Raw genomic sequence first — 72,089 nt, 5'->3', positions numbered from 1 at the left:
CTGAAGAAATTACAGTAATATACGAGCAGCAACCAGAATTGACATGTAATTTGGAGTTAGAAAAAGTAATTAAAGACAAAAATCTGATAATAAAACATGTATGCCCCTAATGTTGGTAATACTGCATAAACGACTGAAACATCCCTCCTCTCATTTCTGCTTTTCAACTGCTAAAAGCATTATTAATATGAAATGATTTTAACCATATAATTACTCCCTAAACTAATGTGTACATAACTTGTGAATATTCCAATGAGAGGATGACATCAACAGGGCCGCCATCAGGGGGTACGACCAGCACAGCTGCAACGAGCCAGGACAGACACCTCCATCTGTCCGGGCTTCCTGGACTGTCTGGGCTCCTAACTCTGGCCGACCCCCTTCTTGTCCCTCGCAATGCTGCAGCTCCCAGGCACTGATAGGCTGTCAGCACGCAACACAGTGACATCATCACTGTGCCGTGCTCTCGGTGGCTAGGAGCCGCAGCATTGCTTCCAGAACAAGGTAAGTTAATTGTACTTTTATTATGATGGAGGGACATTTATTATGATAGGGGAGGCATGTATTGTGATGAGGAAGGGGGTATTTACTGTGTAGAGGGGGGTGGGGTTCGCATTTACTGTGCAGAGTGGGGGGGGGGAGTCGCATGGATGGCGAAGAGGGACAGGGGAACATGCCAGATTAATTAGTACTGGGCACCGCAGATTCTGATGGCAGCCCTGGACATAAATATCAATGCTTATTTAATGGTAAACCATATGTAATGGTGAAATCTGCAGTGTAAGGAATTTTTAGCATCTTCGATTCCTTGAAAAAAACTCAAATAGATCATAGTCAATAATCACTGTACATTATTTGTGTATGAGAGAGAGAGAGACGATAGTTGCTTATCCATAGTTTATACATATTGTATTGTTTTGCTTCAGCCATCAAACAATTAAAATCCACTTTAAAAAACAAATGATGTTACCCTTTAAACTACACTGTATTTTTTTTCCATAGTGTGGACAATGGAATGTCCAGACAGATCTATGACCCACACTAAAATTCCAAGCTGTGTATGATCTACCTGTTTGACATATGCATCCATTCAATCCTTTTATGTAGATCTTTCAGGCAATATTGTAATGCTTGCCCTAGAGAATTTACTAGTAATAATTTCACATGTGGTGCTGATATTTGAGCACTCTCAATGACCTCTATAGTTGATGTGAGATTATAAAACATGCTATTTTCAATTTTACTGTTTGCACTACCATCTCCCAAGCAAATTCTAACAAATATTTATATATTAAAATGCTGCTACTTTTCGGCACTAAATAGCTAGCTTTATTAAAATAATGTCAACAACATGCTCTCCTAATTTAATACTCTATAAAAGAGTTTGATTTAGAAATCAGGAAGGATGATTCATAAGTATTTCATTAAGTAAAATATATGACTAAATTCCATTCATTTTTGTCATACCTCCACTCAAAATATATTTAATTTAGAATTGGAGGGGTAGGTATGCAAATAAAAAAAGTACTTACTTCCTGACTACTATTGTGAGCGTGGGAGGTAAATACACATTTTCATTAACATATCGGTCCCACACACTACATAGTCAAAGAGAATTCTGGGTGGAGATAACCTTTAAGTGGATTTTTTTCAGAATTGTTGATTGCATGGTTGGTTGTTTGATTGTTTGATTGGTTCTTACAGAGGTTTTCAATTTCCATAATCTCCTGTTTCCAAGTTTAGTACTTTGCTATGTCCTTTGTAAGTACTTAGTCCACTTGTCCACTTTTGAGTTTTTCCCCTGTAATTGTGGAGTCCGAGAAGAGCCTGAAGTAATCAGCAGAGGTCCTGGCTATATATAAGTTTAGGGTCCTGCTAAATACCAATATTGGTAGGTGTCCCAAAGCAAGAGAACCCCACCAAATACTTTTATTGAGAAGGGAGGGGTTTAAGTAACTTATATTTTAAGTGGAAATCCATGTACAGGAAACTCTTTCCTTTAGCTTCACTATAATTAAACATTTAAAGTATATGCATGAAAAGTAAATGCTCTCCACTAGGGTTGGGTACTCTTAAACGGTGCCGAAAATTCCAACACAGAGGAGACCTACAACTAAAATCTGAATTTAAGAAAAAACGATTCAATATAAATAGACTTACCTCAAAAGCGATGCTGCAGATCTCCGATCGCACCAGCATGCTGACCGCAAGTTATTCCAAATGGACAGCTCTCCAGCACTACACTTTCACGTCATCACGACCTCTATGAATGTTAATTTAAAGCGGCAATGTCGGGACCCTGCAGGTTAAGTGTTTAAACGCTTAACCCGACATTACCACTTTAAATTAACATTCATAGATGTCATGATGACTTGAAAGTGTAGTGCTGGAGAGCTGTCCAGTCCGATCGAAGATCTGCAGCGTCGTTTTTGAGTTAAGTCTGTTTATATTGAAATCGTTTTTCATATTGTCGGAATCGTGAAAACGATTACCACCGCTCCACTAAAGAAATTGGTTATGATTTTACCACTTTCAGAATTTGTTTTAGTTTTGACTGGTTTGAAGGATGCAAAATAATTTGTGGAACAAGACAGCCAAATCTACCTTTACTTTTCTGACCTCTCACCCTCTTTCTTATCCTGTTTGTCCAAATGCCTCTCTGCCATATGCACCTGAATGACATAATACTTCCTCAAACTTAGCATGTCCAAATCTGAGCTCATCTTCTTTCCCCTTTCTAATGTCACTACCCCTCCCCACATTTCCCTCACAGTCAACAGCATCACCCTCTCCCCTTTTCCCGATGCACACTGCCTTGGTGTCATCTTAAATTCTGCCCTGAGTTTCATAGCTTCCTATCCAGTCCCTTTTACAGTCTTTTCACTTTCTTTTATGTGACATTGTCAAAAAATGATCCTTCCTCACCTAGAAAGTAACTAAACCCTTGTCCACTCACTTATTATTTCCAGCCTTGATTACTGTAACCTCCTCCCCTTCTCATCTCCCACTAACATGACCTTTCCCCTTAAACTACGAGTGCTGCATCTAGACTAATCTTCCTCTTATGCCGCTGCGCATCCACTGCCCCACTCTGCAAATCCCTTAACTTGCTTCATATTGCTTCCAGAATTAAGTTCTAGTTGCTCACCTTCAACACCCTCACCAATGTTTCCCATCTGTAAATCTCTGACCTTGTCACACTCCAGCACATCCACTACGTTCTGGCGCTGACCTTTAAGTCTCTGCCCTCCAATAACCTCCTGGCACTCCCATCTCCAAAACTTCTTCCACGCTGCTTCCCACATATAGGAGCTTTTTGCTCCATCCCACAGACTCTCCAACCTTTAATCCTTCAGACAATCCCACAAAACTCACCTCTTCATGCTTGACCACCCTACCCCCTTCTAGGCCCTATGTCCACTCACTGTACTTCATCTGTCCACCATATATACTCACATCCCATTTGAACCTACTGTCTCTCCATATCCCTACCTCTAGAAAGTAAGCTCTCATGGGCAGGGTCCTCTTCACCCTATGTCTCATGTCAGTCTGCCTTTAACGACACTGTTTTCATGTCAATGTTAATCTTTTATAGGTACGCTAACAGAAGAATCTAATTCTAAGGAATTCTGAACAGTATAAAAAAGATATAAACTAATTTGTGCAATAGAACTGTTTGGTAAATGGCTCTAATTATTTAGCATTTTAAATGCATTTTAAAATATACTGGGGCCGCTTCCATTACATCCACCCTTCAAGTTTACATTTAAAATAAAAATGCATATACCAAGAAAATATGCATTCCTTAGAACACTGGTCTTATCCAGTACATCTCAGTGTTCAGATTCATGCACAAGGTTATATGAGCCTTATGCAGGGTTAATTATTAGGTGACAACCAGAAACCCCGCAGAAAAAGCATGCTATTAGATGTGGTCCATCATGTACCAATAATGTTATTAACACATATACATTATAAAGTTGCTTAATTGCAATTAAAAATCAACGAGAATAGTTTGCTGAATTATACAGAAATTATCCAATTTTTTTTTAGGCATTATTTACCACACTGCTCTGCCGTTATGTCGCAGTAGTTATTAGGGAATATTCAGTTTCTGAAATTGAAAGTTAAAATAACTTTATTAATTTCTCTACATTTACTAATTTTTTCACCAAATTAGATCAGCCCTTTATATAAGAGCTACTTATACCTTATACTAGAAAAATCTAATATACACTTGAGTAAGGATCATTTATATACCTGGAATTTAGGACCAACACACTTGGAACATTATATAATAAACTTTCAGATTCCACCCCAGCTTAGCAGATCTGTATTGACATCCTTTTTTTCTCGGGATACTCCAATTTCTTCACACACTCCAAAGACATACATGTGTGTGTGTTTAAATATTCTCTGTAAATAATTTCTATAAAAGTAACTGTTGCATAAATTTTGTTGTAAATCCCAACTGTAGTTGTCTCAGAATCCTTCATTTCACAAACTCTAAGGTAAACATTAATGAATTCACCGGGTCTCCCCCAGATGTTGCTGACTTCAACTTCCACAATCTTCATACTTTCTGAAGGTACTTCAGAGTTATTTCTTTATTGAGTATTGCAGTAGGGTAAAACTAAAGGATAATATTTACCTAACTACTGCTTACTTGTTTTAAGTAACTACAAGATTGATTTAACCCTTTCTAACCTATTAGTCAAGGTTTTAAATAAAGTACAAAAATATATTACAAGAGACTCTGGGCCTGATTTAAGGGAAGTTAATTAAAAAAAAATGAGTAAGTAGTCTCCTGGACAAAACCATGTTACAATACAAGGGGTGCAAATTAGTTAAATACTGTTTGTTTTTTCATGTAGCACACAAATACTTGATAGCTTATTTGTACACTGAAATTTAAAGTTGATATGTGTGTGCTGCATGAAAAACAGACAGTATTTAACTTATGTGCAAAATAGAAAACTAATTTGCACCCCTTGCATTGTAACATGGTTTTGTCCAGGAGACTACTTACTCAATATTTTTACTTAACTTCCCTTAATAAATCAGGCCCTCTGAGCTTACTGCCCTTCTTTTCAAGACTTGTTTTGCATGGCTATTGACACTGACAAATAAATAACCCCTGCACGGTTCCAATGCATCCCCAATGCAAATGAGAGGAAGTATGAACAGTAAATTATATATATATATATATATATATATATATATATATATATATATATACATATATATATATATATATATATATATATATATATATATATATGATATATAAGCCTAGTGGCGTGAGTTAGTCTGTGTGTGGAAAAAAAAACCAAACTGCAGCGCCACCTGCTGGGCGGACTTATACACTGACCTACTAAATTCTTAGTATGTGTGTAAAAAAAAAATCAGAAAGGGCTGAAATTTGGTATACTAAGATGTTTTTAATTTGTTAATTTAATTTGTTAATTGTTAAAAGTGTTTATAAAGATTTAAAAAAATATATATATATTTCTTGAAGGAGAAGTGACAGTTGGGAGTGGTGGTGGTTGCCGGGGGTGACAGTTGGGAGTGGTTGGTGGTTGCCGGGGGTGACAGTGGGGAGTGGTTGGTGGTTGCCGGGGGTGACAGAGCGAGAGGAGTGTGATACTCAGGACCGCTGAGAGAGATCCCTGTGTCTGGATAGACATCTGGATAGATGTGACGATGAAAATGAAGGATAAGGTGATGGAGAAGAATGATGAGGTGGTGACATGTGGAGAAAACCACGTTAAAAAAGGGCGCTTACGTCGGGAAGTAACGCTCTTCCCCTGAGGAGGCCTGGCCTAGGCCCAAATGCATGACAAGAACCTTTTTAACACCCTAAGTAGCTTGATTTGACTAGAATGCATGAGTATCATGCACGGGTTAACTTGTATATATATAGTTTCCTTGTCTGAAACAAGTTCCTATTGCCAAATGACATAGATGTGTGTTCAGTTGGGCAGGGCAATGTCACAAATCCACATAGAATGTAAATGATAAATAGCAAAAAAATAAAGCAAGTGTTTATAGCTTCCTACAGAAGCATTGTGTTGAAACATTAAAGTATAATATCAAAACAATTTAAAAATAAATAATTCCTGCATTGTGGGACACAGAGAATCTAAAATAAAATATCAAAATTGTTTATAGTTAATAACATTTGAATTATTACACAGACACGTGCGCACACTCTGTCTCTCACACACACATAAAGCATTTCTTTTGTTAAAAATCAACCAGACCAAAGTGACCGCATTTCAACTCCGTTTACAGAAGAAAAAATATCCCACTGAGCATTGGGCCAACTGAGAAACTTAACAAGCCTTCAAAATTACTGTTAACAAGCAAATTAGCTCCAAAATTGAATGGCAGTGGGTCAATAGCAGCAATAACACTACAGAGTTTTTGCTGAACACATATTGTCCTTGAATGCAAACTGTAAAAAAGCTCCCAAAAGACTTCCAACAATAGCCTACAAAAGAATAAGACACAAAGGGTATTGAGCAAAAGATGGTTCAATTTCCCCAGGCAGCCAGCTCATGTCACATCAAACCACCTATTAGTCACAAACTGGTACGACTAAGAATTGTCAGGCCCCTTGAGGAAAGCTGTCAACTTGAAAGTGATAATTCTCATGAAAGGCACTGGTGTCTTCAGTAACCTCTTCAGTTTATTGTTTTTCAAAGATTCTTGCAATTTTTTTGTTCGGCTATTTGATAGAGAAAACAATGCATATTTTATAGACAAATGTCAGAAGCCATTGAACATAAAACCATGTTTCATTTTTGTCAATATCTTGGTTGAGGGTGGAATCTAAATTGAATGGAGCTGTGATGATATTTGTAGTATTTTATACTTGACATGCACAAGGACATCTTTAAATATTTTCCCAAGAGACCAAAACTATCCAAGTATGAATAGTATAGAGATGGTGCACATATTAATTGCACATTTGGCACAAGCCTCCCATCCTCCCATGGCGCAATGAATGCGGCAGATAGCATCACACTAACCGCACCTATTCTACTGTTTGACAGTGGATATGCAGTGTAGATAGATAATGAATGGTGGGATCAATCTGCCATGGGACAGGTGCTAAAATGGTCCATTTGTCTAAATAAAACATGCACCACGTGTATTATTAGGGTGACTAATTCAGTTGTTCGCCATGATTTATACACAGGGACTTAATACATTAAGGAATGCAAGGTGAACACAATTTGCGTTTTTTAAAAACGGATGGAAAATGCAAGCAGGTTCGCCTGTATGCTACAAGAAGAGGATCTCAAGAAATGGTTCTAGTTGAATACAGATGTAAGTACACTCTGCCTATACGGCACTTGCTGTATGCAGACAAACACATCACACTGCAGGATACGTACAATGCATATGTGCAACATTAAGTCCCATCACAACGCACAGAAAAAAATGAAATTATTAAATACATTAACACCTGTTAATAATATAATTATTTAAAAAAACATTAAATTTTTTTTTTACTTTCCCCCCATTTGTTTTAAAATTAAATACATTAATCAGGATGTTATTAATGTCTACTGTACACAAAATGCATTTTCACAGTTGCTCTTGATTGCAAACACATGTTCTACCATGCATACGAGTCTGTCATCACTATCCATCGGCACTTACACCTGCCCTGTAGCTGGTACAAGTGATATGGCTGAAAATCACATACCTGAGAGATGCCCAAAGCTTGAATCAGATGGATGAGAGTGTACTCTACATTGGCACGCCCTTACTGTACATTGACTACGTACATACATCCCTTCCATCCCCCGTTCTGACCTTCACAACGTAGGCTGTTAGAAGTGTATATTGTGTTCGAAGATGAATGTCATACACTTGCGTTCAATGGCATATAGTCCATGTCTGAGCATGTGCAGGGCAATTATACGCAAAATGTTGCACGTATCAGCATTTGCATTCCTTAATGAATCAGGCACAGGATGTTTACACATCTGTAATGTGGCTCTCAAGTGTGGTTTATGATGTGTGTCTTTCAAAAAAATCTTTGCCGGTTGGTAAATCCTGAATACTAAACTTGTTTCCATCTAAATGTATGTGTGAGGCACACACAGGTTCTGCACTTTTTCACCTTGGAACCAGCGTGGAGATGTAGTCAAGTATACCTCCCTCCAGCCCCTACCAACATGCTCTACCTTTGATTTTGACAGAACTGCTTTTGAGCAACAGAAAAGTGGATACCATAAGATTTTATAGAGTTCTTATATAATGCTTTTCTCAATTCTTTTATGACAGTGAATTGGTGAAAGAAATTGTTTTTTAAGTCACTTTAGAACATTATCACACACAATTGACTCCGACCGAGTAGTATTTTTTTTATATATAATCCACAAAGACTAGTTAGCTCTACAGCAGCTTCTTAAATTGACATACTTACCATATTAACCGGTTCAAAAGAAGCTATTTTCTGAGGCTTACTTTACTATTTAAGTATTGAAACTTCCACCAAACATTCCAAAACAGGAGCCTTAAAAGACAACAAAACACAAATATGTGAGTTACATGTTAAAAGAATATATAGAATGTCAGTTGTTCACTTTTGCTATGATATGTATTTCAACTGCAGTTTTACACTGATTGCAGCCACTGACTGCTTGCACTGGTCAAAAAGTAAAAAAAAATAATGTAGTTCCTCTTAACATTTACGTGTTAGTTAGCAAACTTATCTGTCACCACTTTAATAATATATTACATACAAGGCAGAAACATGGATGGCCCTGTTAACACTTTCAAGTCAATAATACTATAATATTGAAAGAACACACAATTCTGGAAAAAAAAACCTTTGTTGGCAATGATTATCCAAATAGCAGCAATACTATAGAGCCTTCATTGCCTGCTATCTGTCTGTCACACCCAAAGGTTTTGGGCAACATGCCTCAGCCAGTTTTAAAAAAACCAAAAGAAAACTCCAAAAATAAACGCCTCCAGCTCTATCTAAATACTGGTCACCCATGACTACAAACTAAGATAAAACGAAAAGAATATCAGCACAGATAGGCTGAGCATACTCTTGCATCAGTGTGTACACTCTAGAGATGAACTATTTTCGCACCAAAGCACATTGTATCGTTTCATTTGGTTTTAAACCAAACTAAAAATCTTGTTCAACGATGGAACAATGTCGTTCCAATTCTGCAGCGTGTATGCACTCACGTCCAGCAGTGTAAGCAGATCTCCATATTGTTTACAGAGTGACAATCTTTTCAGTGGATGTTTATAAAGAGCACAGATCTGAAGGTAAATCTTGTAAAATGTGTTTAATGTGTACACATGAATCAACATGCTGATCGGGACTTTTTGTTTTTCAGTCGTTGGTAAAATCATTTACAATATCGCATCAGAGGAGTTTTCTGTAGTTGGTACCCAGCCTTAGGAAGAGGATCAGGTATAGATGATAGACGTGAACTATATTTCTTACATATTTTGACCTTTGGTATTGCGTAATCCTACTGAACACAGATCAGTGCAACATTATTGTTCCAACAGTGAGGCACAGAACATTTTTGGAAACACTTTGCAATCTGACAAAATAGTTTTTTTTGTCTGTTTGCTTTTTATTCGCTATTTAGCCCATCAAATTTAGCATTCAACTAAATTCTACAGTAAGAAGTAGGATGAATCATAGTTATGAAAAAAAGGTAAATAAATTAAAATTGAAAATAAATGTAAGTCCCTTTAATCCAGTTATTGCAGCTTGGAGCTATAATATCTATTGGTTGATTGATAAATACAAATATTTTTTGTGATATTAATTCCTTATGCAAAATCACTCTTTTTTTTTTTGCTAATGGCCAGCAATAAATGTGAGTGGCAGTGACCTATAATGTGTAATTAAAGTATATGGTAAAAAAAACAGTGGAATTGTATTAATAAATATTTATTTGAAGTGAGGACCAAGTGCCCCTCAAAGCAGGGCATATGCTGACTGGGTTGACAGTTATGTCATTTAAAACTACACACATGAATTATATGGCTTCTACTTACTATTGTTATATTGTTATGTTGTATACAGTAGGTTAAAGCATACACAAGCATGTTATGTTGCAGACTTTGGTTACTGTTACATTGACTAAAAGATACAGAATTTGTAGAAGCAGAAAGCTTTATCATGTAATTAGTTGCATACTTTAAGCATTAAAGACATAAGAGGTTCTTGCTTGTGCACAAATTAATCAAATTGTGAATGCCCATCTAGCACATAAAGGTGACATCATTCAGATACATAATTAAATTGACATCGTAGGTAGTGTTGGACTGAGGCATGAAGGACCCACCGTGGGAAAGCAATGCTAGGGGCAGGAGCGGGCTGGCCCGGGGGGCAAGGGGGCAACGGCCCCTCGGGCCGCTGGGTCAGACGGCTATTAGGGCCGGGGGGTAGGCCGGCCGGCCACCCCCCCGATGCAAAATACATAATTTCCCCCCAGGGCCGCATCTGATGATATCAGAAGGACCGCGTCGGTGCACAGGCGGCCGCATCACATGACAGGGGATGCGGCTGCTTCCCTCTCCCAGCCCGCGCCTGGCTAGGGGCACACCAGACGTGGTGTGGTCAACCACCAGAGAGTTGGGACCAGCCTCTAGAGGGGGCTTGGTCAGCCCATGGAGGTTCTGGCTAGTACCATAGAATAGTATATATAAAAGGCAGTATGTATAAAGAGTGCACAGTCTAGGCCCCACCAGAATCAGAACAGTTGGTAGACAGTCCTGCTCTTTCCTACCTGTCCTTACAGCTTTCTCTACCTATGCTGCATTCTTAAGCTCTGCAGCTGCTTGTCTGGGTCCTAGAATGTTGGGGCCCTGTTGGGAAAAACGATAGTTAAATATAGAAAACCTAGCAATCAGTGAACACTTTCAGTTAATAGCACCCATGTTTATTAATTAGGCCGCCCTCAATACAACCAGTCCCGACATTTAATTAATTGTATTCACATTTAATAAATAAACCTATATCCCCCCTCCCAATCAGCCCCTTAAATAAAAAAAAACCACTTATTTCCCACGATGAGCCCAAACATTAGGTTAGTAGTATTTACATTAAATTAAAAAAATAGTATTCACATTAAATAAATAGCCTTTCTTCTCCCCATTCTTGGTCTCACAGTCAATTAGTAGATCCCATAGAACCCCAGCATTAAATAGTCCCATGAACCCCTTAAATAATAGCCACCATCATTTAATAGCCCCCACCATCACTCCACCAATAAATTAATATCTGCTACTCACTATTACAGCATTACACTGATCATTAAATTAATAGCTCATGCTCCCATCTACATTACATTAAATCACTCCTCTCTCCCCACACTTACCTTCTTCCATTGGCGCTTCAAATGCAGAATCTTCTGTCTCCTTTTCTTGCTGTAAAGTCATGTGCTGCAGTGTTACTGCAGAATACAGTAAATCAAACAATATTCTGCTTTAGCTGCAAAAGCAGCAGATAAACATTCAGTGAGATAAGTAAAGCAGTGACTACATAATTGATACCTCGCAAATCAGCCACTGCCGCACAATATTGTTTAATAGTTGTTATGCACGCAGATTATTTTGCAGAATATCATATTAAATTTATGTTAAATAGCATTTTGTGCTAGCTTGTTTTGTGTGTGCTTTGCTTCTCAATGTGAAGAGTTTTTTTCGGCCCTCTGATTATTACTTTTTTCAGAGTATCATGAATTTATTTTAGATAGATAGCGTTTGTTTGAATAATGATATGTTTTGTGAATGGTTGAGAAGACTAAAAAAGTCAAAGATACCAGTAACTAATGGTCACCACTAAAATAACGGTTTTCTGAAGTATCATTAATTTTATTAATGACAGGTACCTCTATGGTACCCTTATTCTTTGTACAGTAGCAGAAAGTACAGTCCTCTATTGCGCCTTGCAGAAAGAGGACATATTTCTGATCCTAAAGTATCCAGTCTATAGGGCTGTGATTCCCATTAAATGAATTGCTAATTCATTAATAATAATAATAATAATAATAATTAATATAATTACTGGCACTACAGACCCTCTCCTATTCGAATTGGTTAAACTCGGAACTGTCGGTTCAATAAAAACCTAAGAACCTCTTATTTATTACAGATATTAAATGATCTACAACCCATGTGCCCCTTTTATTTAAGATGCTATGTCTACTTTTAGTTCAGTCCGAATTTTGATTTAGCAAAATAATAGATCAGTTAAATTGCTAGCTTTGCTTGTTTTTTTTTAATAATAAAATTGGCAGCAAAAATATATTGTGGTTGGCATGCTGCAATTGACAGCTGTAAGGATTGCTGGATGCCCCCAGATAGCATGATGTATCCTCTCCACCTCATTGCCAGGAAGCAAGAGGAATCAGTGCTTTTGTGATCTTTCCATGGTGGTTTCGCCTGCTTTTTCATCCACTTTGACCTTTCACTAATGGCACATAAATGGCTCATAACTCTTTGGCATTTACTACATGTTCTTTAGTAGCATTACAAAACTGAACATATTGCCAGTGGGTACAGTACATGACCTAAAGGTGGATGACAATGTTGACTATGTAGGTTCACCGCAAGGAGGTAGTAGACAGTAAGATCAACCAAGAATAAGAACCGGTTCAGATGACAAGTTTATGTGGATGACCCCTAAGTAATCTCATGAAAACCCTGCTGAGTCATGACATGCTTTACTTACTCAGTAGAAGAGATAACTGCATATGGATACATTGCCGCTATTATTTTAGATGCATTTTTTAACACTAGTAAACATGGTTATAAAATGTGTTTGATTCACATTTGATGTGTGTTTTTACACGCACCTATACTAGTGTTTGTGTGATAAATGGAACAAATAGCGTTCTGCATAATGCTACTGCAGTGCAATGGTACACAGCAGAACGGAAAGCTAGAAAGAATGCACATGGGTATGGTAACACTAGAAACAATGATTTCTAGTGTCAGAGCCATTTACATGTACTTTACAAGACACATGTATGTCAAAGTCAGCAAATTGGATAAAGTCATTTCAATTAAAATCAAGCAAACTTGGTTGTCTTTGTCTGAAAAGATGCGTATGGCACGCTACGGCGTGGAAGGGCATACGCAGCCGCAACACGTGGCAACAACAGTATTTACGCTTTTACATACATTCGCACCAACACACACATTTGTAAAATAGTACACATTAATGGTAGTTGCAACACATAGTTATTTATGTTGAAATATAGTAGTGTTTATGTGTAATATTATAAGTTATATGCATATCAGTAAAACATATGGTACAGGTTGAAGGAATCATGTCATGTGTGGTATCATATTAATCCCCTTTACAGTTGCGACTGTCCGGTTCACTCTGCGAAGGGTTCGCAGAGTGCATACGCAAGTTATTAATGTTAGGGAATTATGGACTATTAAGACTATGAATCTTGGCGGGAAGATCGGAGCATATCCCCTGGAGAGATGACCCCCCACCTTTGGATTCTTTAGGTTGAACTAGCCAATGATCGACAACCCCCTGGGCCTTCCTGAAACCTGCACCAATAGAAGCAAGCTATACCATCTGCATTGTTTACTGTATCTCTGTGTGCATATAAGCAGCAGCTCCTCATCTAGTGTTCAGTCACCTTGACCACAGACTTCAGACCTGAATGACTGTACACTGGATCCAGAGCGCCTGCGATAAGTAACGGCTGTACTTATTATATATTATTTCGCCTGAATATATTCTGCTACTTTTTGAGAATAAATCTTTGTGCGTTGGAAAAACAAATCGAGATTCGACAATCGTTATTGGATAGCGACAAAGCGCTCATAACATGTAAAACACATTTAACAAATGACTGGTGCTGGTACTAGCTGCACATGTGCTTTGCCCTCATTCTTTGCAGCTGTATTTCTGAACACAACTCTATTTTTAATAAATCGCTTTTAGTGCTTTGGAACCACAACCTATTTGGACATCCACATATTTTATACTTTTATTACTGGCGATAAGTGTCCATCCCCTTTGGAGGCCCCTGTTCTGTTCTTTTGACATGCGCAGTGAAACCCGCAAGTATAAAAGGATGGCAAAGAGCCCATATAAGTCACAAACACTATACATTTGTGAGTCTATTATCTTATGTAAAAATGCTATTGCTCTGTGAGCCTACTCTGTCTGCTGATACAGTGCAGGTAAAAGTGATATAACACCACAGTATTGTCATGTAGGCAAGGCCATCTTAACAACATCATGGGCCCCCGGGCAAAGCAGTGCACCGGGGCCCATATATATATATATATATATATATATATATATATATATATATATAAAGATCACTTTTTCTTTACATATATATATATATATATATATATATATATAAGTAAACAAATACAATAGATAGTACAGTGCGTAACTCTGAGAAGATGAACAAGTTCAAATTCAAATAATGTCCTTTGGAAGGAGTAGATATCCTATGTTCAGGAGGCTGCCAAATTCCCACAAAGCCAGATGGTGGACTGGAATAAATCTAAAACAAAATAAGTGGGAGGGGGCGCCACATAGTATAATACTGTATTCAACAATACAGAGAGGTGTACCGCAAGCCAGAATTTAGATCACCAAGTGGATATAGGCACTCAGGTATTAGGAGTGAATCAGTAGGAAAAACGTAGGAGGAAATATTTCCAAGACCACCAGCACCATACCAATATGCGTACCAGATAAAAGAACTTTAAAGCTTATCTGTAGGTATAGTTGCTCTCTTCGTAGATTAGAATAACTTTGGTTCCCCTTCAAACTGGTGGAGTGTTGTTGCTCAACACTTACAGGATCACAGACAGGCACTTCATATATCCTCAGTGATAACCACGTTTATAGGAAGAAGAATGACACTATGAGAGCTTTCTTCTTCCTATAAACGTGGTTAATCTCACGTGACCACACTAAGCAGTGACATTGCGCCCGCTCTGGCAGGACAGCTAACATCCTCGGATTTACTGTTAGCTGCCTGCCTGCCTCCTAATTGGATTCGCTGACAGTCGGGACCGCCCCCTTTCAGACTAAGGGACGGCCCTGAGATTAAAGGAAGAAGGCGACTCAGTGTAAGAATAAAACCGCGCAGCTAGAACCGCTCCTCCTAGCTTCGACGCGGCCGCGAGTGACGTCATTGCGTCGGGGCGACGTCATCACGCTACCGCGGGATTATGAAAAAAAATACATGGCTTGATGGCCGGTGCTTGGTGGGCGATGCTTCAGTGCAGGACGACGCACGGACGAGCGGACCGGCCCATCTGTCATTCGGCCCTTCTGGCAAATGCCAGAATTGCCAGATGGCCTGTCCGGCCCTGGTATAGAGGAACATTTAAGGCTATGTTATTTTCTTGTCTTTCTCTTAGAATATAATAATCAGGTTAATCAGGTTAATTTTCCATTTGAGGCTGTGTTAGTTATTAAACAAATCACTTGATGAACACGTAGGATGCACTTCATTAGATGCTTTAGAAATGAACTTAATCCCTCTTATTTTTATTTGGACATAAATATAATAAAAAAATGGTGATTTTTTTTGTTTGTTTTTACTGTTTCTCCTATTGTTGATTCTTTCCATCACATCTGTTCTTGTCCTGTTGTAATTTTATTTTAGTTTTCTCCCTCTTTTTCTCTTTTCCTCACAAATATGAATTCACTTTCACTACTCATTTACTTTGCTATCGTTTATTGCATCAACCATTTTTCTTTTTTAGTCTCTTGTCTCTCCTCTCAAGTCAATGGTCTGGCTTATAGGGCACCGCTATACGGCCAAGTAGACCACCACTTCGTCCAGTGATAATGAGCAACCAAAAAGCATATTTTGGGACCCTACATGGGGTCTCAACCCTCAGGTTGTGCACATTTTGTACTAAGTAGTGTGATAACTCTGCTGTTATGTGATCTGTCCTTTTTGCATGGAGGAGAAAGAACTGGACACTGCCCCAAACCCTAAACATGTCTACTAAATGGAGTCAGACCTAGGGTACACAGTCAAGGCCAACGAGAACTACCTAGGCCTTGAGAGGCCACTTTCCAAACACGCAGTCCTGGTAAAAGCTGCATTGTGAGCACAGCGAGAGTGTGTCTACAAGGACCAATAGGAAACTATTAGATCAATCAACTTTCATTCACCTTTAATCTGGCTCAGAGATGTAGCCACTGCCATGGGCCATGGGCACTATCTGACACCACTAGGGGTACTGAGAAAAGGCCAGTCCATCCGCCACCAATCTCCTATCAAGTTATTAATCAGTAATGAATGAGAATAACCTATTAATAAAACTATCTCCTTAGCCAAGTAAAAGCAATTGAGACCCTGCAAATGGATGCAACAACTTATAACCTGACAGATATGATTACAATGCAGAACATTGATTACATCACAGCAGATATCTATGTAACCACGATGTAACTTTTTATCACTTGCTATATGTCACATTTCAATATATACTATATATACTGCAGGCCTGATTCATTAAGGAAAGTACAGCAAAAAAATTAGTAACTTTGCACCCTGGCAAAAGCAAGTTGCATTGGAGGGGGAGCTAAATTTAAAATATAATGGCAGATTTATAGTTGGCATAGAGCATGTCCTAGATCAACTTTAGATTTCAGTGTACAGATAAAGCTATCAAGTATTTGTGTGCTACATGAAAAAACAGCCAGTATTTAACTTAAGTGAAAAAAATAAACAATTTTTACCCCTTGCTTTGCAACAGGGCAGCACAGTGGCCTAGTGGTTAGCACTTCTGCCTCACAGCACTGGGGTCATGAGTTCAATTCCCGACCATGGCCTTATCTGCGAGGAGTTTGTATGTTCTCCCTGTGTTTGCGTGGGTTTCCTCCGGGTGCTCCGGTTTCCTCCCACACTCGCAAAAACATACTAGTAGGTTAATTGGCTGCTATCAAAATTGACCCTAGTCTCTCCCTCTCTGTCTGTGAATGTGTGCCTATATTAGGGAATTTAGACTGTAAGCTCCAATGGGGCAGGGACTGCTGTGAATGAGTTCTCTGTACAGCGCTGGGGAATTACTGGCGCTATATAAATAAAATGATGATGATGATGATGATGATGAACATGGTTTGTCCAGGTAAAAACTTACACATTTTTTTTTACTTACTTTCCTTACTGAGTCAGGCCCAGCATGCTTAAATACTCTAAATACACAGTTAAATATAATCTAACAAAATTTTTTAAAAAATACATATTTTGATTAAACAATTTTTTTTTTAATGGAAGATGATAATTTTTTTAAAATGCAGAAGATTTCTGGGTGTTTAGCAGCATTTCCTAGATCACTCTGGACATATAGTCACCTGCTGCAGTTTTGCCAGCAAACTCTATTTTCCTTTACTTCTGGTCTTTCTCTTCTTCTTCCTGGTGTTTTCCAAATCTCCAGTTATTGCTAGTGGCCAACTCCTCAGTTGGCTCCAATTTCTATTGTTTCTCCTATTTAATCATGGGCAGCAAGGTCTTAATCCATCTCTTATTATTAGAAACCTTTTCATCTTGATGACGTCCATTGTGAACCAAAGCAGTCTGAAGAACCCAGACATAACTTGATTTTCATCAAATTATTAATCAGTAATGAATTAGAGTAACCTGGTAATAAAACTATCAACTTAGCCAAGGTAATAGTAACTAAGGCCCTGCAAATGGAAACAGCAACTTATAACCTGGCAGATATGACATCATAATGCAGAACATTGATTACATCACAGTTGATGGCTATGTAACTATGATGCTGTACATTTAAATCACCTGCTATCTGTCACATTTCAATATATACTTTATACAGCACGTTTATATTCTCTAAATACACAGTTAAATACAATTTAACAAAACTTTAAGAAACAAAAATGTGTGGATATTCTTTTAAAAAATTTGATGGAAGAGAATTGTTTGTTTAAAATTCAGAGGATTTCTGGGTGTCTGGCAGCATTTCATAAATCACTATAGACATATAGTCCCTGTCTTTACTTCCAAATTTTCTTTCTTACTTCCGGGTGTTTTCCATCCAAATCTTGAGTTATTGCTAGTGCCCCCTCCTTAGGTGGTGCCCATTTATATTTTTTCTCCTTCTAAAACGTAGGCAACAATATCTTAATCCATATCTAATTACTTGAAACCATTCCAGGGGCAAACACAGGATTTCTAGAGGGTGGTTTCCAAATGCTGAGTTTCAGAAAAAAAACAAAAAAATATTTGCTGCAATAATAATAAAAATAAGCAAAATATGTATAATGTATTAATGTATGTTAAATTTAAAAAATGAGGCATAAAGTAAGCTGTACATTAAAAACTCACATTAATATTAATCCCCTTTAAATAAATTATTCCTGACCATTATTATGTAATGCCTTGTAAAATTAATGCAAAATAATGAATACTAATCTCCCACTCACATCCAATAAAAAAACAAAAACATTACAATTAGTGTTAAAGTTATTTACCTATTGATTCAATTTGCTGTCAGCAGCCAAGAAGCTGCAGAATGTCACATTTTGCTGCATTTTCTTTTTCTCTCAAGTCATAGAAACACTACAGCCAAAAGTGAGACTATGTATGGTGGCCATTTTGTTGAAGACAAAGTTCATTAAAACATAGGCAGATCCCCACAAAAATGGCTTTAAACTGCAGACTGTTATAGTTTTTTTTTTTTTTTAATGCAGACAGGAAGAGGAGGTTCATAGAAGCCATTTCCTCCTTCTACACCACATAACTGTTTGACTCAATTGTAGAGAGGTTTTGGGACTGCTGGAAACCCCACCTAGGGGCCCTTCTGCCTTCCATCATGATATCGTCCATTGCGTCCCAAAGCTGTCTGAAGCACCCAGACATAGCTCAATCTTCAGCAAATTATTAATCAGTAATGAATGAGATTAAGCTCATAATAAAACTATCAACTTAGCTAAGGTAAAAGTTATTGAGGCCCTGCAAATGGAGATAGCAACTTATACCCTGGTGGATATGACATCATAATGCAGCATATCGATTACATCACAGATAATGGTTATGTAACCATGATGCTGTACAGTTATATCACCTGCTATGTCACATTTCAATATATACTATATACAGCAAGTTTAAATACTAAAAAATACACAGTTAAATATAATCTATAAAAACTTTAAGACAAAAATTATGTTTTGATAAAAAAAAATTTTTTAATGTAAGATGATAGGTTTCTTAAAATGCACAGAGTTTCTGGGTGTTTAGCAGCATTTTACAGATCACTCTGGACATATAGTCACCTGCTGCAGCATTTCCAGTAACACTATTCTCCTTTTCTTACGATCTTTCTTTCCCTCTTCCTGATGTTTTCCATCCAATTCTCCAGTTATTGCTAGTGACCCCTTCTATGTTGGTGCCCATTGCTATTATTTCTTCTTTTAAAATGTGGGCAGCAAATCTAAATCCATCTCTTATTATCACAAATTCCTCCACCGTGATTTTGTCCATTGCGTTCCAAAGCAGTCTGTAGCAGCCAGACATAGCTCGAATTTCAGCAAATTATTAATCAGTAATCAATTAGAGTAACCTCCTAAAAAAACTGTCACCTTAGCCAAGGTGAAAGTAACTGAGGTCCTGCAGCAACTTATAATTTGGCAGATATGACATCATAATTCAGAACATCAATTACATCACAGCTGATATCTATGTAACCATTATTTCACCTGCTATATGTGGCATATCAATATATACTATGTGCAGCACCTTTGTTTTTTATGTCCTTGTTTTATATATGCCCTGTTTTCCCTACTCTGTGGAGCACTATGGTGCCTTACAAATCTATGACAATAATAATAATAATATGCTATAAATAAACAGTTAAATACAATCTTACAAAACTTTAAGAAAAAAATAGATTTTGATTAAAAAAAATTGCATCTACTTTTTTTTTATTTTTCCAAAATTAACAATAACAAACAAAGCAATAAGAAACCTATACATTAACACTACCACCACCACCACCACCACTATAACACCAAGGTACAATATTAATATATTAAATGCAAAAAACAGTGATATACTATATATTAATACACATATAAAATTATATAATAAATAGTACAATTATATATAACCTAAATAATAGCTAAAAATAATAAAACATACAATATATACAACATCTTAACTAGGTAAATATGACATGAAAAAATAAACACGGTTGATAAAGCATGTATGGAAATTATACATGAAGGAATAGTCAGACCTGGTACATAATGGAGATCTTCAGTCAGATCTTTAGTTAAAGACGTGAAAGTATATTGTGACGATCATTTTTAGAATGCAAAGGATTTCTGGGTGTTTAGCAGCATTTCAAAGATAACTTTGGACATACAGTCACCTGCTGCAGCATTTCCAGCAAACTCTATTCTACTTTACTTCTGATATTTCTTTCCTTCTTGCTGGTGTTTTCCATCCAAATCTCCAGTTATTGCTAGTGCCCCCTCCTTAGTTGGTGCCCATTTCTATTGTTTCTCCTTCTAAAATGTGGGCAGCAAGATCTTAATCCATCTCTTGTTATCACAAACCCTTCCATCATGATGTCGACCATTGCGTCCCAAAGCAGTCTATAGCACCCAGACATAGCTCGATTTTCAGCATTATTGATCAGTAATGAATAAGAGTATCCTGGTAATACTACTATCCCCTTAGCCAAGGTAAAAGTAACTGAGGCCCTGGACAATGAGACAGCAATATATAACCTGGCAGATATGACATCATAATGCAGAACATTGATTACATCACAGCTTATATCTGTTATACCTTTATATAACCTGCTATATGTCACATTCCAATATATACAGTATTCAGCATATTTATATACTCTAAATACACAGTTAAATACAGTTCAACATAACGTTAAAAAAATGTTCTGATGTTTTTTTTATTTTGATGGAAGATGATCATTTTCTTTAAATGAAGAAGACTTCTGGGTGTTTAGCAGCATTTCATAGATCACTCTGGACATATAGTCACCTGCTGCAGCATTTCCCGCAAACTCTAATCTCTTTTCCTTCCAATCTTCCTGGTGTTTTCCATCCAATTTTCCAGATATTGCTAGTGACCCCTCCTCAGTTGGTGCCTATTGCTATTCTTTCTCCTTTTAAAATGTGGGCAGCCAGATCTTTATCCATCTCTTACTATTACAAACCATTACATCATGATGTTGTCCATCGCATCCCACAGCAGTCTATAGCACCCAGACATAGCCCAAGTGTCAGTAAATTATTAATAAGTAATGAATAAGAGTATCCTGGTAATACTACTGTCCCCTTAGCCAAGATAATATTAACTGAGGCCCTGGACAAGGAGACAGCAACTTACAACCTGCCAGATATGACATCATAATGCCGAACATCGATTACATCACAGCTGATATCTATGTAACCATTATGTCACCTGCTATCTGTCACCTTTCAATATATAAAGCACAGTTTTAAACTCTAAATACACAGTTAAATATAATTTAACAAAGCTAAGAAAAAAACATATTTTACTATTTTTTTTGTTTTGAGGGAAGACAATAATTTTTTAAAATGCAGAGGATTTCTGGGTATTTAGAGGCATTTCATAGGTCACTCTGGACATATAGTCACCTGCTGCAGCATTCCCAGCAAACGTTATTCTCCTTTCCTTACTATGTTTCTTTCCTCCTCTCTGGTGATTTCCATCCAATTCTCAAGTTATTTCTAGCGCTCCCTCCTCAGTTAGGGCCCATTTCTATTGCTTCTTCTTCTAAAATGTGGACAGCGAATATTATTCCATCACTTATTATTAAAAACCGTTCTACCATTATGGACACCATTGCTACCCACATGAGTCTGAAACACCTAGACATAGCTTGATCGTCAGCAAATTATTAATCAGTCATGAATGAAAGTAACCTGGTAATAAAACTATCACCTTAGCAATGTAATAGCATCTGAGGCCCTGCAAATGGAGACGGCAATTTATAACCTGGAAGATATTACATCATAATGCAGAACATTAATTACATCACAGCTGATATCTATGTAACTATTATATCACCTGCTATATGTCACATACCATTTAACAAAACTTTAAGGAAAACAAATATATTTTTTGATGGAAAATGATAATTTTTTGTATCAAATCTTTTTTATTGATTTTCCAAAATTTAACAATAACAAGCAAAACAAAAAGAACAATAAACTACCTTACCCCACCCCCACCCCATCGCCACCACAGTTTCAAGGTACAGTATTACAATCATAAATGCAAAAAGCAGTAATATACTGTGATCAAACAGGGTCCCACTGGACTGATGACTTTTTATTCATCACCCATTTCTCACAGTTTATTGTACTATTTAATCATTGGTCTAGCCTAAATATATACACCAGAGCATCGGTGTACCATGTGTATTGTTATTTCATGTTATTAGGTACTTTTTGCACTTACTATTACCTGAAATATTGTATGTACTGGAAATATAAAGACTGTTGCAATATTGTGTGATAATAGCAGGGCAGCAGGAGCCATATTGCATGACAGGGGGAAAGTTGTGTTAGCTTAGGTAGTTGAGTAAGATAAGGTAATTACCATTTGTCTCAATTGTCCATTGTTATGAGGTGTAGCATAGATCTGGTCTGTAAATAATCAGAACAATGTCTGAGTGACTGTTAACATAGCTAGCTTACAGCCCAAGTTAATTATCTAGGTCAGCAAGATAATTAGGTTAGAAGTTCCAGATTATGTGAAATGTGTCTCCACAGTACTGTACTGGCTATAATAGCGTTGGAAAATGTATTTATATGTATCAATATAAATGTTATTGTTTAAAAACATATCACATATCTTAGACTGTGCATCGCTGCAGATACAATGTGTTAAATGTCTTAATGTTTCACAGAAGCATGAAGTGACTTCCCTGATGCCGCCGGAGGAAACCCTATCAGGACAGGGTCTGTGTGAGCCAGTATCCCAGGCAGGGCAACATAGTAACTGTCTAGCTAAATGTTAGCAGTAATACTGCGCATTTACCCTGTACCTTATGGTGCTGTCATGATAAAGCCTTATTTTGGATATATTCTTGTCTGCCCGAGTGTGTTGAATCCCATGTAGTGTAACCACCGCCCCTGCTAAGGGTGGTTTCCTCACATATACTATAGAGTATTATGATATTTAATGCAAAAAACAGTGATATACTATATTAATGCAAAAAACAGTGATGTACTATATCATAATATACACATGTAATTATATAATAAATAGTACAATTAAATATAACCAATATAATAACTAATAACAATGAAACAAAATATTTTTACAAATATTATACTTAATCTACATATACAATATATTAACTAGGCAAATGTGATATGAAACAATAAACTTCGCTTATAAATCATGTATGGAAATTATACATGAAGAAATAGTCAGACCGGGAACATAATGGGAATCTTCAGTCAAATATTTAGCTAGAGACATTAAAGCATATTGTGACAATCATTTTTATAAAATGCAGAGGATTTCTGGGTGTTTAGCAGCGTTTCATCGATCACTCTGGGCACATAGTCACCTGCTCCAGCATTTCCAGCAAACTCTTTTCTACTTTACTTCTGATATTTATTTTCTTCTTGCTGGTGTTTTCCATCCAAATCTCCAGTTATTGCTAGTGCCCCCTCCTTAGTTCATGCCCATTTCTATTGTTTCTCCTTCTAAAATGTGGGCAGCAAGGTCTTAATCCATCTATTATTATTACAAACCATTCCATCATGATGTTGACCATTGCGTCCCAAAGCAGTCTATTGCACCCAGACATAGATCAATCTTCAGCATTAATTAATCCGTAATGAATAAGAATAACCTTGTAATACTACTACCCCCTTAGCCAAAGTAAAAGTAACTCAGGACTTCGACAATGAGACATCAACTTATAACCTGGCAGATATGACATCATAATGCAGAATATCAATTACATCACAGCTGATACCTAAGTAACCATGATGATGTATCTTTATATTACCTGCTATGTGTCACATTTCAATATATAATATATAGAACACATTTATATACTGTAAATACATAGGTAAATACAATGTAGGATTTCAGAGTGTTTAGCAGCATTTCATAGATCCTATGGACATATAGTCACTGCTGCAGTATTCCCAGCAACCTCTAGTTTCCTTTCTTTCTGATATTTTTTCCTTCTTCCTGGCATTTTCCATCCACATTTCCAGTTATTGTTAGTGGCCCCAGTTAGTGCCCCTTTCTATTATTTCTCCTTCTAAAATGTGGGCATCATGATCTTATTCTATCTCTTATTTTTACAAACAGGCCCACCGGGTACTTACTTCTGACCAATGTGCTGTATAACTAGTTTATTAATGCTGCCTTGCTTTTGTTTATCCTGTTATGCTAAATATGTTATTTTGTCTATTAGCTTGCACTCATGGCCAAAAGTTTTGAAAATTACACAAATATTATTTTTCACAAAGTCTGCTGCCTCAGTTTTTATGATGGCAACTTGCATATACTCCAGAATGTCATGAAGAGTGATCATATGAATTGCAATTAATTTCAAAGTCTCTTTTTGCCATGACAATGATCGTTACCCCAAAAACAACATTTCCACTGCATTTCAGCCCTGCCACAAAAGCACCAGCTGACATCAGGTCAGTGAGTCTCTCATTAACACAGGTGAGAGTGTTGATGAGAACAAGGCTGGAGATCACTCTGTCATACTGATTGAGTTAGAATAACAGACTGGAAGCTTTAAAAGGAGGGTGGTGCTTGAAATCATTGTTCTTCCTCTGTTAACCATGGTTAACTGCAAGTAAACACGTGCAGTCATCATTGCTTTGCACAAAAAGGGAAAGGATATTGCTGCCACCAGTGCAGAGCTTGCTCAGGAATGGCAGCAAGCAGGTATGAGTGCATCTGCACACACAGTGAGGTGAAGACTTTTGGAGGATGGCCTGGTGTCAAGAAGACCAGCAAAGAAGCCACTTCTCTTCAGGAAAAAGATCAGGGACAGACAGATATTCTGCAAAAGGTACAGGAATTAGACTGCTGAGGACTGGGGTAAAGTCATTTACTGTGATGAATCCCCTTTCAGATTGTTTCAGGCATCTGGAAAAACACTTGCCCGGAGAAGAAAAGGTGAGTGCTACCATCAGTCCTGTGTCATGCCAACAGTAAAGCATCCTGAGACCATTCATGTGTGGGGTTGATTCTCAGTCAAGGGAGTGGACTCACTCACAATTTTGTACACAGCCATGAATAAAGAATGGTACCAAAACATCCTCCCAACCATCCAAGAACAGTTTGGTGATGAACAATGCCTTTTCCAGCATGATGGAGCACCTTGCCATATTGGGGATCAAAACATAAAAATTTTGGGTTCGTGGCCAGGAATCTCCCTTAACATAAATCCCATTGAGAACTTGTAGTCAATCCTCAAGAGGCGGGTGGACAAAACCCCCCTCACAAATTCTAACAAACTCCAAGCATTGATTAGGCAAGAATGTACGGCCATCAGTCAGTATATGGCCCAGAAGTTGATTGACAGGATGCCAGGGCGAGTTGCAAAGGTCTTCAAAAAGAAGGGTCAACACTGCAAATATTGACTCTTTGCATAAACGTAACGTAATTGTCAATAAAATCCTTTGACACCTAAGAAATACCATAGCAACATCTGACAAATAGGTCTAAAAACACTGAAGCAGTAAACTTTGTCAAAACCAACACTTGTGTCATTCTCAAAACTTTTGGACTGTAGATCATATTAATTGTGCACACTTACAGGTTTATTATTTCACTGCTTCAATTACCCCCTCATGCTTATTACTGACTAATGTGATGTCTTCTAAAGGTGTCCATTCAGCTTTAGAGTTTCCACCTTATCTATTCTTTGGCTATTTATAACAATCCTTATGGTAGCATTGTCTCAGAAGCTCTGCAATTGTACCTTTCATCTCTTCACACTAATTGGTGATGTGCTTATAGTTGTCTTAGTTTCTTGATTATCTGACTGTAATATTGTGTACTGACATAACATATTTTTACTGTGTTTATTTGCTTGTGACCCTTACCTTTGGTTTGCTTATCTATGTTTGAATCCGTGCCAGAGATTCTAGCTTCAATCTCAGCCTTTTGTATGACCATTGTCAGCACCCACATCGTGAGACTAGCATTGTGAGAGTCCATCACTCTCTTTCAGCTTTCTCTGGGGAAATCCAGGATTACCATTAGATTCCACACTCCAGTTTAGCCAGAGCCAAATGCCATAGTGGATCCATATCAGGGATGTTACATGGCAATAGTTACATACTTTCTTTTGTAAATTCTTCCATATAATCTTTTTCCCTACTCCCTTTTACTTACTCTCTCTGCCTTACCCCTTCTATGGCTATCTTGTTAATATTAACAAATGTCTGCTATACAAGATTTACCATTTACTTTAACCCATTTAAGCCAATGTCATTCAACACTCTCTGAATGCCAACTATATTGTCTTGGTGCAAGAAAATTACTTTAAGACTTCACAGGCTTCTAAACAAAGTAATTACTAATAAGCCATTCCTGTAAAGGTGAGTCTGCACTCCTTTAAAAAACAAATGGAAATACTCTTACCTGCAGTAGCCCATATGTAAATGTCAATTAAGTAATGTGAATAGATGGCCCCAACTTCATATGATATAGCTGTCACGCTAATGTATTAAGTACATAATCAGCTGGAGGAGTCGATATGCAATCAACCAATCAAAAGCAGCTATATAGCGCTGTTAATAGTCATCATTGCATACAATTGCACAAGCTGTCCAGTACCTGCAAGAGATAGGCCTCCAGGCACAAGGGGACGCAAGGCATCCATATGCTAAGTCTACAATTTTAGTGCATACGCAGAGTATAGGAATATGTATCTCACATTAAAATTGGAAGTACGTTCAACTCTAAATGAGCTTCATGTGTGTGCTCTCATTTTAAAACACCCCCATCCCATGCTTCTTTCCTACCTTGAAGCCCTTTTTTTCTCTTTTGTCCTTATACCCTCTTCAAGTGGAGCATTCACCATCATATAATTAGAAACATGCTTTGCTACAGAGTTTCTCCATTTTATCTTTATTAACAAAATATAATCAATACTTTAAGGGAGTTGAAAGAAATGATTTTGCAGCTCATTTTATGTGCTGATGATTGCAGATGCTGTGTTGGTTCATTTGCATAATGCATAATGATGCACAATATTGATAGCATTAGCCATCCTCTACACTTTTTGCGTGGAAACTCCCAATGTCGATTCGCCCCCACCTCCAAGGACCCCGCTCCCCCCCTGAGTCTCCTTTTCTGGGCACATACAGCACTCTGCACACACTCTAAAAAGTCCCCCACTCTTCTCTTTTGAGAGCAGATAATGGGGCTCTGGAATTGGGAACAGCATTGCAGAACTTGTTAATATGGCCATCATATTGTGATGTAAGCTTGTACTATACTGACCATTTTATAATACATTGCCCTCACCCCTCCTCGCACCCCATGTACAGTCCCGTCAGTTTCGCTGTTGGCTCACCTCCTTCTTGAGATCTCCACCATTATCCTAAAGCATCCTAACCACAGTTGGAGAAGCAGTAAGTTGAACTGCGGGGGCAGAGAGTGTGGCACCTGGCAAACCCATTCAGATGATAGATTAACACACGGTCCCTCCGAGCATATTGATTTGCTGGAACAGGATTAGTCTGTCATGATCGAAGTACCCTGCTCCTCCACCTGGTAATAGAGGCTGCAATCATTAAAAAGTGTGAGCTTTTACATTGTGACCTCTCACTGCACTATACAAGTGCCCCCCCCAAAAAAAGAGAGGATTGTCAGCTTCCATCTGCTGTTCCCACTTGTCAGACTTCTGCAATATACCTGAGATTTGCAGGACGCTTGCAGCACATCAGTCCTTTCTAAGAATGAAGTTGCAGGCGAAAAAAAACATTTCCTCATTAACATACAGCGAGAAGGCACAATACTAAAATTGTTCTTTTAATAAAACTTTGCAACATAAACTTAAATGATTAAAACAGGCCATATGTACATCATGTGTTAGCACACATTAGATCCTTTGTAATGCTCCAAAAAAAAGAGAAAGCTAGAAATCTTTAATATCATTTAAATTATTTTTATTACAGTTTGTTACACAATATTGTTTAATTGTAACTTTCTACAAAAACAAAGAATACAATATGTAAATAAAGCACCATGATTATGCATTTTCACACATATTTATTTAGAGTATTGTTAGTAAGCACAAATAGGATAAGAATTTAACCTAACCATGACTGTGTGAAATAAGTAGGACTGATGTCTCCACGGTAAATGTGAAAAAGTGAGAGAATGGAATTTAGCCCAGTGCAACCTGCCCTTTCAAAGTAAACAATCTGCTATTTTAAGATCACTGGGGAAAATATTTGAGCATACTAAAAAGTTAATAATAACAATATTAGTTTTTGGTAAAGGTTAGGTGGATAAAACAGACTAATTCAGGAAACACAGATTAAAACATACACATACTAACTAATCGATTGCTTTTCTACACTGTTACTTTACTAAGAATAAAATAATAATAATAATAATAATAATAATAATAACATAAATTCTATTGAATGTACATTTCTACCTCTACATTTAATGAAATAACTATTTTTGTTACTACAATTCAATTATTATTTTATCTGCTTTCATTTATTTATTTCCTTCTTGTTAGTTGCTAAATAAGTTAAAATCATAAGGAGGGGAACTGTTGTACTACTTAAAACTGCTTTAAATAGATCTTTCACAAATCACTAAAGCTAAATATACAACACAACCATCTGCTATAAAAGTGGAAAATATAAAATAAGGGACAGCAAAGTTGTTAAACTTTCCCACAGATATTAGAAAACCATCAGGTATAGATGACATATAAGATATATTTCTTGCTCTTTCTCTATGGGTTTTTCTAGCAATAAAAAATGCATCTGATACCATTAGGAATAGCAATGCATAAAACATATTGGAATAGAATCTTTTTAATGTATCATCTGTAGGAACCGAGATGAAGGTGCCTATATCAGAGTTTCCTGCTTCCATTTCTAAATGTTAGTGCAGGATTATTACTTACTCGCCAAAAAATGACAGGACGTTGACCCCGCAGATTTATTGAATTCTCATTGCTTTGCCTTCAGGCCATGTTGGGGGTTATTCAATTTTGCCTGAGGAGGACATTCTATTATGAGAGTTGAGTGAAGGAGCCATCCTCACTGATTGCCCACCAAAACTATTATCACAGTGGAGAGAGGGGCATCAGCAGTGAGTGGATGGACAAGACAACACTGATCTCGATTACCCAGGGACATGATACAATTTACATTACTTGAAGCAATATGACAGAGGACAATCAGCCCAGGGAATAAGGCTGGAGGAACAGACTAACCAGATCTGAACAGCACTATAAAAGCTAATTGCTTATTCTAGACACAGCCTCTAGCCCTTTTCCAATAATAACTGATTGGTTTCATCTGTAATTGTGTGAATAACTTAACATTTTAAACACTTAAATCCACATGGACAGAAATCCCAAATATTTAGGTACCAAGGTGCTGGTTACATTTTCTTTATTGCCCTTTTTTGTCTTTTTTTAAACACCAAAGATGGATTTTGTTACAACATAAATGATTTGTATACAAAGTATAATAATACATTTAAATAAATCCTACTCTTTTGTGTATATTATGAAAATGAATTCAACATAATAACCATTTATTCAACTCTGCATGACAGGATTAAATTATTCTAGCAAATAGAATAAATATTTTCAGAGGTAAAGTTGTCACAATGATTATCTACATTTCATAGGTATTCTGTACTTAAGATATGCATAACATTTCTATAGTCAGACACAGGAAGATAACAGCATTAGAAACTGATAAGTCAATAGTTGTGCGGAGTTTTCATATTCATATTTAAAGCATGATGGATAAATAACATCTGATAAATATTTATAGGTGTGTGCACATTTTGACACCTCTAAAATTGTATGTTTCAGTCTATGTGAACAGAATCTCACAAATGCTAAATCAGTGATAGGTAACCTGATAAACTTAAGGGGCCCCGTGGGTAGCCAAGAAACCTTCAAAAGGGCTGTACATTCCCATTAATATCAGAAATAAGATAAACAATACATTTAATAAAAGAAATAGCCCCTCGGGGCATAATTATTTGTTGGCGTTACAGCCTAAAGTAACGCGCCCCACGCACTATTAGCATCATTATGGTAATAGTGCACGTAAATACCGTTATTACTGTACTTTTCACGCTGGATTTCAGCTCGCGGCTCAGGGAGCGACGAGCTGAAATCCGGCTTAGTATTACCGCAATAACGGTTATACTTTTTCCGCGGCGGAAAAAGTAAACAATTGAATATGCCCCTATATGTGAGGCATTTTAAGCTAGTGTTATAAACTATAAGAAACAATTCTGACAGTAAAGCAGGAAAGACCTGGAGGTTGCCTGTTGCACATCAATGCTCTAAAACAATGTTTTTCTGTAAATAAAGCATGGGTTAATCGCTGTTTTAAACAGATGGAAAATATTAAGAAAGTAAATTACATATATAAAGGTTGGATCACCCCTCAAGTTGTTTCACTACTACTTACAAAAGTCGTTAACAAGGTCAAAAGGTTGATTGACACGTTAGGGTTTCAATAAGTCAGATAATGACAATGCCAGGGTTGAAGAAATTATTTATACTTTCTAACCTCTAAGGATGAGATTGTTGTTCTGTCTCCTTTCAAAATCCATAAAAATAATTCAATGTAACAAATCATGGGATTTTTAAAAAGAAAAACATTTTCAACTAGCAAATGTATCTGTCAAAAATATTATTAAGAAATTGAAGTTTCATAGAACTGCTGACAAGATGTGGAAACATCTGTGAGAGTACAGCCAAGTATAATGATAAGATCTGCACAATAGAACCCACAGACTACTGCAAATAACCTGCTGAAATATTTAGCTGCAACTAGGAAAGCTGTCTGTTGCTTAAACAGCAATAATCTGCATAGGAGAGTTGTCAAAAATGTATCTAGCATGGTATTATCATTAAAGTTATCATTGTAAGTATGCTAAAAACAAATATTGATTAGCTGGAAATTTTCCGGTACGGAGGGCTTTGAACGGAAGAAATTAAAACTCTTCTACCACAAACACACAAGATGCATTTAGTGAAAGTGTGAAACATTTAAAGAAACAACACTTTCCCATTTATTAAGTACAGGTGTGAATGTATTATGCTTTAGGGTTGTGTAGGAGCCAATGGCACAGGAAGTTCTGCAGTAACAAGAATTTAAACCACTCGTGGAAGTTAATAGTCAGAGAAGAAAATTAAGCTAAAAGGTAGTTGGATTCAGATACTTTTTAAATCAGTTATATAATAGTTAGAGGAAAGAAATGAATGGTTCTCAGACGTGTATTGCAATTGTTTCAAAATCCTTGCTGGAAGGGTGCACAGACTTTTGCACAAGCAATATTCACCATTTTATTTTTCTAAATCAGTTATATAATCCTAAAAAAAGTGTCTGGGCTATACCAATAGCATAGGTAAAAACATGTGTGCAAAACGCATTGCAGAAAAGTACTGCGATCATTCATACAAAATAGTAGGTATGATAATAGTAAGTAGTGACTGTGGTTTTATTGACATTAAGGGGTAGATTTACTAAAAATTGTGTTAGGCTGCAGCTTTTAAACCACTAAACATTGCTGGTGGTTTAGTACTCCAAACCTCTGTGTTTAGTATAGGGCGATTTGAGGCTGGGATGTTAAAATCCTGGCAATGTGTAGTGGATTAAAAAGAGCTAAAGAGCTGGTTTCATCAAAAACGCCATCTAAACCACCAGAAAAAAGACATCTTTTTAATGCCTTCTTCTGGCTGGCTAGGTAGTTCAAACATGCTGTTTGAGCTATCTTGCCATTCTGAACATAAGATGAGCTATCATTAAAATATGACTTATGGGTCAATCATTATTTATTGATTAAGGGGCAAAATTAATTAATAATTAACATGTGTGCATCATAAATAATTATAGCCCATATTAGCAATCTAATACTATTGCCCAGTTAATATAATTAAATATTAATATTTCCCCATATACAATACCATTGCATCCTTAATGTAATGAAAATGTAATTTGCCCCCATAAGTTAATTATAAATTAATTTTGCTGCTTAATCAATACATACTGATTGCACCCAGAATTTATATGTCAATGGTGCCTCCTCTTATATTCTGAATGGCAGCATTTAGTTTGCCTCTCATTATCACCGTTTTATATAGCTGCTTTTCTGGCAGTTTCCTCAGCGATTTGTTATACAGCAGCTTAGTAAATCTGGTTGTTTGTATTTGTATCATGTTAAAAATCGGGATTGTGATCTGTAAAGTAATGATTTGTTTTCGGTCTTTTAACCGGCAGTTTCAAAATCGCCAGAAAAGGCGCTGAAAACTGGTATGATAATGACCATATAGAACATAGTTTACAGAAACCGTGAATGTAAAGTTGTCACATATCACAGCATAGAAAACAAAGGGTGTGATGCTACATATCTGTTAATGCACAATAAATGAGAACCAGGGAAAGCTTAAAAAAATATATCTCCCTTTAGTGATTCATCCTGGCAGACATTTATGTACAAATGCACTCCCCAGCCCAAGTTAATGCAAATTGCAAAAATATGTTGGTGGTACCTAATGAAAACCGTATATACAGTATAACCTATAATCAGCTGTCTGCTTTAATTTACTTTGTATTAGAAAAATTAATTTGATTAGTTGCAATTGGCAACACCAAGTTTTCTGCAGTTACCTGTAAAACTCATAAGTGTGCTCTTTGCAACTTTGTACCCACATATGTCAGCAGATCTAAATAATCTAAGCTTATCAATTTCCAGTGTTAATTCATGAATGGAGGAAAAGTAATGTATTATCTGTAAATCAAATTTCTATCAATAAACATGAATAAACATGCCATTATTCTGTTTGCCATTGGGGAATATTATAAATCCTAAGAAGAATTGTATTTTATAGGGCAACGTGCCCATTTAGCTGGATGTGAAGGTTTTGCTGCATCATACAGCTCCACCTATGCTTTCTAACTGTCTTCTAACTCAGCCAGTACATGACAACTAGTTATAAGTTGATAAAATGACCCTTCAGTACTATATTGGTATTGAACGTTCCTAGCTCAGGGGTTGGCAACCCCCGTCACACATGCCAGTCATGGCACGCAGCGCTGTATAGTCTGGCACGCCAGAGCGACTTTACTTAAAGCAGAAGATCACTGAACTTGAACACCTGCGCATGCGGCAGTTCCTCCCGAGTTCTGTTGCGGAACTGATGACTTGTATGTCTACAAGAAGTGACACACACAGCTGACTAATGTGGTCTAATATTAATTGGGTGCACTTATGTGTGGTATAATAAATAATAAGAGAGGGCATTACTGTGGCATAATATGAACTGGGGGCATTACTGTGACATAACATGAACATGAGACAATACTATGTGGCACAATATTAACTGGGGTATGATGGTGGTATAATATGAACAGAGGGCAATACTATGTGGCATAATATGAACAGGGAGCAATACTATGTATCATAATATGAATTGGGTGAATAACTATGTGGCATAATATGGATTGGATCAGTTTCTGCCCCAGTGGAGCTTACAATCTAATTTCCCTAGCACAGGTACAGAAAACAATTAAATAATGTTGGACAGCGGGAGGAAATCAGGGCACCCAGTGGTGCTGTAATGGAGTGTAAATATTCTCCCCATGTCCATGTGGACACGGGGAGAACATTTACACTCCACATAGATAGTACCATGCTTGGATTTGAACCCATTGCCCCAGTGATGCAAGTCAACAATGCTAACCACTGCACACACTGAGCGGCTTATCAGCTGTGGTTTTCATGTGGTATAAAAATACAAAATACAAAAGATAAATACATTCATCCATGCGTTGGTCACACGTCAGCGAGACCTCCCCCCCTGGAGCGGAGTTCTCCAAAGTTGGCAAGTATAAATGACATTAAGGTTAGTTGCAAGATACATTCATCCATGTTTACATTACATGAATAAATTACTATATAATTATTATTATTATTATTATTATTATTATTAATAATATACAGTATTATTTAAAAAATGAAAACATAAATGATTCTTGAATAATGTAAAAAATACAATCTGGATAATACTAATAGTGAGAATAATAAAATGAACAATAGTATTAATAATAATAATACAGCCAAACAAACTTTTTTTTTAAATGTATGTTATTAAACACCCAGCTGCCTATACATTAGTGGGTCATCACATACCATGAATGTGTTAAGGACGAGTGCCATTTGTCAAGGACATAACTAACATAGGTGCAGGTGGTGCAGCTACTATGGGGTCCACAGCCCGACTTTCTGCTCAATGTGAATATGAGAGTTTTTCACCACCGGACACTACATGGGGACACTGACAAAACCTTGCCACGGGACCCACAAATGTTTAGTTACACCCCTGCTACTTGTCCATGCAGTTCAAAATAGGATGAAAAGAATCTAAAGGCAATACTTTACCTTTCCCCACCTGAATGCTGTGACCATCCACATAATGACATTACAACTAATGCATATACTAAACTTCTGACTCAGAAACATAGAAGTTCTTTAAAGCGAAAGGTAATCTGGACACTTCAATTATAAAAACAATATTAAACTAGCAGTGAGACTTACAGCTATTACTTATAAGGTCCCAAAGTCAAATATATTATCATAATTTTCTATAATCATTTTTTACACATGTTCACTACATAGCAGCGCTGTAATTGTACCAGAAGGTAACATATTTATTTGATTATATAGTTTACGAGCTGTTTCGGATAATAAAGTAGCGTTTTTAGAAGAAACTAGTATAAAGAGTTGATGCAAATGTTAATGCTAATATGATAAAATAGAGACACTCAGCTGGCTGATGATGTTATTGATCTCTGAACTATTGAACTGTTATGTTATACATAGATCATTTGAAGGAAAACCTTGTGGACTATTGAATTTTAGTTGCTCCAGTTTTCTTGTTTCTTCCTAAAGCAAAAATCTCAAGGGCAAAACAACTAAAAGAATTTGCTGGAGGGGATACTTTGCTTTCAAGATGTATTCACTGCACTGCACATATATCAAAGACATTAAAATAAGCACACAAAAAGGATTTGAAAAGCCATTTTAAAATTGATTTTGAATTTAAAAGACAGACAGTCTGATATATTCATAAATTCATAGAATGTAAACACTTTGGTTCTTGAAAAATCATTCCACGTATTGTACTTGTGGATGTTGTGTTATGACTGTTTGTTTTTAAGTGTGCATTCAGGACCTCATTTAGAGTCGGACGCAAAGTCCGTTTTAGGTGCATCGAACAAAAAAACACTATCACGCATGTGCAGCAAGCACCATATTCGCCTGCATTTGGACGCAATTAACACTTGCGACTCACTACTAGAGAATGGGCGGAACGCGGAACTGTGAAGGCATGACCATCTAAATAAATCCAAGTCACAGTGAGGCGCAGACGCAACACATGTCAAAAAAGGGCTAAAGCTCTGAGGCAGGAATTAGGTGGCGCAAGCGGTTAGCTAGCTGCAAGAACTGCTCGCAGCTTGGTAGGATATTAAGATTGGGACACAATGGGGGGGGGGGGGGGGGGTTGCTTGCCACTTGTAATACCCTACCAAGCTGCGGCACATTCCCACTCCTACACTTCTTAAACGGACTTTCCATCCGACTCTAAATGAGGTCCTCACTGTTACAAGCCAAATCGCAAAAGTATTCTAGATTGCCAATCCCCCTCTAAATATAGGTCCAATGAAGAAAAGACACTGAAGCTCAGGGTTCACATACTAATAACATCATATCTGCCTAGTCTCCTGGAATGTCCAGGAGACTTTCAATTTTTTGGGAGTTCTCCCAGACTCCCGGGAGAGCAGGACAACCTCCGGCATCCCACCCACTTAGTTAGGGAAGTGGATGGGAGCAGGGCTAATCGCGTCATCCTGACCCCACTTCCTGATGTAATAGGACAAATTGGTATAGTTTAGTAGAGGGGCGTGGCCTAATGATATGATTTGTGTAGTCATGCCCCCAGGACGCATCAGCGAGATCTCCCCTGGGGAGTTTTCCAAAGTTGGCAACTATAAATAACATAAAGGTTAGTTGCAAATTTGCAGCAAACCATAGCAACCAATCAGCAATGAGCTTTTTTTCTAATGCATGTTAACAATCAATGAAAATGTCTTATTGGTTGCTATTATTTAGTGCACATACGCACATAACTGCAATGTTAGTAAATGTGTGCTCTTCATTGAACATACCTCTTTTTAAATTTACATGTGTCATATATGTTCTAATCTGTTCCGTGACCCTCATACCCACTGGTGTTAAAATACATGTGCATACTAGCATTTTTAATGGGATACTTTAATAAAAGTTAAATCCATCAATTTCAATGGAGCGAAGTTCAATGTCTTCCCGAATGCAAGTAAACACACTAGTCATCAACTGCATGTCAAATGCGTGTGTGTTTGACATGCGTTTAATTTGCATTTGAACTTTTTATACGTGAACCCAATGCCAGTATGTATAAGGCCTTATATCTTCATAGAACACATTTATTTCATACAGTTAAACAAATGTACATTGTTTACAAAGAAAATATCCTTATCTGCTACAGCTTTTATATTACCATGTATTATTTTTGTTTCCATTTATTATTTCTTACTGTCATTGATTTGCATGTTGCATAAAAAAAAAACAACTCAACAAAAGTACCCATATAAACTGCAGGCTTCTTTACATCTGGTTTCAAGGAAAGGAAACAAGACACAAAATGTGCTTTAATTACTGTATATTGTTGTATTTATTTGAAAGCTAATCTTTACGGTTTTATCAACCTATATTTACTTTATAAAAAAGAACATTTTAACATAGATCAGTGAAATGTTTTAGAGCAGTGACAAGTTTTATATATCTGCTATTATGGGGAGATTATTAAAAATACATTAAACTGTGGCTAGATATTGCTTTGCATAATAAATTTCCAAAATGTATAAGCTCACTAAAAGATATAGATTTAGTTGAAACCAAAAGTACAATGTGGCACTGCATGTTTTCTGCAATTATTTTATTATATTGAGGCATTCACAGCTAAGCTAAGCAGTGATACATTACTAAGCAGCATATATTCCATATTTATTGCAATGTTGTACTCCATGTGTATGCAAACTCTGTAGTGACAGTTTTATACGAGCCACCCAATTGCTACCATTTATTAATTACTTTTCTGTTTATGAATAAACATGAGCACATACACATGTACAGTCTTATGTGCTTACTTGCCCTTACAAAATTACTTTCATAATATTATTCAAAATAGAATGATATTTCTGTACAGGTTAATTGTAGCAGGTTTACAGTTAAATGCAATTATGAAATCTTTCTTAGCATGTCTTTCATTCACTATGTACTAAAATAACAGTGGCCCCTTGTCCAACAATTGTACACAGAAGATGTTTGCTTTTTCCATCTTCGTGAAACATAGTATAGTATGTAAAAGACCTTCCAGTTAGATTATCTTTACATTGTTTTTGCCCCGGTTTACCATACATTTTACCTATACATGACTGAAGATGCAGTGGCAAGTTTGTTGTATGAAGAAAAGGAAATAATTCCTTACATTATTTAGGATCATAATGGAGGAATTGTTCCCTGGAGACTAGTTTACATAATGTGCAGGTTGTGTGTAGCACAGCTTTACATTTATTGAAATGGTCATTTCCCCTCTGGGTTCAGTGGAAATCTGCCCAGAGCTATTATTGCATCTATCGACTCAGTGGGATTTAAATGGACATGGCTGGCGTTCCCATGTGGTTAGAAAAGACCAATCTGTGAACCAAAGTTCAAGCACAGAGAGATCTTGAAGACAGAGATTAGATGCCTCTCCACAGCCTACTGGGATAAAATAGAAAATGATAAATGCTGCTTGATTTAATCATTTCAGCCCAGCTACAAACTGCTTGCAAAATTATTGATACACGTGTTAATTGCATTTTCCGCAGAGAGTCTTAATAAGCAAAAGGGAGGAAATAAGTGTGAGCCAAATGGTTGTGATTTAAGAGGCAGGAAACCAGTCCCTTGGCTGCATTGCTGTCATTTTTAAGGTGTGGCTGAGGCACTGGCTGGGTAGCAGCGAGACATACCTGGTCAAAGAGGTTGCCTCAGAATGAATGTAAGGATCATGTGATCAGCTCACATCTTACCATGGGACAACCTGTACGGTTAGGGTTGTAAATAAACATTTGTAGGCCCCATAGAAACATGTTTTAAGGGCCCCCATATACCGCCCAATGGTGAAAAACTCCCATATACACATGGGGCTTGGGGGTAAATTTACTAAACAGTAGGTTTGAAAAAGTGGAGATGTTGCCTACAGCAACCAAGCAGCTTCTAGCTGTCATTTTGTAGAATGTACTAAATAAATGAAAGCTAGAATCTGATTGGCTGCTATAGGCAACCTCTTCACTTTTTAAACCTGCAGTTTAGTAAATATACCACTTTGACTAGGAAGGCAGGCTCTTCAGCAACTGCGCCCCCTGTCTCAGGGTTCAAGGTCTTATCAGAAGCTATCTACAATCATTAGTAGTGATAGTAGATAATATGCTATACACAACCACCTACTTGTCGGTTCAGGATGCTGAACCACCTTTAGCAGAAAACGTTGATAACAGAACAATAGCAACAACAAATATTAATACTATTTAAAACATCTTAAGTTCTGTTAATGCATGGAGACATTTACATATATATTTGTGAAGTACTTGTATTTTAGGTGTAGTGGTCCATTATGAACCTGATTGAAGTGAATATGTTGAGACATAGGATACACTGCAGTGAATATTATCTCAGCAGCAAGGTCTTATTTCATTGCACCAAATATGTAGACTTCCAAAATGTATAATTAAGCAAAAACATTGCATCTTAAAGCACATGTAGAATATGCCAGTTGCACCACTATTAGGTTATAGCAGTAAGTTATTTTTAAATTGGTAACCCAACATCATCCTATTGTCATGTCAAACGCATATTTTAAGCATCTTAACATGATGGCTTTGGATTTTTTGGAAAGGCCACAGGCACCTGGGTTTATGTTTAGGGCGGCAGAATTGCAACTTCGTCACAATTTGTTACCTCACATTGTTTATATGTATTTCTACCAGCATAAAGAAATAATCATGATTATTTTATTTAACTCATGCACTGTATAGGCAGTGGGAGGTTATCATGTCAATGTATGATTAATTCAGGATGATTTTGTGTCTTTGCATTGCCAATTATTGCATGCAAAAAAGAACTTTATATGAAGTCTTATGGTTACGAATATTAAGATTGATTTTTGAGAGCCTCAACCTGATCACTAATAAGCAGCATTCATTTAGAATAGATTTATAAATTCCAGTAAATTGCAAACAAAAACATGACAAATTATGGCAATAACATATACTATAATAACAAGCACACATTCTAAAATGTAATAATTCTTCAAACAAAATATTTTTTGCCCCAGATGAGTTTTCAAATAAATACTTCCTGAGTATATTGAGAAAGTTCTTTTTGTTTTCCTTCTTTTGCTAATCCCTATCTTTTGAGTTTTTGTAACTTGTGATGTCTTGAAGGAAACTGAGTTTTAATATTATGCTGCACTATGACTGTTGCTTAAGATTTCTAATCACACTTTAAGGCACAAAGCACCGATCATTGCATGTCTAATTATACCATCTTTATAAATGTCAGCGATATGTCTGTTTGTAAATTAGAAGTTTGGAAATACAGCGTTCAGGGTCTCAGTTAAACATGGATTTGGTGGATTCACTTTGAATTATGTGTGTTTTCACTAAATCTATCAGCTTCTCCAAACAGTCAGCTCTGAGCCCATGAAGAAGGGATGTTACTGTTGTAAATTCCTCCAAATCTGCTATCTTGTTCCCTGCTTTGGATTTTGCGATTAATGAATTTGTTATGCTGGCTGAAGTTGAACTGTCAGGTATAAATGCAAAAAAACAAAATGTTAACTGTCTGGAATTACAAAAGCAAGTAAAAGCCATGTATTTTAAGACAAACAAGACAGCACCTTTTAGGGGATAAGAGGCGAGGGCTCGATCATTCTATTTTCACTGATGCTAAACAGATCTGAAAAGACAACACATCATTCAGAGTCATATTTTACTTTATCACAATGACATACAACCTAAGACAGGCAGGGATGAAAAGTCACTATACTTTATTAGCCCATGCATTGTAAAGCATCTTAGCAAGTGCTTAAGCCAGATAAAGCTGCCAACTTGCAGCTACTATGGCTCAAGCTATAACTCTTACTGTTATCCTTTGGGCCACTGCGGAACAAAATCTACCATATTGCTGCCACTGTCACTTTACACAGCAAGTCTCTAAAGCTCTGTTTGTTGTTTCATTCTGTTCTATGTCTCCCTTAGGAAATTCTTCATTTTAATATAAATTGAGAGCTTCATCTTGCAGTGGTACAAAAAAAAAAAGCCATGGTCAGTTCTGTCTACCTATATTGCTAGGTGATGCATATCAATGTGGAGGAAAGAGAATAGTTTCAGCCATCAGGAACATTCAATAAAGAAATAATTCCAGCATTTAATAGATGACATCGAAAATAAATTCATATTAATAGACAAACAATTTTAATTGGTTTGTCTGGAATTGCTGTATTTTTCTGCAGACAAGTCCACCAAAAACTCAAAATGACTAAAGTACTATCTGTCAGAAGAATGTATTGAAGATGTGTGACTCAGCTTCTCTGCCCCTCATTGTCCGGTGAAATGGGGGCTTCTCTGCACTCCCAGTGCCCAGTGAAAGGTACAGTTTGAACTACAATGTCACGGGTGCCTTCCATATAGTATTCTTTAAGCCAGGCCTGTCCAACCTGCGGCCCTCCAGGTGTTGAGAAACTACAAGTCCCAGCATGCCCTTCCAGCTATCAGCTAGTTGTCTACCAGCAAAGCATTGTGGGGCTTGTAGTTTCACAACATCTGGAGGGCCGCAGGTTGGACAGGCCTGCTTTAAGCCATCATTTATACCGTAAGGCACAGCATGGAGAGGTCAGATGAAAAACTGTAATTCAAACTGCACCTTGGTGTGCTTGCTTTAATGCAGAGGGATGTACGAAGAACACAGGCACAGTGCAGACAGGAACTTCCATTTGGTTGGATAGTGGGGGCAGTGTAGGTGTAGCATGCAATTTTACTATATATTCCCCATAGGCAGAGCATGATTTATTTTTAACTTTTGGTGGAAAAAACAGCACCATCTTAGAGCACAATGTTACCAAACAATAGTTTAGGGAGCCTCAAACAGCCACTACTCATAGTATTAAAGTCAGTGGCGGAACTACCATTGGTGCAGCAGGTGGGGTGCACTGGGGCCCATGGAGATAATGGGGCCCTCTGCATGATAGATGCAGAGGGTCGGGGTCCGCGGTTACCTCCTCCCTGGCTTCCTCCCCCGGGGGGCTCATAGCTCACTAGTAACGCCTCTGATTAAAATACTGTATATACTATATATAATTATAGGTATACTTTATGCCTGAGTTGAGGGTGGAGAAGTATGACCATAAAAAAACATTAAAGTTTCATATAAATAAAAAAAAATGCACACAATTTACAAATTACATTATTACAAGACCAGGATAACGAAACCAGGAAACTGTATTTAATAATGAATACATTGCATCATGTAGTTTTCTCATCAATGCTAGAATTAGCTATGAATACATACAGTGCTATAGGCTGGAGAGGTATATTTGTTACCAATAAGGGTAGGGCTATCACATGTCCAGATTTTTCCACACCATTCATGAAATTTTGGCACTGGAAGGCCATAACTTGAAATGCCACTTTTATTAGAATCTGGAGTCCTGACAACACTTTAGTAACTCATAGGAAATCATGTTATTATGGACTGAGCAAATTTCATTTCACAGGGTGTCAAAGTTTAAACATATAGGACACTATTTTATAGTGTGATTGCCCTTTATGTGGCTTTTATCTCCAACTTTCCTTTGCAAAAAATGGGTGAGCTGAATGGGTGCCCTAAATAGTGCAGTCATTGTGTAACATGTTTGGTGTCAGAAGTGGTAAATGGTGCTACTCACATGTAAATCCTATATGACAGTATGTGAAATTGTGCCAGATGTAACCATTCTCCCAGGTCAGATTAGTACAATACTTTGGAGCACAAAAATGGGTAGTCATCTTCATCCTGTATACTTTAGGTCTCTATGAATAAAGCAGCTTAGATGTCATCTTAATTAAATTAATTTTAGTTGTAAAGAGACTTTAGTGTTAAATAGTAGGAAATATCATCAGATACCAATTTACTTTTGGGGTGTAATTTGTGTGCCAAAATTAACCGTACAATGATACCATTTCAATTTTCAGACTTATACAAAGACATTAAAATGTTGCATAAATGTGGAATTTCTCCAAAAGTTGTGTTTAAAAGGGGTTTCTGTCCTCCATCATTGGTTCATTAGGTTCATCCTGGTAAACGCATAGATAATGAAAAAGACATGATAATGTAAATTGAGGGTTACAAATTTAGCAGAAATCCCTATTAAGAATGCAGTATCTGTGCACACTGACTTTTTTATTAAATGGATGAAGGGCCATAGACAGAAATACATGCAACATTTATGGTCCATCAATCCATTTGGAAACAAAAGATTGTGTGCACAGGTATTGCATTCCTAATAGGGGCTTATGATCTCATGGCAACTCTCTGTTAATGCATCGTTATTCCTGCATTAACTGGGTGAACATAACAGACCAAGGATAAAGGGCTGAAATGCTTTGTGCCCTCAACATTAATATGGTGTAACACTTTAAATTCAAAATGTGTTATCCCTTAGCCTCCTATCTCACATTGTCTCCATATTTCTATGTGACAATTTTAGTTTCTAACTCAGTGATAGGCAACCTAATACACTTCAGGGGCCACAAGGGCGGCCCCTTAACCTTCAAAATTACCCTTAAGCTCAGCAGTAAGCTAAAACAATACATTTAATCAAATAATGAGATGCCTATCTATAATAACATATCAGCAGGCAATTTAAACAAGTGCTACAAGCTATAACAAACAAATCTGAAAATAAAGCCGGACGGAGCTCGTGGCCCTAGGTGAAGATTCAGAGGGCCATATGTGGCCCTTGGGCTGCCTGTTGCCCACCACTATTCTAACTGTTGGATCCCATCACGTTCTGTGTTATTACAACTGCTATGTTAGTTGTCTACCATTGTGCATCTTTGCTGAATTAGAGTTTTAATTTTTTTTTTCGTTTTTTAGGTTTTTTCCAGGTGGCCATGTTATGATGGGATATGATGTCTTGTGCTTTCTGCATTCCTTGATAAGCATGTACAGAAATGTATAGCCTGAATTTAGTGTATGTATGAAGTTTTCCTTGCTATCTCTTTTTAGTAAATGGATTTGAAAATATTCTATTATATAGATATTATTTTATTTAAAATATATGCATAGTTTAAATATGCTTCAAATGATGATAAAATGTTCTATTGTTCTTTTACGATACACTAGGAACACTGCACACACTGAGTAGGGCAATAAACTCAATTGACCCATTGACATCTGACAGCTTTTTGTTTTGAGATAATGTTTCAGCTTGTGTGACTCTAAAAACTTCAGTGGGAGAAAAATTACAGTCAGACAGGCAGCATAAAGACATAGCCCAGGGCGCTATCTGCCAATAATTCCTAGGGAAAACTGATTTGTGGTTTCTGATCACATGCACCAAGTGTGTCCATTATTGACAAAAAGTGGTTAGTCTGAATGTAGATCTATCTTGGCTAACAAGAAAACACTAGAGGTCTTCATTTAGTCATTGAGCCTGGTCCCAAGATATCTGCGCAGCTGTCTCCCCTCTTACCAATCAACACATCAAAAGCTTCTTATTATATTTCCATTTCTACAGAAAATGCTCATGTGAATAACGGAAACTTCCCAAAATAGAAAAGCGTCAAATCCTGAAAATGAGAAAAAGACAAATTTCAAACACATATTTTAAAATAATGAATCATACTTTTTTTTAATTAGGAATTAATTGCTCATTATGAAACTGGAAACAAACCATAAAACTAGCAACTCTTAACTTTCTAGTTAAATAAAAAAATCAGTTTTATAAATGTATTTTTAAATAAAAAAATGATCAAATTAAATTAAGAAGCTATTGTGAGTCTTTAATGAAAGCACTAAACTGTATTTTTTTATTGTAAAATTAATGTAATATGTTAAAAATATGCTCTATTGTAGCATGTTTTGAAAGTGAGACTATCTTTAACACAAAGTCATTAAGGGGTCTATTTACTAATACTAAAGGCTAATTTTGTTTATCGATGCTTATTGTGGCTATTAAAAATGACCTATCTCCACAATTTATCAATAAAATGTCACGGGGGCAGATGAGTGTTACTGAGCTGCCTCAGCGGTAATGGCCCAGCATGGTAAGGATTAACGTACCACTTTGCCAGGCCAGTCCAAGAGGATATGGACATGTGTGGCTAGCTAGTTCACGCATGTACCATGGCACTGAAAGCCCAGACTTGGACATTTAAGCTCCACTATTAAAAAATATATATTTGTTTAAAAAAAGAAATAGAGCAAAATATTTAAATATTATTATTATTATTTTTATTCATTTCTTCTGCTTTTGCCATCCTTAGATGAATATTCTTTAATTAAAGACCTTTGTACAAGTAAAAGGTGCATACAGATGGGTCATTACAGATAGATGTTCTGGTTGTTATGTGAATAACCTGAATTACTTTTTCCCAGTCAGGTTGTAGGAGCAAGCAAACCACTAGATGTGGGTTATGATTCTTTCTTTTCTTATCCATCTTCAACTGGAATCTGATTTTCAGTACTAAGGATTCTGGCAGAGAGAAAGAACCTCATATCTTCTTTTTAAGACAAGAATTGTTTTGCTAAAATCTGCAGTCATTTGAGGATCTACAAATGGAGTGAACACTTAGACCACTGAGCCGAGAACAACTAATTCCCAAATCCTCTCTCCCATTTGGCGGTAATGAGATGTGAAGTATGGGAATCAAAAAACGAAATAGCTGCCACTGCATGAAAGACCAGCGATTTTTATGTTGCAGACTTGTGTCCATTGCAGAGTGGACACATTTTGCGAGGGAGGATGGAAGAACCTGGGCAGATGGGGCTATTCCTCAGAACTGTGACACAGGTGTAATGACACATGAGGCTTAGAAAAAAAAGGAGAAAGGGTATTTAAATGATTAGGAAAGGGTTAAGATTGTACATATACAAAGACATTCCCATGTACAGAGATTTGAAACATATACCAAATTGGAAGTGGTGGAACTTTTCCAATAATCAACTAAATTGCTAGTTCCATTGAAGTGCCCATTACACACAACCTACATCGATATTCCCCAAGTAAACTGATATTAATAATAAATAATGTAATAATTCAACAATGAAGACCACACTCACATGAATTCACACAGAATTGCCCCTAAAGGAATTTCTGTTTATGACTCTACAACTTACTCCGCCACAGAGGTGGTGGAAAAAATTATTTATCCAACAATTTCAAACAAGTCCCTTTCTCCATATTGGAGCACATAGTGTGCAATTTACACAAATAAGCATTTGTAACATGTATGTTTAATATAATAAATCACATAGTGTACAATATACATGAATATGCATTTGTAACTTGTATGTTTAACATAATAAATCATTTAGTGATGACTACAAACTTATGGATCCCCTGCACAAATGTCACTAATTAAACTATGTAGGTAAATTACACTTATTTCCGCTATTCAGATTCATAACAAATGGAGAATAAATGTTTAAACTTTCAACCAATGAGAATTCAAAGGACCTTTTATACCGGATAGTGGGTTGGTGGCTTTTACGTTCCCACGGTGAATACTTTCTTTTTAATATATTATTTTATTGAATTTAAATAAATTCAACAAATCAAGGTTTGTGGGCTTGAAATGCTAGAAGTGTATGAAAAATAAAGGTTGGCATAGTGGGCATAATGTCAGCCAAGGGAAGGCAGTGTAATCTTCTGTTATAACCTTGCTGCAAATGTAATGTTTACCACTATATAGATCATTTATGGATGGAAAGATCAGTTTGTAAATTGAGGTCAATTAAATTATTTTGGCCACTAAATATAAGTAGGTAGGACAATAATATAACAATTGTAGGAATGGCTATACTTGCTATGTTTTAGAATGATGCTCTAATTTCATTCCAAAATGATAGGACCTTCAGTATATCTTGACAGATCTTATTCTTGGCGGTATATTTACTAAACTGTGGGTTTGAAAAAGCGGAGATGTTGCTTATAGCAACCAATCAGATTCTAGCTGTCATTTTGTAGAGTGCACTAAATAAATAACAGGTAGAATCTGATTGGTTGCTATAGGCAACATCTCCACTTTTCAAACCCGCAGTTTAGTAAATCTAGCCCCTGTCTCTTACATAAAGTCTATGTTTAAGTTGTCTTTGTGCTAAAGTACAATTTCTTAAAAATGTATCTAAAATGAAAAAAAGCAATTGCATTTTTTTTCAAAGACAGGTAGCCATCATTTTCCCAGTTATGTGGTAGAGAACATTGGACTTTGATAACATTTCAGCCAGGTTTCACAATGACAGGAAAACAAACACCCAAATATGAAGATGTTTAATTCAATAAATCCAGTTGCCATAAGAACCTTTAGCGAAAGCCAAAGTTAAAAGCAGCTGTTCATTGACGACATGTGTGACATGACCTGGGTAAACAACTTGCTTTAGCACATCATCCAACATTGTTAAGCCTGACTGCACTCAATTCCTCAGACGATCTACACACTATTTTCAGATATGTACCTCTATAATTTATCACAACAATACCTTGAGCATACAGATCAGCAGGGAAAATGAAAGCAATTTACAGTATCAAGATGAAAGAGGTTGAACTGCTCTAGAAGACCTTCTATGTAAATCATTTCCACAACTTCAAGGAATGTGGACAATATTCTGGAATTAATTTTTGCAGCATTCCAGTTTGGGTCAGACAGAGGTAAATCTGCTCTGCCTCCCCCTACCCTATCTGGAGTTGTTTATCAATATGTTAAAAAGGAAATTGATTCTACCTCTCCCTTTCTACACGGACAATAAGAACCTTATGTAAAAGTCAGCGTGATAACAATAAAAGCAATCAGTTCAAACATTAGTCGGTATTTATCTTTTCTTTTAACATATTTCAACCATTTGTAGAAGTCGTTTGTATGAGTAATTGCTGTGCATGTGTAAAACATTTTTATATCAAATAAAATGTCAGAAGAGGCACATACAAAGTCATTAATTCTTATCTAAATCAGTCATCATAATGATTACATTAAAATTGTATTTATTTAAAGTATTAATCATAGTAATAAATCACTTGCAGGTAGAGATGAGCAACATTTTTAAAACTGTTCTGTGGAATATTCGCTTTTCACATTTCACCATAACATATTGCACGTTGCGTTGACAGAATTTGGTCTTAAGTGTTCCCAGTCCTACCCCAACCAGACCATAAAGCAGAATGAATTGATCGCCTTCATCCCAGTTCTATTGAAAGATAAAGATGTAATGAAATTCAAATAAACAAGTGCAGTGGAGAATGGCAAATTGGAGGAATGATGAGGCAAACACATAACTCAATGATTCTCGGACCGGAACTTTGCACAAACACAGTCCCAAAAGATTAGATACATGAGATCTACTGCTTCACTAACTCCTGCATGCATCCACTAGCAGCATGTCCAACACACTGCCTACCTGACAAAAGACAGGAGCAAAGATAGTGCGGGATCAATCTGAGCAGCTGCGGGCATTAGCCAGGTGGCCAGCAGTCCCGCCACAAAGCTGGAAGTCCAGACTCCACGTAAATAACTTTTTTGGGACCAGGTTTTACATAGGATGCTTTAATATTTAGTTGCAGTAGTTCTGTTGCTGGTTTTCTGAAAGTGAACATTTAAAATGTTGAGTTTTTGTTACTATTTGTATGATTATTATTTCTACTATAATGAATGTCAATTATTAATATTGATTATATTTTATTAATCAGTCAAAATGGTTGCGCAGTTTTAATGCATAAAGCATTGTGGGCTTTATTTACGAAGCTAAATGGCTTTGTACCATTTTGCGAAGATGGTTCACCCATAGGACTTCAAGGTGCACACCTACTTTACACTAGAAGTGTGAATATTTGTGCCGAGAGGCAGAAAAGGCATTAAAGAGGAAAGATGTGCAAAAGTGTAAACATCACATAAAAGTCCAACCTCCTACCACTTTAAAACCAGTCTTTTCTTTGCATAAACCTTTTCAGTTGTTCTCCTAAGGTACTGTACAACTTAGACCCATTCATAACTTACCCTGATCACGAGAGTGAGTGGATGTCAGATCTAGGTTTATTTCATGTGGAGGTTTTTTTCATGAAACTTTATTTTTCCATTGCTTGGACTGTGCATAGAAATGTGCTTCTTCATTGAACTCAACTGGATGGGGCAAAAAACATCCATTAAATGTATAGGACAAGACCCATTTTCTGCCAAATCAGAGCTGATGTAAAAGTCAAGACCGTAAAAAAACGATATGAATCCCTCTACACAGCAAAAAATGCCCCTTTCCATGTTGTATCTCCCCATACTCCTCTGCTCAACTTGTGATAACTTCTGCTTCTTTGCAAATCCTGCCATCTTATTTTGCAAATCAATATGCTTTAGCAGAGGTCACGAGTACACTGTTGTACCCAGAAACTCTTTCATGGAAAGCAGATAAGCAATTTGAAAAGAGATATTATCAATGGTGCTTGTGCCCCATATGGCAGTTGGCCAAGCTCACCCTTTCTTTAGTCATTACACAGAACCATTACATAACGTAATTGTATAAGTCATTCATTTGTTGTACAAGGAAAATGTGAGCTAAAGGATCTCTTGTCATGACACACATTCTATAATCTCTAGAATTTCCTGCCCCTTTAAGAGAAAAGGTTTCCATTAGTAGGATAAATAAAATGTCCATTGTATTATAGCAACATACAAGGTTATTTTTATTTGATTACCATGGGCTATGCTATAACATGCTGCAAAAAGTCATCAGTGTTTTCTATGAAAAAAGTAGTCCATCTAAGTTCCCACTAAGAAAACAACAGTAGCCATTTTGCCAGCTACAAAGTAATCCATGGAATGTGGATTTAAATAAAAAAAAACTTACATTTTTGTATGCAGATATAAAATTGACATAATATATTTATTAGGAATACCTCTAGTGCACAAACATTGAAGCCAGGTTACCTGATAGTGTAAGGCAAGGTACACAATGAAGAATTTTCTGACCCACGTGTTATCTACAACGACTTTCCCTTCTACCGAAGGTCCGATCGCTTGGACAATTAATGCGTACACACTAGTCACGTTTTAGACGATTAATGAAAGACCAACTGTCCAGGCAGCAACTTTTCGCCACCATATTGTCATGAGCAAAGATTAGAAATTTGTACACACTGAAACAACTATGTAACGAAATTTTAATAAGGGGCAGAGCATGTTCAATAGTAACCACCCCAAATCTCATAAAAAAGTGAAGATAACACGTTTTCTTCATACATTCGTTAGCACGTGTACAGTGTACATTTGTTCAAAACCGCAGATAAAACAAAATGTCTTGTGGCAAGAAGACTGCAAGTACAGACTTGAAGGGAAAGAAGGAGAAAGAAAAGATCTTGTTGGACCAAAGAGTGGTACAAGAGGAGAGACTCATTCTTTCATATGTATCTGCTGCAGGAGATACGGGACAATAACCTCAATGACTTTTCTGAGAATGTATGAACCCACATTCCAGGAACTGCTCCAACTAGTCACCCCCATAATCCAGAAGGAGGACACCCATTTAAGGTGACCCATATCTGCATACCTAATTACAAAATGAGTGATGTGCGGACACTACACCACGTGGGACTGGTGCAGGCATCAGAAATTAACATACACACACCCCCAAAGGAGTCGCAGCTCGAGGAACTATTGGCACTTGGTCGTGGATCGATCGGAAATTTAAACACACTACATGATCGTTAGGTGGATTGGTCTGAAAATATTAAACAGTACGACCAACGAAATGAGCTGCCAATCAATGTTTTGGAATGGCTTCCGACCATCGTGTCACTATACACACTAACCGGACTTCGGACCGAACGGTCGTATGTCGGCTGATTTGCCCGATTATTGGACGAAAACGCTCCTGTGTGTAGCTAGTCTAATATATCCTTCCAGCCCAAATAATTCAGTAGAATGCTAATGCAATTGGCCAGACTTTAGTTTATGCTTAACAGCATAACAATTATATTAATAACATGTAAAAAAAAATTCTACAGGGAGCATTATACTTTTGTTCAGTTGTCTGTAATTGGGAAATGCAGTATGAGTCAACCCTAGGGATATATAAAAAAATGAAAATCTTAAAAATGTAGGAAGCATGTTTTCAAATAAAATGCAATGCAAAAACTCAAATAAATCAGCATTATTAGAAAAGCAAAACAATTATGAAGTGCTTGATATAAAGTGGTAAACATAGATCCTAGCTACAACAGGTTAGTTGTTCTTTAACTATTGACCTCTTAAACTTAATATGACCACTGCCTGACTCACAGAAGACATGAGTCACAGTTTACCATAAACTGCTTTTTATTAATGGATAACTCATCGGGGTTCCTGGAATTATAGTGGAATGTTTGGGAGTTTACTTTGTGTCTTGTGTTTGAACGTTGTTGGTTGTATAACCTGTTAGCAGTCTGACTTCTGATTTCCTTTGCTTTTTTAGCCCAATTGTGACCATATGTATACTCGACTGCTTGCACAAGACGTAAAGACATGCAGTATCTTCTATGTAACAAATATTACTATGTTTCCATAGAAAGAAACAGGTGTGGAAACATAAATGAGCACACTCAGTTGTCAATATATTTGTTTACCCAGTTTTCATTTAAAGGACTATGGAACATACGTCCTTATATATGAATGCGAGGAAGGAAAATTCCAACTAATAACTTGTTATGATCTAATGGTTTAATGAATCCATGCTCATCTGATTCAGATGTCAATGTCTGCCCCACTGCAGATGCATCACTAATGAGTAACAGCTTTGTCTATTTATCTGCCGATCCCTCTCTTCCTTTCTACTTAGATTTGTTTGTATGACACAAACCATAAGTCCGATGAAATGCTATGCATGCAGTCTTTCCTACCTGCAGATAACCAATTACAATAATTGTCAACCAATTATAAAGGCATTTTCGATTTAATTTACCAGGTTGGTTCTACATGAAATGTTACGTTGGAATACACAACAACTTTTGAAAGATAAGTTGTACTTTGCCGGTTAAATCTTGCTAGTCAGTTGGAATGTGACTGGGGTTAGATTTTACATGCACCTACCAATAATATAACCATGTCATTTGATTTATTTCAAGAACCTGTTACATACTTGTATGAATACTATTGTCAAGAACTGCCAATATGCTCAGAAGCTTCTGAAAATTATATATAGATGTAGGGCACTTGTAACTTTTTTATATTGTTTACCTATTGATATTGTGAATGTATAACTTGAGGTGCAATACATTAGTCAAATGTATCACTATAATTGTAAACTTTAATTCTTTTACTCTCCTGGTCTGGTGACATAGACACCAGACCAGGAATTATCTTATATGGAAATATTGATGTTCAAACCAGCTGCATTTATTTTCTCAAATCAGTTGTCAAATTGGTACAACAATGTGAAAATTCACTGGAATTTCTTACATTTTTGATAGATTAACGGTGGAAAAGTTGAGCAGTGTAGACTTCTGTATAATTATTGTATAACTAAAAGCTGTACTTTGTATGGTTATTAATGCACCCAACTCATCCCACACCATTACAATGTCACTATCAGTTTACCTTCATACAAATTTCACCATATCTTGGTCTTCCAGTTAACATGAAACAGGAAGAATCAGAATACATCAGACCAGGTAATGGTCTCCAATTCTTCAGTGTTCAGTGTTTTCAAATCCCATCGCAGCTGCAGTTTCCTGCGGAACTTAGCTAGGTGATTTGATGGCATATCCCAGCCTTGGAGTTAGTGCCATGGTTATACTAGTTATCTTACTGATTGTAGTAGTCATGTCAGCCTCCATCAACAATTTCATTAACAGTCTGCTACCAACCACTGAGCTGCCACTGGCCAGATGTTTTTTAATTTGCTGGGCGATTCTCAATACAGCTGTGTCATGTGCAAAAAAAACACAACAGTTTCATTTTATGTTTCTTGCAGGTGTATCACCAAACATAAACCAACAGAAATTAACAATAACAATAAAAGTGACATACAAAGCATTATAAAGTCCAACAATAGTAATACAGGAAACAATGTTTCACTATTCTAGTTTTCAGTTTATTGAACAAGGCTGTAGATTCCCACCTAGACTATGCATAACTTAAATGTTTAGACACAGCTGGAAGTGATTTCTTACATTCCAAGACTTATAGGTGGCAAGTTGAAATAAGTGAACTAGTTCATTTACTTTTGTAATTTGTTGGAATTGGGGTGTTGTTTTATTTGGGGAGGGGTGTTGGGTGGCTCAAGATACTTAGCAAAATTGAAAGCAGTTTGGGCACAATGAATCATAAAAGAAAATAGAAATTCTGTCAAAGTCATGTTGCTAAATATGTTATTCACCAAGTGCCATTTTTCATTTAGTTTTGCTAAAGGTCCTACCAACAAACACCCAAACCATAAAAAGTTTAGATCTAGAGATGGATATTAGGATTTATAAGGCTTGGGTTCTTTGTGGGTAGGGCTACTGATGCTTGATAACCTGGCCAATCTAATAGGGAGTTGAACTATGTTATATTAGTACAAGAGATTGACAAGGATAAATTATCTGTTCTTGTGTAAGTAATCTGCCGTCTGAACAAATGAAGCAGAAAGCTATTGTTTCAGAATGACGTTCTGAGCGTCACCTAAAAGGTGTTAGTGTTGCAATAAATATTATATACAGTATTTAAGAAAAAAGTCTCTTTGGAGCAGAATTCTTATTTTATTAATATAGTTTTGAGTTTATGTATAATAATATCATTGGTCCTCTGTCTGTGTATACAAACCGTTGATTACAGCTGTATCTGTTGAACATTAAAGTGATTTAGTTGGACTAATTACATTTAATTGGAATCTGCAATTGACTACACTTGTTTACTCAAAAGTGCTACTGAAATTACTATTTTACTATTATTTCTGTCAATTGTTTCTGCTTTTCATCTTGCACAAACCACACATTGAATATTGTGGATTTCATTATTCAAGAATTAATTATATAACTAATAAATGTAAGGTCGTACATTTCTCCCACAGTGGCTATGTTCTGATTGAGCAAATATAATTAACTTACTTGGACCATATTCATTTGGGTCACTATCTAATCATCTGTAATATTTGATATAGTCATTAATTTGATTTAATAAATTTGATTTGATTTTTCAGCCTGAAACCAATAGCAAATTAATGGAAAAAGATATATATATTTATATTACCCAAAGAATCCCTAATTGCGGAATTATTCATTTTGAGGTTCATATAGGAAATGATAAATTATTTTTGCAGTTTTCTCTTAAGTACATGTAAATGTTTGAACAATTCCCAGTGTATTTTAATACATTGCTAATTAAAATATTAATAAATTGTAGCACTCAAACTCATAGGCACTTGTAAACCTCTTCTTTTTCACCATGTTCTGATCAGTGCTCACCTTAGTTCCGTTCCCTGGGGCATTGATATAGAATGGATGGGTGTGCAATGAGGACCATTACATACAAGGAAGGAATGTCCAGGTGAAAATATCGCTTGGTAAATGGTTTCTCCTAGAGAGAATACACAGTTTCATATATCGTGGTCGAAACGGCAGGAAAGAGATAGGTCCTGGCATACCAGAACTTGACACGTGTACATACCTCCTTCGGATAATATCTACTTTGGCAGCTATGTTGAGGTTTGATATTAGTATAAAGAAAATAATTTACAGAATAATGGTGGAATTTGCCACCAATATTTTGACTTACATATAGTTGACATTAGGTACACCTGTACACCTGCTCGTTAATGCACATATCTAATCAGCCAAATGTGTGGCAGCAACTCAATTCCAAACACCAGAAGAGTGAATTAATGTGATATAAGTGACTTTGACTGTTGCAGCCAGATGGGGTGATTTGAGTAACTCAGAAACTGCTGCTCTCAGGGGATGTCATGCACAAAAGTATATAGAGTTTACAGAGAATGGTGCACAAGCCAAAAAAAAATCCAGTGAGTGGCACTTTAGTGGGTGAAAATGGCTTGTTAATGAGAGAGGTCAGAGGAGAAATGCCTGATTGGTTGAAGCTGACAAGAAGATGACAGTAACTCAAATAACCATGTGTTTCAACAGTGATATACAGATGAGCATCTGTGAATGCACAGCACATTGAGCCTGAAGTGGGTGGGCTACAGTAGCAGAACATCACACCGGCTTCCACCCCTGTTAGCTAAGAAGAGGAAGCTGAACATAAAGTGGACATAGACTCACCAAAACTGGACAGCTGAAGATTGGAAATATGTCACCTGGTCTGACAAATCTTGATTTCTGCTGCAACAAGCAGATGAAAGGGTCAGAATTTGGTGTACACAACCTGAATCCATGGATCCATACTGACTTTTGTCAACGTGCAGGGTGACGGTTGTGTAATGTGTGGGAAATGTTTTATTGGTATACATCAGGTCCATTAATACCAATTGAAGATTGTTTAAATGCCACAGGCTACCTGAGTATTGTTGCTTCGTCCAGCAGGATAACTCACCATGTCACAAAAGCACACATCATCTCATGCTGGTTCCACAAACATGACAATGAGTTCAGTGTACTACAATGGCCACCACAGTGACCAGATCTCAATCTAATAGAGCATGTTTGGGATGTGGTCGAGCAGTGGATTTACTGCATGAATGTGTAGCCAACAAATGTGCAACAACTGCACAATGCCAAGATGTCAACATGGACTAGAATCTCTAAGGAATGCCACAAGCACCTTGTTGAACCCCTGCCATAAAGAATTCAGGCTGTTCTGGGTGCAAAGGAGGCATGGGGGGGGGATGTCGTACCCAATACTAGAAAGGTGTACCTAATACAGTAGCCACTGGGTGTATATATGGTAAAGTATGTCTATATATCATTGGCAGTTGAAGTCTGGTGTACACCAATGAAGTGTATGTAACTTAAAAAATGCTATAATTTTTCAGCATATAATATGGACTGATCTGCTGAGAAAAATAAATTAAATATCTTCTATAGAGATAAAGTTGCGCAGAGTCATTAGTTATCAAATTCACCTTGTTTTCCAAGCAAATATATTTTCAGAAAAACAAACATCCAAAGAAACAAAAGCACATATCACATGCTGAATAATCAATAATGAACAAAGACTTTTTAAAATAGGAGCCATCACATTTATTAGATGTTACGGGCTTTGCATGTAATCTTCATGTTTATGGGTGTTAGAATTACTTTGCTACCCTTTCATTAATATTACTTACTAATTCCTATACCCTCAGTGCTATTTTGCCATTACATCAGGTAAAGATTAATACAGTTGTAGAAAAATGTCATGTGAATTGTGAATCACAGGCGGAAGAATTTGTATTTTAGTGGTTCGAAATTGTGGTGATACAATCTTCAAGTTTAGTTTTTTCTCACCTTTCTTTGGAATGCTATTCCACTGTGTATGTGTAAATTATCATTTTTTAGCCTATGGGTATAGCAGGGACAACAATGTTCAATTCATTTTGCTATGTAATATGTAATATGTTTGGTGTAGGACTGTGAACATTTAACTCCAAATTCCACCAGCGAGACATACAAAATGTCATAGCTAAATGTGAAACAAGCAAATATTTTGTGGCACAGTTTGTGGAACAGTTTTCATCTCTAGTACCCAGGTACAGATAATTTTGGTTGCAGACTCCATCCAGAATCTGTAATCATTACCATTATTCACATTTATACTTTTTTAATGCTATTATTATTATTATTATAATTATTATTATTATTATTATTATCCTTTATTTATAAAGTGCCACCATATGATAGTGCTCTAAATTTAGGGGATCATGATATAAATAAATAACATACAATAGCATAAATCAGAAGGTAAATATAGCTTTGTCCTAATGAGCCTACAGGCTAAGAAGTTTGGGGAACATTTGGTACTTAAGCTTGTGGCTTATCAATTGCAGCTGATAGTGGTGTAACTCTGTGGCTAGTGCATTATTAGACACTAATGTTAATGAAGCTTTGAACATAGACATACTCATTTTATTTTGGTTTTTATCCCATGTCTGTCTGTCTCTGTTTCTCATACATAAACATATACAAAGCACATCCAATATTTTTTTGTCTGGATGGATTTCTCATAAATACATGGAAATATAACATGCTGCCATTTAAAAAAATGCACTGCATATGTCCAACAAGTCTAAGGTATGAATACTACTATTGTCTTCTTTTTCACCGTTAGTGATTCAGGACTGTACAATTTTAATCCATGTTTTACATGTTTTTTTTGCAATTCTTTTCATTTTTACTTTTTGATTTTAGTACTCTCTTTTATGTGGTACAGTTGTGGATTCTGCTCCTCCTATTTGCTTATATTTATGAAATCTGGACTTACCATTTTGCCCTATTTGGCCTTTGCATCTTCCTCTTAGTGCTCTGTAGTCTACATAATCTGTTTCCGTTGTCTGCAATAAATCTATAGAATTACAAACAACACGTATAAATGTGTATAAATTTGCCCACTATGATAAACCGTCAGGCACATGTGTAGCTCTGCAAAAGCAGGCCTTTCCTAACATATACAAGATGCAGGCCATTTCAGGTTAACTCTTTCGGTATCTAAGGGAAGGGAAGGGAACAGTGTAAAACAAACTTCAGAAATTTCATTAAAAAATTATATTTAATAAAAAGAGTAATAACTAAATGGAAGATATGTACAATAAATATACATCTATGACCATGGCATAAAAACCTCAGCTACAAATTGTATTTGCTTGAAATTTTCGCTTCTTAAAACAAATGTCATGTCTGACCTATTGTACAGATTAAGCTATGACGAATTTGTACAGTTTTCATGGTTGTCTAAGGATATATGCCTCTTTTTTAGTTGTCCAAGGGTATTAAAGTATTATTGCAGCTGCCGATGTATGAGACCTCTATGATGTAGCCAATGCAGATACAGCCACTTCAGCATTACATTTAGAGAAGGTGGTCAATTTAGCATTGAATTCAAAAAGCTATTTAAGCTAACAATTACAAGTGGATATATTTTAAGTCAATTTTCCTTATATTTAGTAACATGTATAGAATGATATGGTTTGTATTAATCACAATTGTACAGAAAACAATCAAATTCAGTGTGAATGGTTAGAAAATTAACACTTATTAAGACATAATTAGAGTTGTACCGTAGAATGTAGTGAGTGTGATATTTAGCCAGACATCAATTTTTATATCTGTATGTAGTGATATGTGTGTGTATATGCCTAATTCATTATATAATCAAAACAGAAGTTTACAAAAGTTTTGTTGGCCTAATTAATTAATGTGCATTTCTGAATTTCTGAGGATATCTTATAGTGTTATTATCAGAACACATCAAATAACACATATGTACAGCTGATCTTTATTTGAGGTTAATCAAAATCACTTTCATTGCTGGCAGGTGTATGTTAATTACCTTTCAATGTGATTGGTTAACTCTACAGCTACAGCCCCGTTATGAAAGGGTATGCACACTTATGCAACCAGGGGCAACCAGGGTATTATAGGTTTTTTATTCTCACTTCTTTTTCCTAAATATTTTTTATTTGTTTTTCACTTTTGTTGGCTACAAGATCACATTAAAGTGGAAAAAGGTCTGACATGATTTATCTTGAGTTCAGACTTTACATCACAAACACTTGCAATTTCAATGTCACACAGGCATACAAATACCTATACATAGGCCCAACTATATCGTACAAATGTGGCTTGTTAGCATTACTTATAAATGTGAAAGTAGCATTACCCTATTGTCACATGATAGAATGTAATGAAGTGACATATTCACACAGGGCCCAACGGTTCAGGCCGCCCTAGGCTAATATGCTTATAGCGCCCTACGTCATACTAACATGCAGTTTGTAATATTAAATGGTCTATCAGACAACCTTACTAAGAGTGTTTTCATTGGAAAGTCTTGCCAGGTTCAACGGAAGATAAATAAAAATACAGTTTTTGGTCATAGCTGCCTACTCTCCCTCAAGTGAGTCTGCACAAGGATTTTATTACAAGTAAATCTGCAATGTTCTTTTTTCTATTATATTTATGTAAATAACGTATTAAAAGTCCAAAATGTATTATTTTTTAAAATTTAGTAGAGAAATTTTTGATAGTTGAAGAATTTAGGGTAAAGTTATCAAGCGTTATCAATGCTATCAAACATATAGCGCTTTATTTGCTTTGTAGCATTTTTTCCCTGCCATAATCACAAACAATTGGGCCCCTGAAGCACGTGAGACCTTACTATCTATCAAGAAGTGCGGCAGTAAATTCACTGCTGCACTGTTGGTTACTGCAATAAAATAAAAAAAAACTTCCCTTCTGCCTTGCCACACTATATATCCTCTTGTGGCATGCCACCCATACACATGTGGCATGATGCGCATGGTACTATAGGTTCCACCTTGTGGCCTTGGACAAGCCCCTGGGTGGCACTAGACATGCCCCTTTGGCAGAGCTGGATTCTACCTATCTTTTCAGCTTGTACTGCTTCATGGGAAATATTTGGATTAAATTTGAAAATATTCTTCATGTTGTATTCCTCAACATTGTCCTGATCCTGGTTGGTTTCATTTGAGTTAGGAGTAATCTTCCTGTTTCTCTATATTTCTTTCACTGATTTGAGCAGCATTGGTGGCCACAACTGCCCCTCTGTGTCTTAGGTGAATCTAGTGTCTTCTTAACTGTTTACCAGTTAGTATTCTAAGATAGAACGATTGTTACGTTTCTGCGTTCCTTTCCACTTTTGCTGGTAGCCCATTTCTACAATTTGTTCTACATCTACTTTTGACAATTTATTGAAATATTTTCTCCGTTTCTCCTGGAACCTATCTTTCTTTTCTTAAACCTATATTCCACACAGAATTTCTCTGGCAATTATTTCTCTGATATCATCGGAATAACAAATTGTAACCTTTGGCTCATTAGCAAATGAGCAGGTGAAGACTTCACTCGATGGGTGTGTTTCTGTAGCTCACAACGCCTAGCTCTGGATCTTCTCCCATTTCTTTGCATTGGTTGTGTGATTCCCCATGTTATTGTGTTATGGAACTCTTTTAAAGCATCTTGATGCCCATTCTCTATAATCAACTGACCACATATACCATGTCTTGCCAGTATGGCTTTGAGATATTATTATGACTGCTATGAGTTTATGTAGCTGGGCAATTTCAAAGTATCTACTGTATCTATCAATTTGTCATTGTCCTTATTTATGTACAACCAGCAAACTGCATTACTAGCACGGTGATACTGTTGCCAGGTGCCAGTAATCATATATGAATATAGCAAACATCCCTTTTTTTCTTTACATGCCATCTCCCACCCAGTGTATATATTACTTTTGTTAGCACTTCAGCCTCAGTTTTTGCCTTTTATATGACTTTTCATATATCATTTGTCACTTTTCTGTGGGAATGCCCTATATAGTTACCATTGAGATGTATTTGCCAGGTGTGCACCATGCAGTGCTGTGTTGTAGTGGCTTGTGTTCTGTTTCAACCATGAATCTGTGGCCATAATACCTAGTATAATTCTGACATTTCTCACATCCCACTACTAACCATTTTAAATAAAGTTTGCAAAGTGCAGTGGCTTTTGCAAAACCATTAGAAATTGCAGTCAAATAGTATATCCAACAAAGCCTCTAGTTCATAGATGTGGACATCTCCATGAATTCATTTTCTTTGGATATGATTTTATACCCTCACTGGCTTTTATGTACCCAAAATATTGATAATTTTCCTAAGTTAGAGAAGAGTGAGCGCACACTGAGAATGTAGATAGGCTGTAATGCTGTCAGGCGCTGCCCCCGCACTTCTCTTAGGTGCCAGGGAATGGTCATCTGTCCTACTTCTGGCTTGCGTCCTGCTGTCTAACAGCGGGATGATCTTTCAGGTTCTGTCTCCCGCAGTGCGCGTATGCGCATTTCAGCTGCTTTCCGTTGCTAGGCAGTGGCAGGCTGGTTCTGGGCTCCATCGGCGGTCAGCTGCGCTCTGACCACCGAAATCACTCTCCTATCAGGGCTTACATCCTCCTATTTAAGGACCTCACTTTCAGATGTACCTTGCCAGAGTATTGGTTTACCAATCTCCAGCGTTCCAGTGTCCTGTTCTGTTCCTGTGTTTTGCTATTTGGATTCTGACCTCTGGCTTGTTTTGTAACCATCCCTTTGCTCTGTAATTCAGTACCTCATTGTCCGCAAGGCTCCTGACTTCAGCTACCCCGGACCACTCTCCTGTATCAGCCCTTTTGTACCTCGCCATTGCTGACTTGGTTCCGGTTGTTCTACTATTCCTGTGTACACTCCATTGCACTGGTAACTACCTGGGAGAACCGCGACCTGCGCACCTCACACAGTCAAGTCTATACCTCCTTGCAGGGGTCCCTGGTGAACACCGGGGATGCGTTAGATTCTGCACCTCTTAGTCTAGTTGTGCCAATACCAGTCAGTGGCAACTCAGCTATTTCCAAATGTGACAAATGCTAACTAGAGCCAGGCTCTACTATACATTTCAGGGACCTACCACCTCCAAAAGGCAACTTGGTACCCAAATTATGACACTTGTAATACTCAAATTTACATTTTGCAAGGATTAAGTCTTATTCCTCTTTGCAGTGTTTGAGCAGTGCATGGTGGCTTTCATCATGTTCAGGCCTTGTTTTTCCATGCACCAGGATGACATTAATGATTTCTTCTATCTCATGTCACCCATCTATTATTTCTTGTACCATTTTTTGGACTATTTCCTATGTGTTGCAAATAATATGCATATAAATTTGTACCTCCCAAGTAAAGCTTGAAAATTGTTAATTTACGGCTCTCAGTTGCAGTTTCTAGACTGGGCATCAAAAACACTGAGGAACTTTTGCCCCTGGCAGTTTAAATGTGATGACATCCATTGTTGGTGGTGTATAGCGCTCTCTCATTATAATATAATTTAAGTCTCTTGGGTCTATGGAGAATTTCAGGGTATTATAATATAATTTCTTTTCTACTACTATCATTGAATTCACCCCCTCCAATAGGTCTGATGCTATAACATTCACCCAGTTTTCCATACTGTATATGCAAGTTGAATTCTTTCTCCGAGCTATAAGAGTACTTTTAGGGGGGTGTATATCAAGTTGCAAATGAATTGGAGAACAAACAGACCACACATAAAACTTTAGAAGAGTTGCATAGTTCTATTTAATTTCTCCAGTCTCAGGTGTGCTTCAGCCCCCACAATGTTTCATGCCAATTTTACAGTGTTGATTTTCTGCTGGGTCTGTTTCTATAACATAAAACTTCAGTTTCTTTGTCCATTGCTTGCAATTTCAATAAACAGTTGTCCAGTACTTTGAGCCTCTTGCCACCATTTCCTAGCAGAGCATATTCTTTTTATGTTTATACTCTATGGGATTTATGCAGAGTGGGCTGTATTATATCTTGTGTGAAATCGTTGTGCACATGCCCAGAATGTGGGTGCATACAGATGTGCATGATTCTGCCTTATTTTATGCCAGCCAGCATCTAGAGATTCAGGACAGGAGTGCTGTAACGAGAGGGAGAGAGAGTAGAACATATGATGATAGGACAAATAAACTTCTAATAATAATAGTAATAATAATAATAATGATAATAATAATTATTACTATTATGTCATCTTTATTTTTATGCATAAAGCTGTTTATTTTATACATAAGGCTGTCACATACATTTCAGAGTCAATAGTAACCTTTTTCAAAATATATTAAAGTAGTAAAGAAGCAAATGATAAGACAAACGTTTCTCCCTAGGACAGATGTAAATATGTTCCATTTTCTAGCATGAGTTCATATCATGATCATGGACAAAACTCAGAAACGTCATGGTCCTTCTCCGGTTGTTGGACTACATTTCCCAGCATGCTCTGCAGCTGCTAATAGAGATAGACAGACATTTCTAGTTTAATTGGAGATTGTAGTTCAGTCTTCAGAGGGCTCCAAATCACCAAACCATCCCTTTGCTCTAATATAAATATCTCTTTAATTAGAAAACAATGTGTGTATTTGTGTACAGTACCATGCTGGATAGTGCAGTCCTATGGACTGTCTGATGATTTTATATGATACTTTGCAGTCATGCACAAGTGCTTACAGATGCTGTGACATGGTGCTAAGCATTGTTTAAGGCTAGTCCCAGCTGAGCAGCATCTTATCCAACCAGAAACATTCCTACAATCCAGCTCTTTTTAAGTGATCATCCTTGTATCATAACAGATTAAGGTTGCAGCTACTTTGGATTATATTTAATCTAACCTTTATCCATTCACATCTTCACCTGAAACTTACAAGGACCAAGAGTCAATTGCAAGGGAATAATTCACAATGACACTGATCTTCCCTTCCTCGCTCTAATTATCTGGATTAAGAATAACACTTTGAGTAATTATTTTCACATTGGATAAACATTAAGCTTTCCCGGATTTATCTGAGCTCTTTCTCTAACATGAAATAGATCCAACTAGGCTTATAAGAACATAACTGACAGCATTGACTGCTTAATCATGGAGACTAAAACATTAGAAAAATATTTGTTTCACAGCCCTGTGAATTATTCAAAATTATAAACTTTTTAACCTGTAAAACAAACCATTTTGTCTTAATTGCTTTAGTTTCTATAGTTTTTTTTTTACGTTGTTGAAATGATTTTTCGCTATTATTAGCGATCAATTATATAAACGTTTTCGTCAGTGCTGCATAGCTAGATGATATTTTTTTTTATAAACAATGTCTACAGTACAGCATCTAACTGACAGCGAGCCATGTGCTCACATTTTTACACTTTTCATGCTATGCAAGGGGTTGTGGCTGGAGTATTTTTTAAAATATAATATAATAGATATTTTTGCATACAGTAAAAAGTTTATATTACCTTGATAACCATTGTAATATAACCTGATTGAATAAAAGATATTTCTTTAGCAGGATAATTATTATTTTTTGTATCCAAGCAAGTTGTCAGTCTAGTATATTACATTTCAATTGCAATATTGACAACAACTTAGAAAAATCTCCCAAGCTTGAATTTGAAAACTGTCAAAGATCATATCAATTACAGACCAAAATCATAGCGCAGAACCCAATTACACTTTGGCTTTGCAGATCCACAGATAACCTATTAAACAGCGAAACCTCTCACTGTGTCGACCTCTAACCCTGAGCTCTCTTTCCAATCTTCAGCAATACCATATGTTTTTTTTTCCCCTTTCTTTCTTTTTTAACCATGATGACTGGAGCTCCTATGTTGTCAAAAAGGTAGGAGTTATGAATTAGAGATGGTTAATGATCTCATGTCAGTTCTTAATGCCGCATATACTTTACACCATAATTCTATGTCAATCATAAACCTGCATTTCCATTTGTTATGAATTTGAATATTGTGCTGGACAGAAATTGCATTTTAAGTTAACATATGTAAACAATGTTTAAACTAAGCCTCTATGCTCAAGTATTGATTTATCCAAATAACCCAAATGATGACAGTATGTGATCTGTCTACATAACAATGGTGAAACTGGTAAAGAGGCTATAGAAAGTGCATACAAATAAAGGGCCTGATTCATTAAGGATCTTAACTTGAGAAACTTCTTATTTCAGTCTCCTGGACAAAACCATGTTACAATGCAAGGGGTGCAAATTAGTATTCTGTTCAGCACATAAGTTAAATACTGACTGTTTTTTTGGTACTGTATGTCTGGAAATTGTAGTACAGTCTGGTTGTCAAGTTGTCGACAATATGTGGCTAGTAAAAGGGGGATGGCTAGTTGGCACTTTTTATATGGAAAATGGAGTAATGATCTGGTCAACAAATGATACCACTTTTTAGGTGTCTAAAGGGGGTACAGTCTGGCTGGCAAATGGAAGGAACTGTATCTCTGGAAAATGGCAGGCAGCCTAACAGGCACTATTGGCTTTGTGGTTTCTAGAATGCTTGGGGCATATAAACATACAAGACTGCATGACATTTTTATGGCTACCATGTTGTGAGTCATATAATAGGACACAGTTTGCCTGATTCATGTCCGAATGCAACTTGCACGTAAGTGGTGTTTTTAAAAAGGGCACAGAGCTTGTGCATGTTTCCCTCTATATTTAAACCCAAGAGTATCTCAAGATATGTTTCAATATGAATCTGGGTTTCAATATGAATCTGCATTCTCAGGCTAAACAGTACTTGCTGTATGTAGACACACAGAACAGACTGCAGTATATGCTAATGTGAAAGCAGGGGCGGGCTGGCCCGGGGGGCAGGGGGCCGCTTGGTCAGACCGCTACTCTGGCCTGGGGGGTAGTCTGACCGCCCGCCCGCCGGATGCAAAATACAGCACTTTCTCCCGCGGCCGCATCTGATGACATCACATGACAGGGGATGTGGCCGCGTCATCAATGACGCAGCCGCATCCCTTTTCATGCGATGCGGCCGCCTGTGTGCCCCCCGGGCTTCCCTCTCCCAGCCCGCGCCTGTGTGTAAGTACAATGAAAGGTCACATCAGAGCGCATACAACTTTTATTTGATCATAAAATACAATAACAGCTCTTAACAGTATAACCATTTCTATAAATATTTAATTTCAAATATAACAATTATTAAAATAAAAATAATTACATAAATGAAGATAATTTCAATGCGTACAGTACATACAATGCATTTTAATTGCATAACTTAGTTGCATACAGTTGTTCTGTGATAGCTGCTGTCACACATTTGTGTAATTTTTAAATCAAAGACTATGCTGTATCAGTCATCACTATAAGTCAGCATTTATACCTGGCCTGTAGTGGGTGCAAAATATATGGGTGAAAACAAGCGAACTTACGACAAACACAAGAAAATAATTGTTCGAATCGGTGTCTGAACGCCCTTACTGTACATGACCTACTGTAGTTTGGGCCTTCCCTCTGCCATTCTGTTCTCAAGTCGTTCTTTGAAGTAATGTTTGTTTCTGGGCATAAACAGAGCTATTTCACGCAAAATACGCTATGCAAATTTAAGAAGGCCCAAATATGAATCAGGCCCAGTATGTCTAGCTAAAGAGGGCACTGAGGCATGGAGTGGCTGGTATCAGGCTGTGTTGTACATATACAAACTAGACACTGTGGCAAAAGGGGGACATGCTTTGGCTGAGATAAGGGGGTACAGTGTGGTGGATAAGCAATCTGAACTGAAGTCAAAGGTAGACCATAAAAGGCTGCTACCAAGCTGTGGGTCGTGTGAACTGAATGAGTGGAATGGAAATAAGAAGCATGTTGTAGCTAACATAAAGGAGAACACCATGGTTCTTAAATGGGTCATAATGTAACTATTGTCAGAGGTGTGGCATATGTACAGCTTAGGCAGCCCTACAAAATGAGGGCATGGGGTGGCTGGAAAAAGTGGAACAATATAGCTACTACCAAGCACATAACTAACATGAGCAGCATTACAAGATGGCATTCATGGTGAGTCTGGCAAAAGGGGTGCACACCATTGACGATTTTGTAATATGAAATGGAGATCCCTTCATAATCAGCGACATTCAATGGTCATTAGAACATAATTTGTAAACTGGCACTAGATAGCCAATCTTGCATGATCCCCTGAAAATAATCCTTGCTACACAAGTATTGCTGGGAAAAGAAGCATACTTTTTATGTCTGCTTTATTTTTTCCCATTTTTTCTGTTGTATTCAAGGTAAAGTACCATAATTTCATTCTGGATATATATTAAAAAATGTATGTATAGCAACCATTAACTTTAAATGTGCTTTACGGTACCATAAAGTCACTGGGCCTGATTCATCAAGGCCCACATGCTGATCGCAATGTGCAATTGTTTAAATACGTACGTAAATCAGCTTTGCGTACTCCCAAATTCAACATGAAATGGATCTGAAGATACGTGCACTGATGAATTTGGGTGTAGGACCTCCTCATCCTCATCATCTATTTAGAAAGCACTACTAACTCCGCAGCGCTGTACAGAGAACTCACTCACATCAGTCCCTGCCCCATTGGAGCTTACAGTCTAATTCCCTAACATACACACACAGACAGAGAGAGACTAAGGTCAATTTAACAGCAGCTAATTAATCTACCACAGTGATTTTGCGTGCGATACGTATAAAATCGGCAGATGTATGCTTTGACGAATCAGGCACTCTGTTGTTTTCCATTAGTTATTTTCAATACTTTATTTTTTAACAAACACATATGAAGTAAACTTTACACTAACATTAATATAATTATGGATGTAACAATTAGTTTATTCATGCTTTTATTTGACAGCTAATTGAAACCATAAATTAAATGAATGAATACAAAGTTAGCTGTTGCAACTACACTGCATTGTGAAAATATATTTTGAAAAAAAAAAGAAATTGACCATGCCATCTTCATTTATTATGGAAATGAGAAGGTCTACTCTGCTATAAAACAATACAGAACTAAGGGTGGGAATGAATTTCTGCTTCCGATGCATTATACAGATACACAGCTGTGCAAACATGCACACAGTAAATTCAGATTTTTTAATTTAAGAAAAAAAAATGAAACAAGGCGAATACTTAAAGAGAAATAACGATTAGTTGAGTATTCAATGTATCTGGAGTTTCAAAATAGCCCTGAAGTCCCTGTACAACAAAAAATTACTTTTTCAAATAAATTTATAGAGATAAGACAATATAATAAACTTGACATTCAGCTTGTTTGCATGACAGTGATCTGCAAAGAAAACTCACCTTTAGAGCGCTGATAAAAAAAACCAACCATGATCCTGGCAAATAAAGGATATTTTATTATTCTTTAATATCATTGAATTTGTGATTAATATTTAATGTGTCATTAAGATGTCCTATTACAAAAACATGGTTAAAATGGCTAGTGCACCTTGCTGTTGAATGACATTTATTGTACATTGCTTCAGAGAATAGTGTGCTAGAGAGCAGTAGCATTGTCTGGAAATCCACAGTTACTTTAAACCATGTTGGACTGTGCAATAAGCGGTGGTGAGTACTGTTGCTAAGTAAAAAACATCCAGCAGTAAAAGTGATATAAACTGACTAGCTGATGAAGCAGGACAGTGAGTAGTATATAATTCTACATAAAATACATTTACCAACTCTATTGCTAGGAACCCTTACCCAACCTCAACTTGATGTGGCCAATTACATGCCTAGAGGACCTGACTGCTGTTGCAGTGTCATGTAGGGCATGGGTGCAATAAATCATCCTCTGGGTTGTTGATGAGAACAAATTATACCCTTTGAGGCCCTGAGACACAATGAGACTCTTATCAGATTCTCCTGGTGCAGTGTTACAATGTAAGACCCCCAAGCTTACATTTGAGAGCTCTAATGCAGGTTTAGTAGAATGGAGTGGACACAACTAGTAAACATCTCTCGTGTGTGGTGTAAGGTAGGTGAATGCAATGTGCCCCAGCCTCATGTCCGTGATACCCACCATGCCAGGGGGTCAGAGGTAGAACTTAGTAGGGGGATATTACAATGACTAAAAACAACAGCAAAAAAAACACAGACTGCATGAAATCTTCACACTGTACAGTGTGTGACCGTGATACTACACCCCACACTGCACCTGGCAGGTCAGCAAGGCTTATAGTATGGTCCCTAATACTAGAATGAGGACCCTTCTTTTGCAGTGTATTGCAGCGTGGTAAGTGGGCACTTCCAAGGAGTCCATAAAGGACCACCATTTTTTTAACGTTTACTATAATCAGGGCCACCTTAACTACATTATGGGCCCCCGGGCAATGCAGTGCACCGGGCCCCTAAATATAAATATATATATATATACATATATATATATATATATATATATATACATGGTGTGTGTAAAAAATATATATATATGTATGTAAAAAAAGTGATTTTATATATATATATATATATATATATATATAAAATCCCTTTTTTTACATATATATATATATATATATATATATATATATATATATATATATATAGGGGCCCCCTTAACTTACCTTAAATCAGATTCCCTTCTCTTCTTTTTTCCGCGCTGAGTCTCTCTGTTCTGCTTGACATCACGCCCAGCATTCACTGCGAGCACAGCACGGAAGAGGGGACCAGGGAGGGAGCCGGATCGCCAGCTGACGTGACCGCAAGGTAAGTATTTTCTTTTTTTTCAGGATTTTTTTTTTCAGCGCTGCCTCGGACGGGCCCCCTTGCCCGCAGGCCATTGTGCCCAATGAAAGAGACGGCCCTGACTATAATCCCCTATCATTTAGATGTGTATTTCAGGAAGCTGTAAAAACGATTGTGCTCCATTTATAAGGAATTCCAAATTGAACATGAATATTCTTTTCATACTTTTGTGAAGACTCCTGTTTCTTACCTTGCAAATAAATTTCCAAATAGTCTTTTTCATGTTCACCTTCAATATTTATAAGTATCAAAACCATATGTGCTTCTCCGTTTGATGTCCAATTTGGTACTGGGATGATGGCTGGACATGCCACAGTATTGTTCTGTTAACTTCAGATTCACCTCTATTAACTTACACCAAGTCACAGGAAGGATGACAAATGTTTGTACAGATATATGAGGCCGATTTAATAAATGACTGGTTGGTCTGAAATTACAATCAGGGAACATTGTCAGCAGCTAGCAATGATAAAACTACATGTAAAATTAATCCTTGATAAATGCTACATATCCCTTTTCTTCTGGTTTAAATTAATGATTGCATTCTTATGTGTTACAGTGATTTTAGGTATTTCAAACCCCTGTATAAAAAGTATTAATAATTAATAGTGTTATGCATAAAATGTCACACATTTGATTAAAGTAGATTGAAAAATAATATCATCAGTTATCATGGTTTTTCAAACAAACTCATTTGAAACTGTTCTCAGACCACGCACACTGGATGTACAGTGCAGTAAATAGAGATTGATGTCAGATATCAAAAATGGCATCCAGCATACCATATAGGGGGACAAAAATCTGGATAAAACATTTATGGCTCATGAAGACTGCCCTTCACCGGTTAGCTCATGCCCTGGCACATTTACTTGGTAGCAGAGGGTTTCTGACACCTCAGTCCAGTGTTGGAATACACAGTGCTTAACTACAGGTTTCCTGTAGAATACTGGCTCCCAAATACTTTATCATATTACCTGATACTCAAACCACCATGTTATTAAACAGCAGCACAGTCAGTAGGAATCAGAGCTTTTGTTCAGGCCCCTTGATATGATGCAGTGCAAACTTGAGGATTTTATTTTTATGCCTCCTTCCCTTTAAAATTTCACTTGATCCCATCTATAACTATAGTCCTCCAACATTTTATCTCTCCTTTTGTTTACCTGCCTATGGTCATTCACAGACACAACCATTCTTCTAACCCTTTCTACACTTTGGAGTAGATTTACTATAGCTTCTAAAGAGGAAAAGTGGAGGCGTTGCCCAGTGCAACCAATCAGATTCTAGCTATCATTTTCTAGAATGTACTAGATAAATGATAGCTACGCCCTTGAGTCCCCTCGTTTGCTTGTATGTCTTTCTCCATCCCTTTAACAACCATTCTCATGCAAGGCACTTATAATGAGGTCACTATTAACTAAATGCTATCACTGTTATCCATGTAGGAAGGTAAAGATGACCTGTATATGCATGTATGCCTGCAGTCTAACAGGTGTGGGGAACAATTGGTACATAAGATAGAGAAATAACAATTTAGTGTTGGGGAAAGGGTGCATGACTACTGAAAGGCAGCAGGATTATCAGTCACCAATATAAAAGCAGCCATAGGCAGCTGGCATTGCTGTGCAGCTACTGATGGCATGATACAGTTAGAATGAGGAGAGACAGTGGAAGTGGAGGCATGAAAGATGAACCAGTCACTGTAGGAATGTGAAGACAATCAGTTGTTGACAACCATGGCTGTCCTTGTATGACTTGCTCTACTAATGACATTCACAACCTAATTTTGGTGCCCAGTCCTATTGACATCCCCGCCTGGAAATATCTGATGCATTAAATGTATTCTATTTAAACAGCATTTTTCTGTCTTATTAGCTTGTATAATTTACTAGCCCACTTTACCTACCTCGTTACTTGTAAAGGTGAGGTAGGAAAAGAAGAAGCTGGTGGGCTTGATGATATGATTCGAGTCATCCAGTTGGTTCTGCAGGAAGGTGGTCATTCCTGTTGCTTGGTGCTTGGGTAGGGCTTGATGACACAGTTTGACCCTGCACATTAGTGTTGCACCACATATGGCAGTACATATTGGTCAAGGCACCAAATATATATTGGCATATTAGTCTTGGCACCAGGTAAGGCTCTGTATATTAAACTTAGCACAGATGTGGCTGTACACTCTCTGAGGTAAGCAGGCATACCATTACTTACCATAAGGTACCTCATTGTGCCTCATTACGGCTATCTCTTTTTTGCTTCTATTCAGCAGACAGTTATTTTTTGCTATTGTATAAAAATGTAATTGTTTAAATTTAGCTTTCTTATAAAACCGTATGCTGATGAATTTCTGAAGCCTGTTCTGCAAAGTTTGCATGCTTTTTCATTCACTAACAATTTCAGAATTCTGAATTCAGGCAACTTCTGAGAGTTGGGTAGACATTCACTTGGGTCCCCGTCTGCGGCCTAGCGACGCGATCATCTCCTGCCTGGCTCCGGCGATCCTGCTTCCTCCTCCAACGTCCCCGGGCCCTGCAACACCACTCCTCTACATCGGCCCATGATCTCTTCTCTACTCGGGCCTGCCCGCAACTTCGGCCTACTTCCGGCCTCATCCCTGGTCTCAAGTGACGACTGCATCCACACTGGGGCCCACTTCCGGTCGGGAGGACTCGCTGCACTCTGCTTCTCATACAAAGGACTCAGCTGTCCTTATCACCTCTCCTGTCTTCCATTGAGCCTGACTTTTCGGCTATTGTGCCTCCTCAGATGACCCGGCCTACCGTCTCATCCTCCCCCTCACCTGAACTTCTGCCTCACCTGGAGCCCTCCAGCTCACTGGATCTACCTCATCCTCGGACCCTTTGATCTCCACCACACCTCTGGCCCACCTGAACTCTGGACCCATCGGCCACCCCTGCTCATGCTATTGATCTCTGGACCCATGAGCCACCCCTGATCATGCTACTGAACTCTGGATCCATGAACTACCCCTGCTCCTGCTACTGAACTCTGGACCCACGGACCACCCCTGCTGGTACCGGCTCTCTGTAGCCCTCCACTGCTACTCTTACCCCTGTTCCATTTCAATCTACCGCAGTGTCTCTTAACCTTTATCGTATTTTTACCTATCTGTATATTATTTTTGCCACTGTCTCTCTGTTCCACTCTGTGTTTTATTCCATTGTTCTACTCTGCTCCGCTGTTCTTATCTACCTATCTACTGTTTTGACTTACCTTCTACCTACTACTTATCTACCACCTCACCATTT

Source organism: Mixophyes fleayi, chromosome 1, assembly GCF_038048845.1.
Source record: "Mixophyes fleayi isolate aMixFle1 chromosome 1, aMixFle1.hap1, whole genome shotgun sequence".
Lineage (NCBI taxonomy): Eukaryota > Metazoa > Chordata > Amphibia > Anura > Limnodynastidae > Mixophyes > Mixophyes fleayi.
The sequence above is the reverse complement of the archived record's forward strand: the minus strand, read 5'-3'. Positions refer to the sequence as shown.